The sequence below is a fragment of the Eptesicus fuscus genome, chromosome 2, assembly GCF_027574615.1.
Source record: "Eptesicus fuscus isolate TK198812 chromosome 2, DD_ASM_mEF_20220401, whole genome shotgun sequence".
NCBI lineage: Eukaryota > Metazoa > Chordata > Mammalia > Chiroptera > Vespertilionidae > Eptesicus > Eptesicus fuscus.
This window is the reverse complement of record NC_072474.1, coordinates 95,627,703-95,699,791: the sequence shown is the minus strand read 5'-3', so window position 1 is coordinate 95,699,791 and position 72,089 is coordinate 95,627,703. Positions and strand designations below refer to the sequence as shown.

Below are 72,089 nucleotides of genomic sequence, written 5' to 3'. Positions count from 1 at the left end.
TGGGGATGGTTTCACCATTTAGCTCTCCTGGCTGCCACATACATGGTTCATCTGCTGTTTTCTACAAATCTGGGAATTTCCAACAGGTTTGAAGTTGCACTTGAGGATGTCTGAAGTTATTGATATTTAACATCTACCACTCCATTTGCCTGCCTGTGCTACTTGCTGTCTCTTCTCTTTGCTTTCCTTGTCTAATCTACAGCACTCTTCCTTTAAAAACCCTGTTTAATACATGGCTAATTTGCTCTTTTCATATAAATTTTTGGTTTCCTATGATCATTACTAAATTTAATGTTTAGTCACTCCAACTACATTAGATCCACAAGGACCTAATACTATTTATTTTAATCCATTTACATATTCGGACAGTGCTTAGCACACAATAAACCTAAACATACATTGCCTGGTCGGCAAATGTCACACATCAGGGCCCCTGTTTCTGGAATTTGTCTGTGCATGGGTCAGTTGTCCTCGCTTTATCTAGCAGTGATTTGGTGATAAAAATTGGCCTTCACTTGAGAAGGTTATTACAGATAATGTAATCTTGCTGTTGTCCACAAATGGCCCAACCAGCACGCCTCAGTGGTTGAGTGCTGACCTATGAACCAGGAGATCACGGTTCAATTCCTGGTCAGGGCACATGCCTGGGTTGTGGGATCAATCTCCAGTGGGGTGGGTGTAGGAGACAGCCAATCAATGATTCTCTCTCATCATTGATGCTTCTATCTCTCTCCCTCTCCCTTCCTCTCTGAAATCAATTAAAATATATTTTAAAGGTGTCTCCAATTGAGTTGCAATATCTATTATTGGCCCAATTCTCACAGCTATGCTGTAGGAAGGATATCCCGGTAATCATGTTGAAACAGCAGTGCATAGAAGCTGAAGCTGTTTCCACATAGCAAAATTTTTCAAGAATTCACTGCCTTCTTATATTCTGCTTCTTAATTTATTTTGTATAATACAAAAGGGCATTGCCAGAGCTGCTGAATTAAGTAATGGCTGAAAATATCAGTCTTCAAGGTCATGCAAACACACTGCTATTTCCTTTGTACAAAAATAAGGATTTCAACTGTAAAAATCCTCAAAACACTTCTATATACTCCCAAATAGCTATCCTGTGGATCACCTCTTCTTCTCAAAAGCATACAGAAATTGTTTCGTGTTGTTTTAATTCAGTGGTTCTCAACCTTTCTAATGCCGCGACCCTTTAATACAGTTCCTCATGTTGTGGTGACCCCCAACCATAAAATTATTTTCGTTGCTACTTCATAACTGTAATTTGCTACTGCAAATTTGAGAACCGCTAGCAGGGTCGCCTAAGACCATCGGAAAACACAGGTATTTACATTACGATTCATAATAGTAGCAAAATTACAGTTATGAAGTAGCAACGAAAATAATCTTATGGTTGGGGGTCACCACAACATGAGGAACTGTATTAAAGGGTCGCGGCATTAGAAAGGTTGAGAACCACTGTTTTAATCCCTAGCATGTCCTCTGCTGTCCATCCTTGAAGTACTCCACTTTCTGGGTCCTTAAGAATGTTGACATTGTTTTCCACATATTAAGTTTAGAGCTTGTTGAAATGAGAACGAACAAAGTACAAAAAAATATTTGAGAGCCGGGTACTTTAAAAAAAATCTAGAATTTCTTAATGAGAATATTTTGAATATGTGAAAAATTCCTATTTAAAATCTTATAGTTTATCACACTAGGTAAACTCCTTATACTTCTACTTATTAAATTAGTAATTATCAATTCTTTTACTACTTTAAATTATCATTAAAATTTTGAAGCTTTAATGGATGAAATTGTGGTTTTTAAGAGTTCCCAAACAGAGGAGTCAGTTCTTCCCATGGATGAATATATTATTTCTCTTGTACACTTGAAACAAGAGAAGTCTTCTGGTATTGAACATTCTGGCCTGTTTCTCCTTCTTAGGATATAAATAAGGCATTGAGGGGATTAACTCCTTCAAAACACAAGTTAGCCACTTCCCGTGAAGAGGTGCAGACTAACTGTACTGTCCTGTGTAATCAAATGAATCCATAGGCACCTTTACTGAAATGCAATTAAATCATTCATCCCTAAGCACCTAGTTTTATTTTTCAGGAGTGATCTTAGACTTTAGAATAATACAAGCCAATTTAAGATTAAGGAGGGATTACAACCATGTATTTATAGCAAAAGGCAGTATGAGGGGTGGGGTGGGAAGGACAAATTGGACTCTACTATTTAATCTAGAATTTTCTTTCTTTCACCTCCACATGGACAAAATGGCTTAGAGCATTCACGATCTATTTGGATTTCTCCTTTTAAAACGAAACTAATATTCTTAAGCAATAACAATAAACATATATAAAAGAAGTGTAGACCTGATTTTCACATAGCTTTCTCAGTTCCTTTGTAGGTAGCAGCCAAGAGTTAAAAAGGATCCTCGTCCTGTGTTAGATAATACCACAGAGTATTTCTAACTTCAGCTTTAGCTTCCGTCTACTCACTAGACCTATTTAAATTTTCTAACCCGTTTAATGAGCTCCCAAAATAAACGTATATTATAGAGAAAATCTAAGCACACTCACTCGTTACAGAGAAATGACACAGAGAGGGCACCTATGCAGTATGTGACCTAAATAACCCAAAGCAGATTTAATTCAATATGGGAACCAGGGATTACATTGGCGCTGTTATCTGGGTCTACCAGCAACTGTAACAGCATCTTTAAAAGGTGGCACATTCTTGGATCACCTGTGCACTAACTATAATTGAGTGCTTCATGAGAATAGAAATTAATTCATTCACATTCTCACTTTTCTCACAAAGAGTTACAAAATTAAAAATCAAATGAGGTTCCCTTAATATTTTATAGGTAATTCTGAACTAAGAAATGGACCAGTAAAAAAAAAAAAATCATGCATTTCTGATAGTGCTCAAAATAACAGAAAGAAAAAAATGTTCCCAATGATATCACTTCACTTGCAGGCTTAACACGTAGGCTTAGAGGTACCTGGAAAGACATCACACAGAAGCTTCAATTTTACCATTACAGATTCATAAAGAAATTCAAGTAAGGCTGGTGAGGAAACTCACAGACCTGCCAAGACTCTAGTGCAAATGGGTTTATCCAAGTGATTTTTGGCAGATGACTCAAGATAGCAGGAGAGAAAGAACAACATGAAAGATATGCCGAAAGGGAGAGATGGGTGGAAAACAAGGCCAGAAAGATGCCAGTGATCATTTCACAATGAAAATGCTTGCCTTGAGCCAGCTTTGGCTGGTCCTCCCGCCCATTCCCACTCACGGAGATCCTAGGATGGCCCTGAATGGGGTGATGAGAGCACAGAAGAGGGAAAGTAAAGCAAAAAATAAAGATGGTTAGTATTTTTTTTTCTAAAATTGAATATGGTTAATATCTGGTTAATAAGTAATTTGAGACAGCAGTTGGTAAGTGTAAGATCAAATGTGGCAAGATAATGATCTAAGGGGGGAAGAAAGTTGTGATTCTGAGGAACTTAATACTTTTTATTTTTTTAAATATGTTTTATTGATTTTTTACAGAGAGGAAGGGAGAGGGATAGAGAGTTAGAAACATCGTGAGACATCGATCAGCTGTCTCTTGCACACCCCCTACTGGGGATGTGCCTGCAACCAAGGTACATGCCCTTGACCTTCGGAATAGAACCTGGGACCCTTCAGTCCACAGGTCCACGCTCTATCCACTGAGCCAAACCGGTAGGGCAATAGTTTATTTATAATGAATTTTATTTCTGAGAAACAAAGACATTTGAGGATCCAACGTGTACAATATTGTTCTAGTAATGATGGACAAGCGGCGGGGGGGGGGGGGGGGGGGGGGGGGGGGGGGGTGCAGTTTAAGAGAGGGATCTCAGCCCATCCAAATTTATTTGGAAACCTTCAATTATTTCTTAAAAGCCTCTAGTTGGGCATCCCTCAGCATCCTTTTTCACTTCAAAAAAGTTCCCATGATGTTAAGGGTATACTTCATGCAGAAGAATTTGTTTCTTTCACGTTTATTTTTGCAGTGTGAGGAATAAGTCTTCTGATGACTCCACTTTCAGAGAAAGGCGTCCTTGTATGATAAGTCTAGACATGAGGTTGCTAAGAGATGTGATAGCGTGTAGGTAGAATGGACATTCTATGGAGGAGAGATCTAGAATATAGTTGTATTTCACTGGATTTCCTGCCCTGAGGGAAGGAAGGAACCTAGACATGAACTTGGAGGAATACCTAGTGTCAGAACATATTACACCCTTTCTTTTTCTCCTCTTAAAAAACTATTTCTTCTTTATTTTTGACATAACTGTGTCTCAAATCTCGGACCCTGCCCTGGTAGAAGTCAAGCATGAGGAAGGTATAGAAAGATCTTCTAAATCCTGGGATGTCATGTAGGAGTGCCCTTGGCACACCCTCATTTGAAAAATCTGTCTCAGAAGTCTGGCAGAGCAGAAAACTGTCTAGTTTTTATTTCACACTAAAATTTACTTCATTGCTTTTAAATCATAGGCCCATGACTGTATAATGAGTCATAATCTCTACAAACATAATGAATGACTCAATAGAGAAGTGTTGCAAAGCCTTTATCCAAAACACTGATATTCATTTCAGAGGCTATTAATGCTGTTTTTAAAAGGAGCGTTTGCTATCCAATTAATTAAATACTCTTAATTATGTTTTTTTAATTTTATTTATTGATTTGAGAGAGAGAGAGAGAGAGAGAGAGAGAGAGAGAGAGAGAGAGAGAGAGAGACATCAGTTTGTTGTTCCACTTATTTAAGCATTCATTGGCTGATTTTTGTATGTGTCCTGACCGTAGATTGAACCAGCAACCTGTGGTATATTGGAATAACACTCTAGCCAACTGAGCTACCCAGCCAGGGCTTACTTTTCAGTTCAACACAGTTCCTGACACCCTGAACAACCTTGCTCTTTCCATAGTGACTGCAAACTTGCCAATAAGAACTTTCACTACTAAAGTCCAAGGTATGACAAAACATTTCAAAAATCAATACTCACTGTCATTGACTAGTAAAGATTCAAGAATGTGCTTAACCTCAATGGAATGAAACTATCCCTGCAAATTTGTCTGCTGTCATTTTCAAATCTGAGGACTTAGTCTGAATCAACTTTACCACCACTTCTCATCAACACATGAAAATGACAAAAATAAAAGACATTTCAAATCTATAATTAAACTGCTCCATCACCATTTTTGTTGGCATAAGTTGCTGTTTTTAAAATGAGTTTTCAGTTGTTTTAATTCATATGAAAATCAATAACAAGGAGTTAGTTAGTTGCTTGTGTGGACCTTATTTAGAGCCCAATTTTTAAAACGTGTGCTTTTTTAAAAAGCAGGGCATTTGTGACGTTTATGAGACAATTGGAAATTTTAACCTTGCCCAAGTATTTGACATGAAGAAATTTTTTAAATTTTGTTTTTAGGAAAACAATATGTTGATTTTTTAAAGGAACTTGTGGATTGTTTATTACACTTCATTATTGTCTTAATCATCAAACATTTGTTGACCTTCCAAGAGATCCAGACCTCTGTTCTCCAGATGAATTATTTTATATTGGGCCATGGCCAGGTGGTAATTATTCCACCGCTGCTTGAAGATCATGCCCAGCCCATTGACTACTTATAATTTAAGTTCATTCTTGTATACTTGCCACTGAATTCCAAGCATTTCAAATGATAAATTACTCTTTATAAGGTTAACAGAGTATGTGTTAGCTGTTCTTAAGTAACCCACATGAGGTGAATATGCTATGTCAATTTTAATCTCATTGTCAAGGGATCTGTAGTGAATGTATGGGTATGTTTGGCCACAGTTCTTTTTTAATATGTGCATTTAGCTTGTTTCAAAGTAATACATGTTTAGTGTTTTTAAAAAATCAAAAATATGACAACTCTGAGAAAAAGCAATAGATACTTGGTCCTTATCCTCCTCCCAACCCAAGTACCCAAGTATCTGTCAGTGACCTCCAGCCAAAGAGCATAGAAACACACCTGTAATTGAACAGGATGGGATTATCACTCATTTCAGTGAGGAAATAAAAAACTTAAACCATGGGAGTCGTGGGGCATCTCAGTTAAAGAGTGTTAAATATATTATAGGATTGGGCTTTGGTTGTGTAATTTTGGGAAAGTTTCCTGCTCTGAATTGGATCCTGTTTAAAAGTGGGGACAACGGGAAGGCTGGGGAGGGCTGGGGGGCGGGCGGGGGGGGGGTAAGAGATCAACCAAAGGACTTGTATGCATGCATATAAGCATAACCAATGGACGTAAGACACTGGGAGGGGGGTGAGGGCATTGCGGGGGGGGGGTAGGGGAGGCTGGGAGGTCAATTGGTGAAAAATAAAAGGAGACATAAGTACTACTATTTGTAATACTTTAAACAATAAAAAAATAAATAAATAAAAAACATAAAAGTGGGGACAATTCCATGACTGAGTATCTCAATAAATTGTAAATGGTGAGGGCAAACTAGAAAGATGCTAACGCTATATTCAGTAGGAAGCAGCCCTCACTCATGTAACTGGAAGAGGAAGATAGGTTTGGTAGTTTATGGCTTGGACAATGTTCAGATCTTGTCTGTGTTTGGATATGATTATGGAGTGGTTTTCATTTTGCCTTGATCAATCATGCTCACTGAGTGGCCTTGTCTGATGTTGATGTTCTGTGAAGCTCTTCATGTTTGACAGGTGGACTTCAAGGCTTAGCAGATAGCTCTGGACTAGTTTCTAGAGGTCAGGAGTGGCTTTCCCTTCTCCCACATCTTTCTACAGAGGCAACAGCATTTAATTTTTTAGCAATTTCTTCTGGCACTTACTTCCAGATTCTTAAATACTAGTTTCTCCTTATTTTTAAATATTTGACTTCCTGCTGTAGAAATAAGCCTTTTGCTCTCATACCCACACTACTATACTCATTCTCCACATACACGTCCCTGCACCCAGCCCAAGTCCACAGGTCCTGGTAATGGACTTATATCACCGGTTTTAGTTAAAATAATTATAAATATTTTGTTATTATGGCTATGTAAATATTATGCATAGCAAGGGTAGTATACTATGACTATAGATCCCCTCTCAAAACATCCCCTTTCCTTTAGAATTTAGTTGATAAGTTGTCCCATTTTATTGCATTTGCTCAGTTGTCAATAATTCTTCCCAGAAATCTTCAATGGGATTGCAAACATTCTCTTAAAATGGTTAAACATCAGGTAGTTTTCCAGCCCTCCTGGGCTGCTCAAGTGGCTGCTATAACCTGCGCTGGAGCTCTTGAGGCCTATGGCATTATTGTCACCTACGACTTCACTTTAGGCATCTGAGTTGTCGCTCCTTTGCTGGATTTTCTATTTCCAGACTTTTTTTTTTCTTCTGTTACTCCGTTGCTTTGGTTAGAGTATATCCCTTAATGGCTTTTCAAGAAAAGACACACAGGAGGCCAATGTTTTTATATGCATCCCTGAAAACGCCCCCTCTCTCTCACATCAGTTGAATGAGACTTTGGGGGAGTCAGAATTCTAAATTCGAAAGAGGTTTCCCTCAGAATATTGAAGTCACAACTCTATTTTTTCCTAGGTCTCGGTGGTTGTTGTTGAGACATCAAATGCCTACTCATTAAATGTGACTTTTTCTCCCTTTTTGGAGGCTATGAGGACTTTTGTTGTCCTTGGTATTTTGAATACTCATGATACTATGACCGGTTATACTGTTGCTGTTGTTTTCTTTCTTTGCATGTATTGTTCTGGGCCTTACAGTCTGCGATTTCAGGTCCTTCTATTCTGGGAAACTTTGTAATACTATTTCTTTTATTCTGTTCTCTCTCTCTCATACTAGTTGACCACCTTCATTGAACCATTAATATGTTTAACCTCCTTTTTTCCCTATCATCTCTTTGTCTTTTTGTGTGACCTTCTGGGAGAACTCCTCAACTGCTTCTTCCTACCCTTACACCAGTTTAAAATATGTATGTTATCATATTTTAATTTCAGTGTGGTCTTTCTTATTGTCTGAAAGCTCCCTTTTTTAGAAAATTGTTTCTTATTTTGTGGGCGTATTATCCTCTCTTGTCCCAGACTCTAAGAATGTCAATTATAGATTTATATATTTTCTACTCTTCCTTGTGCTGCCTCTATTTTTTTTAAGTCCTTTATTTATGTTTCTTTACTCTCTAGCATTACACTAGAGTCTTTCTCAAATGCCTGCCCTCCTTGACTATTATACTTGAAAGTGAGGTATTGGAAGTTCATATACTTAGATTGGGCTTATGACTCGGTGCTTCGTTGTTGATATCTAGCAGGGTCAGGGCGAGCTCTTTGGGGTGGTGGGGTAGGGGGAGGGACACTAAAAGTTTCACTGCTGGCAGGTTTTTCTCTTCCTGTGTTGAGTTATTCCACTCATCTTCTGCCTGAGAGGATAAACAAGCAACTATCCAACTTACTTGAATTTGGTCTCTATTCATTTTGCTTTTAATATCAAAAAGAACAGTTGTCTTTTCAACTACATAACGTATCGTGTATTCAAGACTGCATACTAATTCCTTTAATGTTAGTGGAAGAGCAGAATTCTTAGTTTAAAAAAAAAGTATAAGAAAGGATTAAAGGTCATACTAACTAATAGCCACGGTGAAGGTGTTAATCAAATGTTAAATCTATCAAGATAAATTTTTACAAACAACTTCTGTGGGTGTCACAAATGTTGCCTGCAAATGTTGGTTCTTTCCGTGGTTAGTGACATCAGTTGATTGAAAAACAAGATGCAGGAGCATACAGATGCCTGTTTTAACAAGTAGATGCAGCGTGGCTTGTGGAAGGTCTCACTTTGCAAATGTTCTTGGGAAGCCAGACAGAGAACAAGTTTAGACTTGAGAAGAATGAATGTCAATGAGGCTAAGGAGAAATATTTTGGTGTTTTCTTCCCTGCCCTGAGAAAGAACTTTTCTACATATCAAAAGGGAAAAAAATGTACATTGGTCCAGTGATTTAGCATTTTATTATAAGTTTTATTCAATGCTTAAAACGATCTCCAATGGTCTCTTCCACTTCCTGGGATCATTCGCCACCCACTCAAATAGGCCAATATTCTGACTTTTCTTCTAATTTTCTAACACATTCCAAAAATTTTCCTGAGTTATCTCAAATTCAACAAACCGAAAATTAATCAAATTATCTACCTACTAAGCCTCTTTTTTCTAAATTCCTTACTTCAATTATTTGTTTTACCATCTGTTCAGCCACCTAAACTAAAAATTGTAGTCATAGTTCACCACCAGCACAGTTCTTGCACCAGCAACCAATAACTGTTTCTCAAATAAACACATGGATGGATTTTCAATGCTTTCTATTCATCTCCCTCTCACCAGTGGGTCAGCAAGTTCTATTCACTCTGCTTCAAATCCCCTCTCAAAGCATCCCCTTCCCTGGCCTGCACTGTCGCTGGTCTCATATAGCCCTCAACGCTCTTCACAGTTAACTATCTAAACCATTTGCATTCCTCCAGCAAAGGTTTGATCATATTTTAAACTTGGTCCAAGAATATTTAGTTTCTCTTTTTTTTATCTTCCAAAGAAAATTCCAACTTCTCTTGAATCCCCACAATTAGTACCCTCTGCTCTCGCCACTTCCCTGACTCCTTGACTGAACCCTCCTCTAAAGCCACACTTTCCCCTATTTGATCACACTGACATTTCGTGCCCCCATACCTTCGATCATATTTCCTATGCTGGAGTGTTTCTTCACTCCCTTGTCTTCTGGCATGCTCACATCTGGATCATCCTTTAGCTCCTAATTCAAACATCTCCCAGGCTTCTAATCGGAACTCATGCTTTACTCCTCAAAGCTCTTACTAGTATGGTTCTGTTTATTCATACTTCTGCTCTAGCTTTCAACACAGCCTAAGCTGTATTTTAATAATTTGTTCATGTGTCTGCCTCTCTCCAAAGTCCTAACCAGTCCTATTCCCAGCGATTAGATACAGTAAATGATATAGAAAGTTTTCAGAACTGGCATTGAATTAAAGCCATGTATGCATTTATTATTGAGAGTCACACATATTTCAGGAGTTAAAAAGAAAATTGAACCAGAAAGTCTTTTGCATTGGGAAGAGGGTGAAACGTATTAAAACAATGTGATTCCTGATGTGATATGGACTCTTATCATGAATGAATCAGGTCATTTAAAAATCTGATTTCTCCTAGAGAATTCTAGCCACCACTCCTCATACTGCTCCTTCCCTTTTCTTTCGGGCTTTTCCCACAGCAGCTTGGGTAGTACTTAGACCTGTGGCATGCATTCTTATTCTTTAGGCACCAGGTTTGAGTTTCCCCATCTTGCGTTCCAGGTGTCCTGAGTGTAAGCTCTAAGAACTCCAGTGCCTCAGATGAGATAACAAAATGCCTGGGGGAGGAAGCATTCCAGCTTCCTTTGGGGAGCTTTCATTTCCTTCCCGTGCCTCTGAGAGAAGGGAGCCTGTCTGGAATGCATGGCCCGCTCCCTAGGCTCTGTGTTCTCCCTGCTTAGAGAAGGGGGATTGGAAAGGAGGAAGCAGGGTGCTCTGGGTTCCTCTGCAAATCCCCAGGTTCCCCCCTCCCCGGTATCGTCACATACAATGCGCCAACTTTGGGGCCAGTGTGGTGAGAACTTGTGGAATCTGAATTTTTATCTATTAAACATGATGAAGACTCCTTGTTAGTTCAGAGAAAGCCACTATTCAGGTTGGATTTTTTTTTTAGTGAGGGGGCATTTTATCCACTTAGAGGGAAATTATCAGAGAGTAAAGAAGCCAAGTATCTACCTCAATCTGATAGCAGATGTGCATGGAAGAAGGTACTAATTAAACTTACCTATGCAATGGTAATAGACTCTGCCCCAGCAAAGGAATATTTTTTTTAAATTACTCATTATTTAAAAATTATAATATATGCTAATTAGAAGGGCCCCACGTGTAATCTTATCCAGGTTCAACAATGATTAACTTATAGCCAGTCTTATTTCATCTATACACCACCCCCACACTCCCAGATTATGCTGAAGAAATTAAAACACCATATTATTTCACTCCTAAGTATTTTTAAGTATCACGTAGGAATCTTATTAGCAGTATTGCTCCAACAAGTTACCTTTATAATAAACTTCTCATCTTTCCACAGAATCTGTATTTTGTTCCCTTGAACCTTGAAGTCTATAGGCACTGAATGTGTGAAACTTACATGGAGAAGGGGGTTGGGTGAGCTAGCTCCATCCCTGTGATTAATCTGTTCTGTACACAATGGCACCCAGGGTGCAGAACGCCCCTCCTTTGGTCACCTAGTAACATCACTCTGGTCAACAAGAAGCTGAATAAACTATTATGTTTCGCGAAAGTGCTTGGCTAGCTGACTTGGATCACCTCCTAGATTTTAAGAGAAATAACCATTGCCAAGTTTGAATTTGCTAAACCTTTAGGCTTTGCTGGCAGGAAAGAAGCATTCCCCTCTTGGAGCATAAAATGGATACAGAAGATGTGGGCTCAGGTAAACTAGGCCAAATATTGAAGCAGATTTGGAGACAGAACCTGATGCTGAAGCAGGCACTCCTGGGCCCTGACCATGGTGAAGGGGCCGGTGGGGCCACGTGGACAGCCACAGTGGTCTTTCTGGGTCAAGAGCTCAGCAGGGCCCTTCAGCAGCTCTTGGAGCACACAGCAGGCACACTGCGCTCCACCTGCCAGCAGCTGCGTGTCCTGCTTGACAAGGAGAATCAATGTACCTGGAGACAAGGCAAGTATTTATTTTATTCATTATTCCTGTAAGAAATATTGATTGGGTAGCCACTCTGAGAAGGGTTAAGGGGCATACAAAGAAGGCTAAGATAGAGTCTCTGTCCACAAGGGACAAACAACGTAATAGGGGGAGTAAGACTAGATAGACAACCCCCCAAAATGCAAGGAAAGTTGAGGCCAGTTCCATTTGAAACATACAAATAAAGTGTGTTAAGGCTACAGAAGCAGGTGAGGTCCCAATTTTAGAGTGAGGATTGGGGAATGTCGCTAAATAAATGTTATATTTCAACTGAAGCCTAAGGAACAGAAACTGGGAATCTTGAAGGAGCATTCCAGGCAGCCCTCGCCAGTTTGGCTCAGAGAGTAGAGCATGGGCCTGTGGACCGAGGGGTCCTGCGTTCGATTCTGGTCAAGGGCATGTACCTCTGTTGCAGGCTCCCTCTGGGCCCAGGCTCAGATCAGGGTGTATTTCGGGGGGGAGGGGAGGGCTGGGAGAGCAACCAATCAATGGTTCTCTCACATCAATATTTCTCTCTGTCTTTCCCTCTCTCTTCCACTATCTCTCAAAAAAAAAAAAAAAAAGTCAATGGAGAAATATCCTTGGGAGAGGACTAAAAAATAAATACAAATTTTTAAAAAGTACATCCCTTTAAATTTTAAAAAAAGAAAGAAAGAGCATTCCAGGCAGAGATATTATCAGCAGGATCCAAGACTCAGAAGTAAGAAAATATAGGCTTACTTTGAGGAAGAACAAGCCGTTTTTCTACATTGGAATGTGATACTCTATTTTTAGACTTCTTTGAGTTTGAACCTTCAGTTGAAAAAGATTGGAAAGGCTAGGGTGATCTGGGTTATGGAATTGTATCCTCCCTCCCCCTTTGTGTTCAGATTCCTGGGAATAGGCCCAGTTATGGATGCTGAGAAGTATAGTATAGCAGGAATGACGAACACGACCTCAGATAACAATAATTACTAAAGACGGGGGGATTATGAAATCCAATGCTAAATCATATAGTGTCAAGGCAAGTGGGCAGGTCTTATCTCTCAGGAATCTAGGGCCAATTATGTTAAGAAATTCAGTCTGAAGGGCAATGGTGGGCATCTGTAAAAATCTGTCTAAAGATAGCTGACCCAGAGACTATCAGCTGGAACTCATAGCCAGGATTCAAATCTCTGCAGAGAACTCAATGTGCTCCTAGGCAACATATTAAGTCAAATTGTTATTCTTAGAAAATGATAAGGACTCAGCTATCAGAAAAGAAATTCAAAATAAACACGTGATCTCAGATACAAGACCAAAAAAACAGAACTGGATCCCAAAGTTAAGTTTAGACTAGTAAAAGGATGATTTATTGATGATTCTGAAAACACAGAGTTATGGAGTCTTATATGTCAGATTCCATACTTCAGAATTGAATTCTGAAGACTGGAGAGTTACTAAGACTGCAAGAAGGCATCAGGTGACCCACTATGAGGAGAGGAGAAATGAAAAGGAGAATGGTAGGCAATGGGGATCACGATGAGGGTATACACTAGAGTGAAGAGACGTGACTTTGTTTAGTGGTGTTTCAATAGCCACTGCAGCTTCCAATCAGAGAATCAGTATAATTAGAGCTATTCTTTGAAAGACTAATTTGAAAATTGCCAAGGATCACAAGCTCAGCAGGAGAAATAGTGCCAACCTAATCCAATTCTCATAACAGCAAACAAAGTACTCAATATAGCATCCACACCCACAGAAATAATGTTGCTATGGTATACCTCTACCCAAGTCTCATCTAGAGTGTTTGCTAAATTTTAGGTAAATAATTATAAATGGATAATTAATATAGTACATTCAAAAGAGAAAGAATAAGTCTCAAAATCTTACCTAATAAGGCATGGCTAAGGGAGGTATTGACTTCAATTGAACAGTCTATGGGGAGGCTGGAATATATGTCCTTAAATATTTAAAGAATTTTCACAACAAAAAGGATTTGATTTACTACTAGATTAAAAGCAATTTGTCCCCCATTCCTAGATGTGTTAAGAGAATGACAGTCATACAAATGACTTCTCCCTCAGGAGGGAGATTGGCTTAATGCCCAGTATGGGCCTTTGTAGGGTTTCTAAGGTTATCTTGCCATAACTCATTACATGTCAGTGGAGAAACATAATTTGGTTTCGTTTTGCATTTCTTCTTTTTATGTGTCTCTCTCTGTGTATGTGTGCGTAGAAATCATTACTTTCATAGACTGCCTCATGAAAATAAATGAATATTTGGGGAGCACTGCTACACTTCTAAAGGAAGAAGAAAAGCAGATGTGTAATTTATGCGGCATGCGTGATGAATGTACTCCACTGCAGACAATGCCTGCCATTCAGGATATCAAAGCAATAGACATTGCTGCAAGACGGGAACAAAATGTCATAGAAACAGCTTCTGTTTCTCCCACAAATGGGGAGGAAAGTCATGACACGCACCAGGACGGATTAAAGAAAAATAAAACACACATGAGTTTGGAATCAGTGGAAAAAGAAAACAATACATCAGTGAACAGAGATGTCACAGGGCAAGAAGAGTCACAGAACGAAATGTTCCCAGATAATGCAGAAAATGAAGATGAGAAACAAACAGCACACGTGACTGCTGAAAACACGAATGGCAACAGGGAAGAGACACATGACATCACCCAGACAACAGAAAGAGACATTCAAGAGAGCTCAGAAAACCAAAGAGAAGAGACTCCCACATCCCCAATAGCAAGCGATACGGCCAATATATGTGCGAATAGTCATCTTCTCAATGATTCAAAGAGTCTAAAGCAAAAAGATAACATAATGGAAAAGGAGTAAGTAAATGTAGTCAATGTGAGAGATTCTTATATATGCCTATTAATATGTGTTTCTGTAGTTAGCGGTCACAGCATTTATACATAAATAAAATTTTATATTTACATTTAATATCTCCAAAAGATATTATAAATCAGTAATTCAGATTAAATTACTTCTATAAAAATTTGTATGGCTACTATTACTAATGTTGCTTGTTTCTTATGGCTTTAGAAGACAAACGTATTAAATACTTTTTAAAGGAGGAAGAAATTGATGATGTGAGAAAGTAGTTAAACTGTATCATTATCCAGAATAGAGACACATTATAATCACTATTTTTTTCAATTATAATGAGAAATAATTAGGAGGCTACAAAGTGTTCAAAATTTAGGAGAGAATTTCCCAACATCAGGTTTATTTTATTTACATTCCTCAGTAAATTCTCAGTTCATTTTATTTATGAATAATCATAAATTCCTGTCAGCAGAGCTCCAGGGGTATCCTGGAAGGGCTATGGGAGGTTCTTAAAACTGAATGCATATTTTCATACCAATTAAATCCTTGGTCCAGAGCTCCCATAAAATTCTCAAAGAAACAGTGACTTCAAAAAGTGTGTAAGACTGATCTTTGTGTGTGTGTGTGTGTGTGAATTATCTCCCCAACACAAGTTAGGTAATTATCCCTATTTTTTCAAATAAAATCCTCACAAGCTATATTTTTCCAGCAAAAATAACACCCTTAGAAGGCAATGTGGAGTAGTGAAAATAAAAATAAAATAAAATAAGTATCATTGGCTTGTGAGTCAGACAGACTTACATTTTATCTCCTGTTTTTTTTACAAACTAGTTCTGTGACCCTGGGCAACTTGCTTCATTCCTGAGCCCTCTTTGTAGGAAATTGTATCTATTTTCTGGGATTACTCAATAAGGTCAAATGAGAAAATCATGTGAAGGTCCTAGCCCCATGTTACTTCGCAGAAGTTCACGCTAAGCTGAATGTTAGTGTGTTCATTTATTTCACCCCAACAACCCTCACTTTCTCCCCCACACGACCAACCTTCCCTTGTCCCCTCGCTGCCACCAGGTGTGATGCTCTTTTAGATGCAAGGGACCATTTCAGGACAACACCACAAATGAGTCTGTGATCGCAGGCAAGTCATTCTGCTCACTTTGACTTTCGTCATCTCATTTATAAAATGAAGAGGTTGAGCTAGTTTTGCTGTGAGGATGCTATAGGTCTGAAAAATCTAATACATTCTGTAGGTGTCCCAGAAGTACATTCAGTGCATGAAAGACCCCCAGGGTTCGAACGAATTAGCGCCCCTGCAAAACAACTGTTGAAGTAGTCAAAAAGTGGGTGCCCATTTCACTTGAGAAAAACATTAACACTTCAGGATCCTCACATTCCGAAATGACTCAAAGCATCCGCTAATGAGTCATTGCTGAATTACTCCCTCTCACACTCCTCTAGGTGTTTTCTAGTGGCTGGTTTCCTCTTTGTGGCCTACAAACCAAATTGTGCTTGGCTTGCATATTTAAGAAGACGCTACTCCTTGCAATCTCTCAGGCGATGAGGCCCTCTTGACACATAAAAGATGAGTGTTATAAAAAAAAAAAACACCACCTACCACAGAATCTGTTGTGATTCCTCTCTGAAATAGTTACTTTTTTGGGGAAAAAAAGTCTATCTTTTCAATTTAGTTGTCCTCGTATGTACAGACTGAAAGGAAAACAAAACTGGAACAAACCCATGTGATTATTTTCGAGGCTGGACCGGACCTTATCTCTTTGACTAGGGTTAGGGTGAATGAACGCATTTACAGGTCTCCTCACCTTACTTCATCTGGGGCACAGAGAGTCATTCTTGAAGTCATTCTTCTTGAAGTCATTCTTGAAGGCTGGGTCATTGTATCCTCTACTAGACAATGTTTCTCATTTTCTGAATTACCATAATCACCATCATCAGAGAATACTTCTACACACCAATGGGCTGGGTAATTTTCTACTTCTTCTAGCTTTATGGGTTCAGAATTATAAATACAAGTAAATAACTCTCTCTGCAATTTCAACATATATTTTTAGATGTCTATGTTCAAGTACACTATAAAATTTAAGTTACTAAGAACTGAAATATAGTTAAGACCTGGTAATTCTAAAACTGATTATTTTTAATTAAATTTCTTGGGGTGACATTGGTCAACATGAGCATGTAGGTTTCAGGTGTGGGTTTCTCTTAAAACTGATTATTAATGTTATATTTTATGTATCTCCTCTAATTTCTCTAAAAATATTTCAATTTTATTTCATTTAATCTTCACACCATTGTGAATTAGATATTAGTTTCAGTATGTAAGGCATAAAAATCTCAGGACTTTAGAAGGATTTGAGGAAATATGATATTATATTAGAAAGTTTGAGCTTTTGTGTTAAAGATGAATGCATTAAAATATTGATTCTACAGCTTACCCTCAGTGTAATCTTCAGGAAGTTAAAATTTTTAGACCTCACTTTCTTTATCTGTAAAACTGGAGGCCTGGTGCATGGATTCATGTATGGGTGGGGTCCCTCTGCCTGGCCGGTGATCAGGCCAGTTGGGCTGATGGGGACCAGTTGGCCAGGGGGAGGGACTTCAGGAGGTTGGCTGGCTGTGGGTGGTTGGCTGTGGTAGCGCACTGACCACCAGGGGCAGCTCCTGCATTGAGCATCTGACCCCTGGTGGTCAGTGCATGTCATAGCTACTGGCCGGTTATCCAGTTATAAGGGTTGCTTAGGCTTTTATATAGAGAGAGGGTGATGATATACCTATCTGACCTAATAATGTGAGGATTAAATGAAAAGTGTATAGCCTAATACCTAGCCCATAGAAAAAGCTAAAAATTAGCAATTTTAATAGTAATTATTGATGTTTAAGGTCAAACATGTAGCAAGTGACTGACCTCAAATTTGAATTTGAGTCTATAAGACTCTAAAATCTTTGGCAAAGGTGATGGTATAAAAGCAAGAGTAATACACATAGTTAAAATAAACGTTCTGCCCAAATATGCTTTTGGATTGATTCTTTGAGGGTTTTAAATATTCTGTTTCTGTTTCTAATTACCTTAATTAGTCATAAATTCACAGTACTTTAGTACTACCTCTCTCAGTTTTTCTAAAAAATGGAATTAACATCATAATTTGATCTAATGTGTTTAGACAATTCCAATACCAGATATACATTTACTCCTCTCATAACTTAAGAAACTACTCAGGTGTTAGTATTTGGTTTATCAAGAAGCTTCAGCAATCTTCAGATTCATATTGTGACATGAACAAAACTGAGGGATGAATCAATCACTTAAATAATAATACCAATGAAAATAGTAACAATAATAATAAGTAACATATGTAATACTATGTTCTAAGTACAGATTAAAAATACTTTTATTGATTTTTAGAGGGGGAGAGAGAAAGAAACATCTATGTGAGAGTGAAAATTCGATCCACTGCCTCCAGCACACCCCCCTACTGGGAATCCAAAGGGTAACCTTTCGGTACTTGGGATGATGCCCAACCAACTGAGCCACACTGGCCAGGGCTAGGCACAACTTTTTCATTACTGAACATACAGTAGTTCATTTAATCTTCACAGCCTTCCTATGAAATCAGTTATTATTATAATACCATGTTATAGTTGAGAAAACTGAGGCACAGAGAGGTTGAGTATACTGCCCAAGGTCACAGCATCAGTAAGTTGGAGAACTGGGATTCACAAAAAGAAAATGTGACCCTAGAGCACTGGCTCGTATATATGTACCCATACAATACATAAATCAAATATTTGCAAAAACTATGTCCTTTCTCACCCCTGCAGGTATCTTGATGTGCTGAGTGATGATAAGGGCCCTCAAGTGTCTTGTTACATCACAGCGCCTTCATACCTTCTACAACATCTAGAATGCCGAATAATTAACAGCATGAGCTCTTTAATAGTGAGTGATAATGAAGAGTTGGTCAGCAATGTCATCACTGTTGAGTGCTCAGATATGGAAATGAGGATTCCATTTCCAATATGCATTGCAATTCCCTTTACCGCACGTTACAGGGGGAATTACAAAGACATCCTGGTGAAAATGTCTGACATAAACCTTCAGTGCAGTTACCTAACCCCAAGTTCCCTGGAAGGAATGAGAGGAAGTTACAAGGTTGGTAAATCATTGGCTACATCTATACTGGCTGTTTGGTTCCTTCTCTACACATTGCTTACACTACCAGATTGTAGAATAGATATAATTACTCATTAGTAACAAATGAAAGGGCTCATAGAGTTATTCTAGTGCATTCACTCTTTTTTTTTTTTTTTGCCACAAAGATCAGAAAGAACAGAAATTACACATGCTAGGAGTTAAAATTATAATTTTTCCATGGTACACTTTATTGTATAATTCTGAGGATCTTTAAGGTCACAAAGATCAAAGAATAGAAATTACTGGCCAAAATGAGGGCTGGAGAACTTGGTTCTAGGACACAGCAAATGTTTTTACGTGGTTAACAAAACCAACACCATGGCTTAATTAACTTCATGTCTTTGTTAGACTAGCTTATGCTAACATTTTAAAAAAATATGAATTTTGCCGAAACCGGTTTGGCTCAGTGGATAGAGCATCGGTCTGCGGACTGAAAGGTCCCAGGTTCGATTCCGGTCAAGGGCATGTACATTGGTTGCGGGCACATCCCCGGTAGAGGGTGTGCAGGAGGCAGCTGGTCGATGTTTCTCTCTCATCGATGTTTCTAGCTCTCTGTCCCTCTCCTTTCCTCTCTGTAAAAAATCAATAAAATATATTTTAAAAATATGTATATATATATATATATTTTTATTGATTTCAGAGAGGAAGGGAAAGGGAGAGAGAGATAGAAACATCAATGATGAGAGAGAACCATTGATTGGCTGCCTCCTACATGCCCCACACTGGGAATCAAGCCTGCAACCTGGGCATGTGCCCTTACCAGGAATCAAACAGTGACCTCCTGGTTCATAGGTCAACATTCAACCACTTAGCCATGCCAGTCGGGCTTTAGACTAACATTTTCACTGTGATGGATCTCTGCAAAATTTAAGAATGTTAGAGTCCCCAGATGATAGTAACTTTATTATCATTCATGGGTTGGAAAATATGTTAAATTGATCAACTGTGCATGTGTGTGTGTATGCTTTGAGATATTTATGAAGTCTACAAATCATGTTTAGTTCATACATGAAAGACAGTATATGTGGTTGTTAGGTGTGGATTGTGAAGGATTCAAATGTGGTTCATATACTTTCTTGCTATGTGAACTTTGGTAAATTATGTAACCTTGCTATGACTCAACTTCTTCATCTGAAAAATGAACAAACAATAACATCTACCTGACTGGGTCATAAGGACAAAATGAAAAACTATTATATACTTAAAAAGATAAAAGGAAGCCTAAAAACACATGCTAGCAGTTAAAAGTAATCATTTTTTCCTCATGGTACACTTTACTGTATAATTCTGAGTACCCCTATGGTCACAAATCCATATGTTTTGAAGAAAGAATATACACAATTACTAAATTTTGCATAGATTTGATGGGAACAAAAATTTAAGGTACTTCTGTGGGCCAGAGAACTTACTTTGAAACAATTTAAATATTTGTCTTTTTTCGCTTTATGTCAATTGTCATTATTTGAAGAGGAGGGCAGGGCATAAATGTGAAAACATTCCATGTATACAAGAAATTCTTTATAACACATCTCTACTTTTTCTGGTTTGGTCTTTTCTGATTTACAAATAAGGTTATATAGTTAAATATGAAAGCTAAGCCTGTTCTCATTATTTACTCCAATTCATGCAACTAATACATGATATATTTAGTCTAGGAAGCATGTAAGTATAACAGCTCTTGATTGGGGCTTTTTAATCTTGGCCATTCTGCCTGACATAGAAGCAAAAAGTGCTCAGGTACAGGTGCTTTTCACAAAGTGGGTACACAAGATGTTTAGCAAATGAATAACGAGAGAGAGAGAGAGAGAGAGAGGAGAGAGAGAGAGAGAGAGAGAGAGAGAGAGAGAGGAGAACACCATTGTCTACTGGGAAAAAAAATAAAAGCATATACTTTTTAGAATATTCTAATAGTAGTTATCTCTATTTTTAGCTCAAGACTATTTGAACTCTGGATTCCTTCCAAATGTTTACGTGGTTCATACGACATTTAAGAATTCTAACTCTGGAGTCAGATGAACCGCCATCAGAGCTCTCTTCATGACACTCCCCTGATTAACAACCCTTCCTGTTTCCCAGCATCTGCCAGATGTGCCTGAGATACAGGCCAACCACCACTGGTTCCCAGAACATGTTCTTACCTTTCACCATTTTCCCTCCAGCCAATTAGGGACACTCACCATGCCCTGAATTTTCCCAGCGAGGGAGTCATGCAGTGATATTGCGAAATATTTTCCTTAGTCAGTTTTCAAATGATAGATTAGTTTGCATTGTGATTGTCCCTGAAATGTTTGTGTGTCTGCATGATTATCTGCTCATACCAGGGCGGAGCCCGGCTGGTGCTCAGGAAAGCATGAATAGATCAAATTGCTTCTAAGTCTTCCTTCTCATTCTAAGCGCTGGAGATTATATGAGTAGATAATTCTGTTTTCATTTATGTACAGCTCCTTTTATGTGATAAAAAAGGCTTGAAATTTAAATATCACTATATAAAAATGAAACACAAATGTCTCTTTGTAGTCAACTGCTCCTACTGCATGGAGGACAGAAGTGGAGAAAATGACTTCACTAAGAGATTGTGAGTTGTCAGAAGGAAGAATCTGCTGACAGTACAGGTTCTATAATGTGTACGGAAACTACCCAGTGAAATTTCAGTCCTAAATCAGGGTTGAATATTCTGGATAAAGGCTAATATTTAAAGTCCATTCTGGTGAACTTAAGGAGGATGGGATTCCAGAAGTAATTAATATTTGTTAAAAATTCTGAATGTGATTGCTCATTGTACATATATATTTTCTCTTTGAAATTTATTTTAAATTAAAAAATAAACTGACATCTTTTCTTTTCTGTTATGTAGCTCAAAATTGAGAAATTCCTGGTTACCTATGTTCAGTTGTGGGTGATTACAGGGACAGCATGCAGATTTTTTTCTGCATGTAAGAACAGTGCTGTGCTAATGTCCTTGTCTTAATATCCTTCAATCCACACAGGGAACCTGTGCTGAAGTGAAAGTTTATAAGTTGGGTATCTTTTCTGTCATGTCCTGTTTAAAGAAAGAGTCCTTCACAGTAACAAAGAAAGGCCTCACTCTCAAGCCAAGCATGGATTCGCGGATATCCCTGCATTACCCTCCAGGAGTTTTCGGCTCACCCGTCCTTGTGCAATTAAAGGTAAATATTAATAACTGGTGATTTCCTTCTTATAGATTGTGTGAGTCATCAAACATGGTCCTAAAAGATGAAGATCAAAATATGTAATAACACAGTAAATGAATTCTTCTCTGATACTTTTAGTAATAAAGTGATGATTTTTAGTAATAAAGTGATGATTTGGAACATACTGAATCTCACTGCAAAATGAATCTCCACTTTATCACTTTATTTGAAAGATTTTTTTCTAGCTAGTTTTTGTATTGTTTTGTTTATGATGGTTATGAACAAAAATATATGTTGAGTATGATAGAATTGATGCCAGGCACTGGACATTCATATGATTCAAGATTTCCACCTGAGAAGCTAGTCCATTAAAATATTAATAATTTTGAAAGTCTGGTTATATGTAATTATAAAACAGTCATTCTTGGGAAGAAAGTTTTAAAGAATTCAATATATACAAAGGTGAGCAATGATCTATCAATGTACATTTTAGAAGATATATTTCCTCAGTTTTCCCTGTACTTCTGGCCTCAACTCTTTCCCAGGTGCTTCTATTTCTCCCATAAAAGATAAGCAAAGAAGAAGTTTTAAATAAGAGCTATTATGAATAATTAATTTTTATAAATATTTTTCATAAGCTTTGAAATTTTGGAATTATGTTAGCTATTTTCATTATTAGCTAAAGCAGTGTTTTCTTATGTGAGAGAAAACACTTAAGTAAATATAGTCTTGTTTTTCTAGTTCCTAAGGATCACTTGATCTAACAATAGTTTTAATTAGAAATTACGTAAAATGCCTATTTTGTTTTCTAGGTCATTTTGTTGCATACAATTAAGAGTGTTTCTCAGTTATTTATAAAAAAGAACAGGGAACCTAGATTTCACAAAGACTTTGTAAAAAGGAGCTAACTGTTGTGCTTTTTTATAAATTAATGCAGTATTGATTCAGCCAGCAATATATAGAAAAGTATATTAAAACTACATTCCTTCCAAGTTTCAGAAAACTGGTTTATAAATATGCTGATACTTTAAATCTTTTGCTAATTAAATATAGGAATATATATGTACACTGGGTGTCCCCCAAAATGTATACACACTTTGAATGATTATAAAGTGTTTATTAACATACTAGAAGCCTGGTGCATGAATTCGTGCACGGGTGGGATCCTACCGGCCCACCCCGATAGGGACTGATCGAGCCGGGCTGGCCAGGGGGAGGGGCTGTGGGCCAGCCAGCCCCACCCCAGATCGGGGTCGGGGGGGAAATCAGGGGTGGGGCTGGAGGGGGGGGGGCTTCAGGTGTTTGGCCAGCCGGCACTGCCCCCTGTGGTTGAACTCCCGGTTGAAGGGACAATTTGCATATTAGCCTTTTATTATATAGGATAGTTCATTTTCAAAATTTAAAAGAATTTATAGAAATGAATAATTATTTTTATCAATGCCTGTTTTCAAACTGATGACCATTCTGGTCGAGGCACTGCTTATAAAGTGAAGCAATGGAATCGCAAACATCAGGAATCACTTCATTTGGTATTTGTGTGCCCTCAATTTGTGGAATTTTGCTGGTTTTGTACCATAAACTTTATCTTTTATGTATCCCCATAAAAAAAAGTCTAAAGGCACTTTAGGATAAATTTTCTTTGTCCAAAGCTTAGTCTGGCTTCACCCATTATTTCAAATCAGTTAAACCTGAAAAAAGGAGTGAAAATTGAGTTATCAGTTGTTAAAGTGTATATACATTTTTGGGGGGACAACCTATATATATTTTTGTTTGTTTGTTTAGATCCAACCAGTTGACCCATCTCTGGTGGCATATTTAAAAACACAGCAAGATACTTCCTACTCGGTACTATCCACCAGCCCTCTGATTCATGTGCAGCACCCATCCACACATCCTTTCCAGAAGCCAGTCACTGTATGCCTACCTTGTTCTTCACACCCTGATAAAAAACATTTGGGGTCTGAGATAGATCATAATAGAAGAGCCACTACCACAACGAAAAGGATGGTACCTTTATACTTCAACCGGTGAGTTAGATCCTCATATCTCTAACTGACTTGATGATAAACAAAGAAACATAAATGCTTGAAAAATGTAATCAAATGTCTTGTATTTAAATATCAGCATTAAAATATTATGACATTTTAAATCTATAATAATAAAAGTGTAATATGCTATTAGACCGGACAGCCGAATGACCTTCCAGACATCCTTCCGGATGTCCTTCTGGATGAAGCCATGGCAGCGGGGGCCGAGGCAGAGGCGGTTAGGGGCAATCAGGCAGGCAGGCAGGCAGAGTGGTTAGCGGTGATCAGGCAGGCAGGCAGGCAGGCAGGTGAGTGGTTAGGGGCAATGAGGCAGTCAGGCAGAGTGGTTAGGGGAGATGAGGCAGGCAGGTGAGCAGTTAGGAGCCAGCAGTCCCGGATTGTGAGAGGGATGTCTGATTGCCAGTTTAGGTCCGATCAGATCAGGCTGAAACCGGAAGTTGGACATCCCCCGAGGGGTCCCGGATTGCGAGAGGGTGCAAGCTGGGCTGAGGGAGCCTCCACTACCCATGCCTGAATTTCGTGCACCTCTAGCATAGAAATAAAATGTGGATCCATAAAGGGTAATGATTTTATGCTGTAATGGCCCAAAAGTATTCTATACAATACAAAACAGGCAAAATTAGTCCTGGCTTTCAAAGAATTTGATATAGTTAATTACAAAGATGTGGTATGGTGATTTTAATTTCTGTATTTAAGAGTATTCTGTTAATATAGGAAAAAGATTAACTTGACCTTTTCCAACAAATTAAATTTGAGTCTATATTTACCATATAGGTGGCTTCCTTCCTCTCCTGATGTTTATAAATGAAACAAAATCCCCACCAATAAGACAAATATATACTATTGAGCTACCAGCCAGAAATGAAATTGCAAATGACATGCTAACACTGAATAGGGTATGCTGAATAACAGTAATCCTGATCTAAATTCATGTCTTTCCTTTAATACTTATTTTCTTTTCCTAATGTAAAAAGGTAGAAGGGAATGTTTCTATTATCTAGTTCTAAAAAAGAATTAAAAGAAAACAGAAGAAGGAGAAACAATTTCAGACATTTAATAGAAATCACTACTATTAATTGAGAAACTAGTATGTGCCAGGTCCCTTATGTATATTATCTCATCCAATCTCCTCACCATCTCATCTTCAGTTTATTAGTGAGAAGACTGAGATTAAGCACTTGTACAAACTAGCTATGCCTATGAAGTGGCCTAGGTGTGGGCCCAGATCACTCTATTTGTAATCATGACTCCATGTAGCCATTATTTATTTAGTTTAAAGATGTAAGGCTAGAAATAGAGAAATGGGTCATTTGTTCTTTCCCACTGTGTTGGCAATAGTGGAATGTTGGTTTTGGCTGGGAGAATAAATCAAACTTTCCCTAGTGCTAGATATATGAGAGAGAGCATAGATATATAGGCACAATCCAGTTATACATATTTTTATTACTTGGGATATATATGTGTATAAGCTCCATTTGCCAGAAATATGTATAACACATATACTATATGCCAGTGGCAACTTAGTTAACCCATGTACCTATATGTCATAGTAAAGTAAGATTTTAAACAGATCTATCCAGAAACTTCTAACTTAAAATGTATCAGTCTAATAGATTGACATTCCCTTTTCAATATTCCCTAAAATACATATATAACATATATACATATATATTTATCTATTTCAAATATAAAAAACCTGTCCATAAAAATTGATTCTGACTAGTAATTTGTTGCTAGGGTATTTATACCATCTGTAGAATACACAGCAAAGGATTAATAAAAATAATTTGTGACCGACATGTACTTTACATTATAACACAAAGCAATACCATTTGCCAGAAAGATGACAGAAGTAATAGTTTGCCTTCCCCTTATTATCTGATTCCATAGTCTATACCTACCAATGAAAATATACATTTATCTCTGTAATACACATACAATTTTTGGAAGTGATTAGATCAATGTCCCTTTGCCCGTCCTTGGTTATATTTCCACTTCCCTCGGAAACAATAGAACAGAATGTAGAGAGAAATTGGAGGCAGCCTGTTGCATTGTAAAAAATGAAATTCCCACAAGCACACGGATAAAGATAGAGGCAATAAGAGCCCTAACAGAAATGCATGCTGAGGGTGGCACATTTCATACACTCAGTTGATTCAAAGCAGTGGAAATCCAGTTAGCAGAGGTAAGAGGAGGCTACACATTGGTCCAGAGGAATTATACTCAGTAAAAATGACTAAACACCGAAAATTGGTTTAAAAATTATGCACATGGATCTGCCATCCAAATCTAAAAAAGAGATTCAAATGGCTATTGAATTGAAAGTGAGTAGACAAATATTCATCCAAAGATAAAAAAACAAAATCCTACTTGTTTTCTTAAGAGAAAAAACAAACAAACCAATCAATACCAAGATTTTAAAAGAAGAAACAAACAAAAACAGAAACAAAGAAAAAGCATCATCCTGGCTTTCACATAGCGAGAATTACAGTTACCTGAAGAATATCAGAGAATTCTATTTTCTAAGTTTAGTAGTACCCAGGAAGCAAAATTTCCAAGAAACAGACAATTGGAATAGACCAGGAGAAGATGAAAGGACAACAGGATGAAATATAAGATAATAGTGAATGTAAACTGTAATTAAAAATAAAATAAAAAAGAAAGAACAACAGGCTGATATACAAAGATGATAAACTGAGATTAAAAGGGACAAAGGTCTGATAAGAAACCATTTGAAGTGATGTAACCTAATAATTAAAGGTACAATCCAAGAAGATATCCAAGCAGCCACAAAAGGATTAATCAAAGGCATAGTGAAGCTTAGTTTTCTGATGCTGATTAAAACCTTGAGTTAGAAAGTACTGAATGATTACTAGGCAAAATTTATGAAAAAGAAAAGATATAACATGAAAATCGGAAATGTCTGTTTAAATAAAATATAATTCTATCAGCATCCATTCAGCAGAAACACTTAATGAAAGAAGGAATAAAATCAGTGTAGCCTCAGTCTCATTCTTTGTCACACTAAATACCAAGGGGGGAAAATGGACTAAAACTTTCAAAATTTTGAAGGGAAGATGTTGTGGAATCAGGGTTATCACCAACAAAGGAGTTTTCCCCTTTTTTAAAATATAAGGGCTCACAAAAATATACTACTCGCATATTCTTAACAAAATATATAGATAAAATTAATTAACTGACTTGATAAAATAAAATGTAAGAGATTTTTTTTAAAAAAAATCTGGTATTGCCTTAACCAGTTTGGCTCAGTGGATAGAGCGTCGGTCCTCGGACTGAAGGGTCCCAGGTTTGATTCCAGTCAAGGGCATGTACCTTGGTTGCAGGCACATCCCCAGTAGGGGGTGTGCAGAAGGCAGCTGATTGATGTTTCTCTCTCATTGATGTTTCTAACTCTCTGTCACTCTCCCTTCCTCTCTGTAAAAAAAATCAATAAAATATATTAAAATAATAAAAAAATCTGGTATTGAATATAAATATAAAAGCAAAAGAAAAAAGAAAAAAGGAAAAATTATTATAGTAAAGAGATAACAAAGAAAAAAAGAAAGTAGCACAGTGACATTAAAAAGTTGATGTAAATAAAATCATCAATTATATTAAGTAAATATAAATGTGTTAAATATATCTTAATATTTAACATTTATTTGTTGCATTTGGGGTAATTTGTGTAGATTGATCATATATATTACCAATTTTCTCAACAGTTGTTTAAACTGTTCATTTTAATCATTATAATTCTCATTTAAAAAGACTGTTGCTAAATTTTAAAAATATTTCTTTTCCAAGCTCCTCTTTTTTAAAAATTACACTTTCTATGTATTCCTTTGAAACTTTAGTCATTGTAAAGATATTCATTTTATAATCTCAGATTATTCTATCACCTACTAGCATAATGATTACTATAATATCTATTAGCATGCTATAATCTAGTACATTGTCTCTCATACTAATTTCATTCTCTTACCCTTAGAAATTCCCTTCCAAATATTGGTTCCTAGGGGCCCAGTGCACAAATGTGTACACATTGAAAGGAAATGTGGGCCGCGAGGCTGCTGTGGGCACAGGGGCGGGTGTCGGCCCATCCTCTGCGCCTTGCCTGGCCCCTCCTGCCACGGCAATTGAGGCCGGTACCTGCTGATGGCGCCGAGCGATTGGGACTGGCGCCAGGCGCCGGGCGCCGGCAGTGGGTGCGAGCAGTGGCTCTGGTGCTGGCAGCAGGTGCAAGTGGGGCTGGTGCTGGCAGCAGGTGTGAGTGCCTGGTGGGACTGTGGCATATGGGAGCAAAAAATCTTCAGTAACCACCAGAGGCTTGTCCCAATGACAGCAACAGGCGCCCCACCTTGGTCTGGTGCCCCTGCTCACCTGTTCCACCATCCTGCCACAGCCGACACCCACCATGTTCCACACTGCCACCTGCTGCCAATGCCCACCATGTTCCACGCGTGTCCCTTGGTGGTCAGTGCACGTCATAGTGACTGGTTGTTCAGTTGTTCCACTGTTTGGTCTATATTCATATTAGGGTTTTATATATACAGTAGGTCCTCGGGTTACGTCAGAGATCCTACAGTGGGAAGTAACGCGATTTTCACCGTAAGTCGGAACCCACCTACATAAGCACCTACGTCACTCACATGGAGCACATACACAGCAGTAATGAAGTGAAACAGTAAAAAAAATTTAAAAGAAAGACAATAATTCCTGACCTTTACTTTTAAATAAATAATAAAAATCATAAAGCACATACGTCAAAATGATGGAAATTTTTTTTAATAGATAAATGGGATATGGCATTGTAACCAAGAAACGATGTACATCGAGTCCAACGTAACCTGAGGACTGCCTGTATAGATAATTTTTTTTAATATATATTTTATTGATTTTTTGCAGAGAGGAAGGGAGAGGGATAGAGAGTCAGAAACATCGATGAGAGAGAAACATCGATCAGCTGCCTCCTGCACACCTCCTACTGGGGATGTGCCCGCAACCAAGGTACACGCCCTTGACCGGAATCAAACCTGGGACCCTTGAGTCCGCAGGCTGATGCTCTACCCACTGAGCCAAACCGGTTAGGGCGATAATTTTTAATCAGATCAAATTTTTTTTCCTTTCCCGTCCACTGGGAGCAGTCTTTATGTGCTTCTTTGTTGCTTTCTGGCACCAATGTTCAAAGAGATTTGGACAATGCTGCCCTTTTGGGATTCCAATTTTATGACTTAGTTCCAGCTAAGTCATAACAGCTAGAGGCTGTATCTAATGTGTCTCAATATATGTTAAGCATCAGCCCCCACACACCTGGTTGATGGGGAGGGGGAGGCTGACCAGGGTGGGAATATCAGTAGAATCAGTTCCTTATGTTCCCTGGGGAGATAAGAACATTCTAGCATTTTTAGATTCTTTTTTACTTGTTTTCATATCTAGGATATTCCCCCCCACCAAGATTTTCATTTCTTCCAGAGGTACTGATTGCACCTCTGTGTCAGCCTCATTCTTCATGCATATTCTATATCTCACTGTAGTATCAAGTTCTTTTTTTCATTTATCATCAGTCAGCAAAAGCATAACGTAGTACATACTCAAAAAATGTTAAGTGAAACAAAATTAATGAGCAAATTTGTGGAAATGTAAATTATGTAATTAATTTATCTGTACTATTTTTTAAAAGCAATACATTTTTTAAAAATATATATTTTTATTGGTTTCAGAGAGGAAGGGAGAGAGAGATAGAAACATCAATGATGAGAGAGAGAATCATTGATTGATTGCCTCCTACATGCCCCACACTGGCCATGAGCATATGCCCTTACTGGAAATTGAACCATGACCTCCTGGTTCATAGGTTGATGCTCAACCATTGAGCCATGACAGCCAGGCTAATTTCTCTGTACTTTTGACAATGCTAAATGGACATAATTATCATCAGTGCTCGATGCATTTTTTTCCATCAAGTGGAGCATAAAATAATCAAATGAGAATCTATATCACTGTTTATCTAACATGCATTCCTCAAAGGGTGAAAGCCAGTTGAACATTTTCTATGGAAATAGAAACACAGTGAAGAAATCCATGTCTCATAACATAAAAAGATAAAAACTGGTTGAGGCCAAAACATAGTCTGACTATGAAAATTAAAGGTCTTTATTGCTTTACATTCCTGCATGTCTGAATGATTTCTGGGGAAAAGATGAAAGTCACTTCATTGTGAGCCAGAAAAGATTTATTGACAGTAACGAAAGGGGAAATTTATTAAATAGAAACATTCCACACTATCCAATAAATATTTTGAAGAGTTACAAGGAAATAGTAGTTCATAAAAAAATGGTCATTTCTATATAATGCTATTGGATTCAAGGTTATCTTATTCAAATGTAATATGTGAATCATACACAAGAATATTTGTAAAATATATGTCAAATCATCCTAATATATATAAAAAGCCAGGGCCCTCACAACCAGACAGGATGACTGAACAGTTACAACCACACAGCAGCTGCATGAGGTGACCATGCCAGCATGGGGTTAGTGAGGGCCAACTGAACAGTAACAGTAACAACCACACAGCAGCTACGTGGGGTGACCAGGCAGGCAGGAGGGGGCAGTTGGGGGCAATCAAGTAGGCAGGCAGGCGAGTGGTTAGGAGCCAGTGGTCCTGGATTGTGAGAGGGATGTCTGACTCCCGGTTTAGGCCCGATCCCCATTATCGTGCTTAAACCCGCAGTCAGACATCCCCTGAGAGGTGCCAGTTTGGAGAGGATGCAGGCTAGGCTGAGGGGGACCCTCCCCCCATGCACAAATTTCATGCACTGGGCCTCTAGTATAATAATAAAATGGACAAACCGGTAAAGCTACCACATAACTAAAGAAATTAGATATTAGCCATACAATTGTGTCTCCTTACTTGCCGCTCCCCTATTTCAGCCTCAGTCTTGCTACATAATTGCCCCTCATTCATATAAAAGTTAAACACATTTGAAAAATTTTAATCATTTTTTGCTTATATTTATGTTAGTTTTATCACATATTTTTATTCATCGCTATACAGTGTCTTATTTGGCTTTGTCTATGCTTGATAAAAGTAAAAATGGTATCCTACTGTGTATAGTCTCATGGTATTGCCTTTTCATTTAGAGTTGTGTACATTCATTTTCACGTCTTTATAAAATTCTATTGAATAACTGATATTTTATTTATCTACTTTCCTACTGATGGACATTTAGGTTCTTTCCATTATCAGTTTTATTTGTTTGGGTTTTTGTTTGTTTGTTTGTTTGCTAATATAAATAGTGCTGATATATCTATTCTTGACTCAAAGTATATTTGAGCAAGTGCTTCTTCAGAGTAAATACCTAGAAAATGAATTGTTGAGTCATAGGGCATGCGCATGTTCGATTTTACAAGTTTCACCAAAAGGTAGAACGAAATTACAGTCTCCTCCCATTGCTCCTCATCTTCTCCAGCCTTGCACATTGTCAGATTTTATAATTTTGAAAATCTAATAGGTGTAAAATGAATCTCATGTGGTTTTAAACTGCACTGTTTTGATTATAATGAAAATGATGTCTTTCAGAATTTTGTTGGTTAGACATCTGTGTTTTCTTATATGTGAAATATCTGTTAATTTGTTTGCTCATCTTAAAATTTTTACCTTCATTAGTAGTATTTCTTACCATATTCTCAATGCTAATCCTTTGTCATTTTGTGGCCTGTACTTTCATATTTGTGTGCCAAATTTATTTTCTTTAACGATTAGTGCTTTTTGTCCTGCTGCTAAAATCTTCCATATCCTGAAATTACAAAAAATGTTCATCTTTGTTATCACATAATTTTAAAGGTTTGAATTTCAGATGTCTGCAATTCATCTGAAATTGATGATTTTTACATACAGTGTGATGTAGGAATTTAATTTTCCATGTGGCTAACATATTCTCCTAACATTGCTATTGAATGGTTCTTCCTTTCACTAACAATCTGCAATGCTTCCTCTGTCATATAACAAATTTCCTTATTCTGAGCTATTCCATGGAACAGTATTTTAATATAGTTTTGAGCAAATCTAATAATGTTTTAATAATTACAGCTTTATAAGTTGATATCTGGTAGTGAAATCATATCATATTCTTCTTTAGGAGAATTATTTTTTGGTAATATTGCCCTTTATATAAAATAGAATCAGTTTGTCAAGGTCCACAGAACAAATGTTGGGATTTTTATTGTAATTGCCTTTGACCTATAGGTCAATTTGGGGGGAAAATAAAATATTTACCATATTGAGTCTTTCTATCTATTACAATAATGCTAGTATATGCTTCTATTTGTGTAGTTCTCTGTTTTCCAATGAAGTGTTAGAAAAGTTGCCATATATGTACTACACAGGTTTTGCTAGACATTCCTAGTTACATGATAGTTTAGGCTGCTATTAAAAATAGCATTTAAAATTTCTACTTTTTACTTGTTGCAGATGTGTTTATAGATGAATATAGTGGATTTTCTACAATGGTATTGAAGCCAGCATCTTTCTAAACCCTCTCATTATTTCTAATATTTTTTTGAGAATTCCTTCAGGTTTTGTATGTAAACTCTTACATCATCCTCAGGCAATGACAGTTTTGTTTTCCCTTCCGGTCATCACATTTAAGCCTTTAATCCATGTTGAGTTAATTTTTGTATATGGTTTCAAAAAGCAGTCCAATTTCATTCTTCTGCATGTGTATGTCCAGTTTTCCCAAGACCATTTAGTAAACAGAGTGTCCTTTTTCTATTGTGTTTTTGGCATCCTTGCCAAAGATCAGTCATTTATAGAAGTGTGGACTTGTTTCTAGGCTCTCGATTCTGTTCCAATTGGTCTATATGTCTGTTTTTATGTCAGTATCATACTGTTATTACTGTAGCTTTGCAATATATTTTGAAATCAGGAAGTGTGATGCTTACAGCTTTGTTTTTCTTGCTTATGATTACTTTGGCTAGTCAGGTTCTCTTTCGGTTCTATATGCATTTTAGGATTGTTTTTTCTAATTCTGTACAGAATGCCTTTGGGACTTTTATAGAGTTTGTATTGAATCTATAGGTCACTTTGGGCAGTATGGACATTTTAATAATATTAAGTCTTCCAATCCATGCGCATGGATGTCTTTCCATTTGTCTGTGTATACATTTTCTTAGAATAGAATTTTGCTGGGTGCTTCAGTTAACCTATTTCTGCATATCAAACTACTCGAAACAACAACTATTTTATTATTTCTCATGATTCTGTGGGTTGTTTGGGGTTTCAACGGAGTGGTTCTTTTGTTGATCTTGCTTGGGGTTTGTTAAGCATTTCAGATATTTCAGTGTCTGAGGGTGGGGAATCCAAGATGGCTTTATTCACATGTCCGGAGCCTTGATAGTGAGAGCTGGAAGCCTGGGATCAGCTGATATGCAGAAATGGTTGGGCTTCTTTCTCCCTCCATGTAATTCCAAGGCCTTTTTCTTCCATCTGACTTCTCCATATGGCCTCTTTCTGCCATGGGGTCTTTCCAGAAGTATAGCTGGACTACTTACATGGAGTATCAGGGCTTCAAAAAGCACAAAAGTTGATGCTACTAGTCTTTCTTAATTCTGGAGTCTGGAATTATCATATCATCAGTTCTGTAACTTTCTACTGGTTTAAGTGAGTCACAGAGGGAACTCTGGGTCATTGTGGGAGAGTGCTACACAAGGGCATGAAAACTGAGAGGTATGTTTTGCTCTTTGGAGACCAGCTCAGGCATAAGATACTAGGTTTACATTGATTATTTTCTCTCATTTGTTTGGGGGATATTGTGCCACTGTTTATGGATTTTTAAAAAATCGATGTTGTAAAGACTACAGTGAATTTCATTTTCCTGAATTTATGGGTGATCTGCTTTATCTTGCTGGCTGCTTTTCAGATCTTTTCTTGGTATTTGATGTTCTGCATTTTTCTATTATGTATCTAGATATGAATTTTAAAAGCTTTTTCTGAATGCAATACATAGTACTTCTTGAAGAATGAATTTCTGTCTTTTTATTTTTCTAAAAAATCCTTATATGTTTTCTAATCCAATATTGCCTCTCGTCCATTTTACCTATTTGGTACTTCTGGGTTTCCAATCCTACCTATTAATAGACAAATATGCAAATTGACCGTACCTTCACTATGCCCACGATTGGCCAGGAGGCATGGGGGGGCGGGACTTGGGGTGGCCGGCATGGCCAATTGGGCCGGGGGGACGCTGAGCTTGCGTTGCCAGCAGCGGCGTGAGCTCAGTGTCTGCACCATGGCTGTGCTGCGGCACAGAAGGGGCCTCTGGGGCAGCGAGCCCACGTCCTGCTGCGGACCATCAAAAGCGGGGAGCGAAAGTGGGGGAGCAGGCTGTCTGTCTGCTCCGGCACCAGGGGACAGACAGCCAGCACTCCCGCGATCAAAAGCAAAAGCGAGGGAGCTGGCTGTCTGTCCGCTCCAGCACCAGGCCTTTTGAAAGCCTCCCCAGCGCCGGAGGCTTTTGAAAGGCCTGGTGCACCAGCAGACAGACAGCCAGCTCCCCCGCGATCGAAAACGGGGAGGTGTGTGTCTGCTCCAGCACCAGCAGACCCCTGCCATCAAAAGCAGGGAGCAGGCTGCTAGCAGTGTCCGCGGGGCGTGCTAGGCTTTGCGGGGCAGTGGATATGGCCTGGATGGCAGGTTAGGCCTAGAGGACCCTACACGTGCATGATTTAATCATGCACTGGGCCTCTAGTTAGATGTATATTAGGCCATCTCTTTCTAAATTCCATATTTCCTTTCTTCTCTTCCATTTTTCTTTCTCTGTGCACTATATCCAAAGTAATTTCTTCACAATCCAGTTCAAATGCCACAAACATGTATACTTTTAAAGTAGACTTTAAATTTATCATTGAGTTATTATTTCCAGCAATTATACATGTTATGCATTAAGATTCTATTTAGCTTTTATCCAAATCTCCCCAGTCATTCTTGGCAGTCTCTTGCAGCCTGCTTGTTTTTATGATACTGTCCTTTATCTTATTAAGGTTTCCATATATAGTTGTTTTCATTCTGTATCTACTAATTCTGAAATCAGTAGTCTTTGAGGACGTTGCCAGTTGCTTCTGCTGTCACTCGTGGTATTTACCGTGTTTGGGACTTCGTTCCTGAGCATGCATGGATGAGAATTCTGCAGCATGAATGGAGCTGTTTTTCTCCAGATGACATCTGCTCCTGTCTCTGCTGAGAACCAGGTGCTACTTCCTTGAGACTGCATTAGCCTCCTTGAGAATCTTGGTTAAGGTCTTGAGTTGACCTTTTATGGATGGAATCCCAAGGATCACAGTTCCTTGCTCTGTTCACTTGATTATCACTTACTCTTTTCTTCTCCCATAACTATATTATTGGAAAGAAATCTGTCCTCCTAGTAATCCCATCATCCCTGTCCAATTGCCCCTTCATCTTCAACCCTATCTTCATACATTTTTGGAGGGGAGTTTTGGACGTTCCTTTATGAGTCCTTCTGCTTATGCAAGTCCAAAAAACATATACATATGCCAAGCGACCAGGACGATGAAATGACCAGAACGACCAATCGCTATAACGTACACTGCGGCGACCAACTGGCCTGACCAGGACCCCAATCACCCCCCAAACCACCCATGACCCCTCCCGCCCACTGGCCTGGCCCCGATTGGCCTCCATCAGGGCAGGTGGCCGGACCCTACCCATGCACAAATTTGTGCACCGGGCCTCTAGTATATTATAAAGCAGGTTTATCAGGACCTAGTTTCTTTAGAATTGGGAAGGAAGGAGAGGTCACAGAGTACTTATTCTCAATTTATTATTTATAATCCTGGATTTTGTGTGTTAAATTTATAATGTATTAGAGATTCAAACTACACAGAAAGAATTATTTTCTATTTATTATATTTATTGACTAATACAATGGTAAGATATTTAAAACATACATCATGGTGATTTTTAAATGTGTACACATTGTAAAAGGATTCCTCCCATCTGTTAGTTAACACATACATCACCTCACATATTTATCTTATTTATTTATTTATTTATTTATTTATTTATTTATTTATTTATTTATTTTGGTGAGAACATTTAAATTATACCTCATTAGCAAATTTCAATTATATAATACAGTATTATCAACTGTAGTCACTATGTTTTTACATTAAGAAATGGTAATTTTATAAATGGTAACATCACACATGCCTTATTTTCCTTTGTACTCAATAGCCAGTACTATATTGTCAACACAGGTTGACCTTTAATAAAGTGAAATGGTTTCAGCAAAATTCTGAAGCAAATGCTTACTGAGCAAATATGGCATTTCACATTTATTAAGCTTGAAGGTAGTATACTAGAAATATTTTGAATTTATTGTATACCATTGTACTTAAAAATATATAACATTACCTGTGGTTTAAAAAAAAAACAAACATGAGAAAGAATTTAATTTTATTTTTCAAATAAAAAAGAAACTAAAAATAGCCAACACAACATTAAAGGAGAAGAACAAAGCTGGAGGACTGACACTACCTGACTACAAGACTTACTATGAAGCTACACCAATCAAGACAGAGTGGGATTGCTAAAAGAATAGACAAGTAGATCAATGAAACAGAGAATCTAGCAGTAGACCCACATAAATATAATCAATTTATCTTTCATAAAGATGGCTTTTCAACAAATGGTGCTGGAACAAGTGGACATCTAGACACAGACCTTATATCTTTCATAAAATAACTCAAATTGATTATAAGGATAAATGTAAAATGCAAAACTATAAAATTCCTAGAACATAATAACATAGGTAGAAATCTAGATGATCCTTGATATGGTGATGACTTTTTAGATATAACACCAAAGGTATAATCCATAAAAAATAATTGACATGCTGGACTTCATTAAATTAAACACTTATGCTCTAGGAAAGACAATGTAAACAGAATGAGAAGATGAGCCACAGACTGGCAGAAATTATTTGCAAAAGACACATCTGATAAAGGACTATTGTCCAAAATATACAAAGAACTCTTAAAACTCATCAATAAGAAAACAAAGAACCTGATTTTTAAAATGGGCCAAAGACTTTAATGGAGAGATCACTAAAGAAGTTAACAGTTGGCAAATAAGCATATGGAAAGACTCTACATCATATGTCACCAGTGAGAAGCAAATTAAAACAACAGTCAGGCACCATGACATATTTATTAGAATGGCCAAAATCCAGAACACTGACAACCTCAAATGCTGGTGAGGATGTAGAGCAGCAAGAATTCTCACTTGTTGCTTGTATGGATGCAAAATGGTACAGCTACTTTGGAAGACAGTTTGTTGGTTTCTTACAAAACTAAACAAACGCTTTCCACAAAATCCAGCAATAGCACTCCTTGGTATTTACCCAAGGGAGTAGAATACTATGTTGACACAAAAACCTGCATAAAGATCTTATAGCAGCTTTATTCGTAATTGCCCAAACTTGGAAGCAACTAAGGTGTCATTCAGTAGGTGAATGGATAAATAATACCTGAACAATAATATTAGTCAGTGCCCAAAACTAACGAGTTATCAAACCACAGAAAGTCAGAGAGGAATCTTAAAAGCATGTTGCTAAGTGGAAGAACCTAAACTGAAAATGCTATATGATATTTTGGAAAAGGCAAAACTATGGAGACAGTAAAAAGATGAGTAGCTGCTAGAGGTTGGGGTGGGAGAGGGATGAATAGACAAAGCATAGAGGATTTCGAGGGTGGTGAAAATACTCTGTATGATACATAATGATAGATACATGTCATTATACATTTTTCCAAATCACAGAATGAAAAACACTATGTACTTTGGATGATTATGATGTGTCAATGTAGGTCGACCAGTTGATACAAACATACCACTCTGGTGGGGGATGTTGATAATGGAGAAGGCTATGCATGTGTGGGCCTGAGATATATAAGAAAGCTCTATATCTTCCTCTCAATTTTTCTATGAACCTAAAACTGTTCTAAAAAAATAAAGTGTAAAAAATGTAAAAGAAATTGTCCTGGAAAAGTTCCCAGTAATGTCTAGATCTACTTGTGGAAACAAAATAATGAGATACTTTGAAGCAGGTCTTTTTTGAGAAAAATCTCTGGAGTGTCCTTTAATTGTGAGGCATTAGGCATTTATCGGGGTCAGAAAGGCAGCCTGGAGTTGACACCTGTTGCTTTGTCTACCCTGCCACTTTATTTTGGAGGAATTATATCACAAATTCTAGAAACCGTCCTTTGTATCTATGTGGATTTAGTGGGATCTTTAATATTTTTCAATGACCCTGTTCATTATAATTGAGCACTTGACCCCAAATGGGCCGATTATGATCCCCTAAATCCCTGGAATTTAGGACATAGGAAGGGTCTTGAACTCAAGAAATAACAAGGTCAGTTATTTTTAAATAAATTCAATTAATATAGGTTGATTATGTTTCATAGAATTCTTAGTACATCAGAATATTATCTTATCTCTGAGCAGGGTCAAGTGCTATCACTGTTCTGCTATACTAGTTGTCAAAATTTGCTAATAGCATACAGGGTGGAGCAAAAGTAGGTTTACAGTTGTTCATGTGGAAAATAATACAGTAATAAATAATAATACAAGAATCTCTATGTTTTGTATACTCACAACTGTAAACCTACATTTGCCACACCCATATATAAATGGAAGCATTTATTTGCAGAGTTCAGAACAACTGGGATAGTAAGAATGCCACCAAATCATTTCACTTCAATATGGATTATATCTATAATAGTTAAGTCTAAATTTGGGATTATGAATGTGTTAATTAACTTTATTGTGGTAGTCATGTCACAATAAATATATGCATCAAATCATCACATTGTACACATTTAACTTACATAGTGTTATATGTCAATTATATTCCAAGAAAGCTGAAAAGATGAAGTCTAAATTTGATTTTTATATCATTAAGGACTCGATTTTAAGTGATAGAAAAAAAAATAAAGATTTTTAAAAATAGAATTCTTTGATGCATATCATTAAAAAGCTGGGGTTACATTTATCTTTATGTATTTCTTGAACCAGAATGAACTCAGTGTTTCACTTCTCTGTCTTCCCTGTGCCAATTCCATTCTCTGTCATGCTCGACCTTTATACTGCAATGTGGCTACATCTTCATAATTCCAAGATCAGTGGAAAAGAGGAAGTTCTTACCCCTGCATTAAACATAAAGATCCAGAGTGTTATTCTAAATATAAATCTGTCACAAACCCATCACTGAACAGACCACTGGGCCCACAGGAAGATCTAATATACAGGGCAGGTTAGCCTAGGTTATGGCAGGATAAGCAAAAACCGAATATCCCAATGGCTTATAACAACAGTGCTTATGTCTCTCACAGGCTATGTGGCCATCAGAGGCAGGGTGCTTCTTGGTCATCCTCACTCCCGGGCTCACACTAAAGGGCAACCACTGTCTGTTGCTGTCATAGTGGCAGAAGAAAGCGTTTGGCTGGACCCACATTAGCAATCATATGCTTCACCTCACAGTGACATATACTTCCTTTATTCACTATTCATTCACCAGACAGAACAGTCACAAGCCTTGGGGACAAGGAAGTACAACCCTACCATGTACTCAGAATGGGAAAATTGTGGTTTTGTGTTTTGTTTTTTTTTTTGCCAAACAGCATTAATAAATACCTAATTCACTATTTGGCTCAGGTTATATACCTATCTAGACCTGGGAGCATAGTCAGCCCCACTACAATTGAGACCTTATATGTCCTCACAGAAAATTTAGTCTATTGGTAGAAAAAGGTAGGAGTTGCCATCAGAAAACAAAACAAAACAAAACCAAAAAACCCAATATAACATTTAATTAAGTCAGTTTCTAGTAAATGACCAAAGTTTTGGACTCAGTATGAGTGTATTTTCCTATGCTAGTAAATAATTAACATGACGAGTTATAAATCAAAAGCCAAAAACTAAATGTCATTTTCTCCCCATCCTCCTGATTTTAATCTGGTTGACCCCTGAAAGATTAACACAATCTAAAGTTTTCACAGTAGACATTTTAAATCTAGTTCAGTTGCTAATTTATAGGTCATAAACAGCTCAACCTGTGACACTAATATAGTTTTAAACCCATAACTAATTCTATCTATACTAATAAAAGGATAATATGCTATTTAGACTGGACTTCCTTCTGGACAAAGGCATAGTGGCAGGGCCAAGGCAGAGGCTGTTAGGGGTGATCAGGACGGCAGGGGAGAGCAGGTAGGGGGATCAGGCTGGCAGGCAGGCAAGTGGTTAGGAGCCAGCGGTCCCGGATTGTGAGAGGGATGTCCGACTGCCACAGGGATCAGGCCTAAACTGGCAGTTGCACATCCCCCGGATTAGAGAGGGTACAAGCTGGGCTGAGGGACACCCCCCTCCCATGCACAAATTTCGTGCACTGGGTCTCTAGTTAAAAAATAAAGATGTGTGAGTCACTTGGGTTTTCATTTTTAGTACCTAGCTAGAATGGTTCTTTCCCTTAAATTTGCAGCATTGTTAGATTGGGGGTTTTATTTTTCCTGCAAGATGTTCAGTATCAAGGGTTTTCTTCCTTTGGTTGTGTAGAACAGATATCCATTTAAGTGAATTCAAAACAAGAGGAATCTGTAAGGCTACAATAGGTAATCTCTGCTTTCTCCATCTCCAGGACTATGCTGATTTTTTTTCATCTTCATTTTTCTTCTTTTCTTCATTAGCATCTGCCCTTCTATTTTCTTTCATAATGATCTCTCTGCTCATTCATTTTCATAGCCCAGGGCATGACAACCAAAGGACAATGACAAGTTACAATCTCTGGGCCTCTTAGTTAAATTCCAAAGAAAAAGAATCAAATTCACTGGGTGCTAGAAACTGGTGTACTGTTAGTCAATCAGTTCTGATTGGGGAGAAGGAATCACATGGTACATATCACTGCTTCCTTCAGGGCTTTGGGTGGGGCCAGGTAAGCAAGAAGAATTGTACAGAAAGCTAATTGGCTATGACTACTGTAGGAATTAGGATGCAAATTTAGTATCACTTATGGTTACAACAATTATAAGTGCTTTAAATGTTAACTGATTGAATCCTATAATGAAGATACTATGACCGGTCTCATATTATAGATAAGAAAACTGAGATAGATTTAAAAAAAACTCGCCAATGGTCATGAAGTTACTGAAAGTAGGCAGTCTTGTTCAGAGTCTGTGGTTTTACCTTTCATGCTATACTACTACTCTACTCTCCTAAAGCATCCAAGCTTACATCAGAGAGCTTATTAATGTTTTGGGGGGCTGTTCTCTTAACCCTTTTGCCAGTAGTAAAATGCTTCTCATTCTCCAAAACTCATGTCGAATATCAGGAATGTCAGTATTTTCACTTTGTGAGCTTCCCTGAGCACCTTCCATCTGCTGCTACACCACCATGCACTGATTACCTTAGTTATCACACAGATTACCTTGTCCTGTAATGGAATAATATTATAATACTATGAGGTTCTGTAGAGCAAAGGTGATATGTTTCTTATCTTTATATTCCTGGTGCACAGCATAATTAGTGGCACATAGTATGTATATACTTAATGAATTGTTATTAAATTATTCACTTAATGAAAAACATAAATGCACTAACTACGATTTATGCTGTACAGATTTTACCAATTTCTCTTCTGCTATCATTACATAGGACAAAAAGTGCTTCTATAAGAAAACCCGGGAACAATGCCTGTGAATCTTTGAAATTACTGGGATTCAGAAGCCGAGACAGTGGTTGGTTTGGGCTTGATGGTGTTGCGGTGAGAAACATGCAGAGTGGCTTGATATCATTTGAATTGTGTGAACACTTAGAGAGGTAATACAATAGTAAACAATAAAAGCTGATGGTGTTCATCCCAATGATTTATTATTGGTTTTACAGAAATTGGATCATAGGATTAAATTTTTATTCTTCAGATAGGAATATGAATAGTCTTTTGGGGTGTGCTTAAAATGCAAACCAGAACTGACATGAATATGCTACCTGTAATTTCATTTATGATAGTTTAATAACTGCTTTTGGAAACCACTCATAACTTAGATTTATTTTTACAGGTTGCTTCTAACTCCAAAATAGTTTTAAAATAGCACCTTCATTTCTGAAATTCCATGACGATAGTAATTAACTGTTCATAGTATGCTCATCTCATAACTATGTATATATAAACTAAATTTGTTATTTCAGTGTCCTCATTTTGCTTTCTCATTTACATGCTTTCTAGACAGCTCATTATGAGAAGAGTTTTAGACCACTTTAAGGTTGATGAGAAGAAGACATTCATAAAGAGAGGGCAGTCATATGTCCAAAGATAGCCTTTATTTCATAATGGAAGATCTTTTGGGTCAGGTTCCCTAAAATAAAAAAAAAAAAGTCTAAGATGTAAATGCAAATGATTTATTGAAAAAGGGCCCTCAGGTGAATCCTAAAAAAGAATCAAAGAAGCAAGGAGGCTTTGCAGTGTGAATAGCAAGTGTCTGGCTTTACACCCCTGCATCAGTCAGTCCTTGTCTCTGAGAGTGGGGCTGCCTTGGATTGAGGGCTCCTGCTGGCCAGTTCTCTGGAGAAGCTCTGGATGATGGATGATCCAACCAAGGGGAGGTTTCTGTATAAATTTCCTAGACTCCCAGAATAAAGTAGCAAAAACTGAGAAACTTAAACAGCAGAAATATATTGCCTTAGTTCTGGACACTAGAAGTCCAAAGTCAAGGTGTTGTTAGCAAGGTTCATTCCTTTTGAGGACTTTCTGTGAAAGAAGGACCCATTCCAAGGCTCTCTCTTTGGCTTGTATATTTCTGTTGTTATGTCTACCAGACATTTATTCTGTATGCATATCTTTATGCTCAAAACTCCTCTTTTTATGGCATCAGTCATATCGGATTGGGGCCCACCTTAAAGACCTCACATTAACTTCACCTCTGTAAAAACTCTATCTCTAAATAAGGTCACATTCTGAGGTACTGGGTTTTAGGATTTCAACATATGGATTTGGGTGGAGGGGACACAATTCAACCCATAATAATTCAATCCATCATAATAATCCATATAACACATGACAGAGAAGATTATTTCAACCCCTAGTTAATGATATACATATTTGGAATTTTATTGCTAGTAAATGGATTATTTTGTTAATCATTCTTTTCTATATTTTGAAATAATACTTTTAGTAATGCTAATTAAAATATAATTTAAAATATGCTGCCATATTTAGAGCTGAGCTGAGACTACAAAATTTCTTTGTTTAAGAACATTTGTTTTAGAATTTGGTTTGATTTGAGCTGGTTTCCTGACTGTTCAGTTTCATTAAAGTCATTCATGAATCTAACCAGTTGGTCATCAGAATGCTTGATTTTGCCCTAGCTGGTTTAGCTCAGTGGGGGGCGTGCAGGAGGCAGCTGATCAATGATTCTCTCTCATCATTAATGTTCCTATCTCTCTCTCCCTCTCCCTTCCTCTCTGAAATCAATAAGTATATATTTTTTTAAATTAAAAACAAGAATGCTTGATTTTAAAGGAAATTTAGATGACAATGGCTCCTTTCCTGGGTATTATTAGTGATCAGTTGTATTTTTGAGACTGTAGGTTTCCCTTCGGTCATGCTTGTTCTCTCCCATGCAGGTTTATTGTGGTCCACCTGTCTTCCATTGTGGACAATAGCCATTTGGTTTCTTTTGTGAAATCTTTAGAGGAAGCCATGCTCAGCACCAGTGCCTGCATTGTACTGTATCACCAGAAAGACAGTCCACACAGAGTGGGTATTTCCGTGGTGCCTTCTAAAGATTTAAACCAGGAGCTTAGGAGCTTGCGCTTGGAAGCCCTCAGTGGTCCTCCAGAGCCGTCTCGCCATTTCCAGGTGAAAGAAGGAGAACAACTTCTTTTAAGGTTTACCGGAAACATATTTGCTTCAAGTAAGTATAAAGACATATTTTTGTATATTCTATGGGCTATGAGCCACAAACTTCAGAAGGAGTTTGCTCCACTTGTATTCCTAGGAAAACTTCTGAGGACCCACAGGCTTCTGAAGAGCAGGGAGAGAAACTCATTTACTTCTCTCTTTCCAGTCTCTTCCTTTGCTTTTTAGGGGAGGCATTTCCTTTATGGGCAGACTCTAAGGGACATTCTTAGAAATCGTCTTCTCTATGATTACTCTCTGAGTCCAAGCTAGGATCATCTCTTTCCTACACTAAAGCAGTTGCCTCCTAAATACTCCTCTTTCTCCACTATGAGTCACAGGAAATCCATTTCCATATTGTAACAACAGTGATCTCTTATAAATAATACTTTATTACTCTCCTGATTAAAACCTTATGATTACCTCCTATTCTACTTAAAATAATACCCAAACTCTTGTTGTCTTACACAATCTAACCTGGGGTCAGCAGACTCCTAAGAGATGTGTGGATAGAACTATATTCCAGTACAATTGTCTTATTTATAATTCCACTTACTTTATTTTACATAAAATAAAATAAAAGACTGCTCTGAGAAGGAATCAACAGGGTTCACCAAAGTCCAAAAGGGTCCATGGCACAAAAGTGGGCTGGAACCTCTGATCTGGTGACACACCCCTGCTTCCCACTGATCCTCATATTTATCTAGTGCTTTTTGTTTCCACTATAAATCTTACCACAAATTGGAATTATTTTATTTATTTAATTGTTTACTTATGTTTCATTCATATGCTTATGCTGTGTCCTAGTTCATCAAAGGCTTTCAATAAATGTGATGATGCTGAGAAAAAACAAACAGGGTGTGTGAATCTGAGAGGGGGCAGGAGAGGTGGGAGAAGTGATGGAATCAATGAGAAAGAATAGAGAAAAGGAAATGAAGAGAATGAGAAAAGGAAGAAAAAGGAGAACAAAGAGAAAACAGCTGAGTAAGAGAAGAGAAAAAGATTCGGGAGGAGCTGCCATCACAGAAATTTACTTTTTATTAAATCAACCCCTTCCCTTCTCTAACTCCTTTCTTTGAAGTGGAATAGTATCTAACAGGTATGCATATAAAGATGAAGTGTGAGCTCTACCTGGTTTGGCACAGTGGATAGAGTGTCGGCCTGCGGACTGAATGGTCCCAGGTTCGATTCCGGTCGAGGACACATGACCATGTTGTGGGCTCAATCCCCAGTAGGGGGCGTGAAGGAGGCAGCTGATCAATTATTCTCATCATTGATGTTTCTATCCCTCTCCCTTCCTCTCTGAACTCAATAAAAAATATTAAAAAAAAAAAAAAAAGATGAGGTGTGATGGAGAACTCAGGGATAGGCTTCTGGGCCAGCAGTCTTGTAATAGACATGACTTGGAGTAATATTCTCTGTTGACTTATAAATTAATATAGATCCCATTGATTTTTTAATGCTGCCCATTTTTCTCTCTGATTCTGGAAATTACTGCAAGCCTCATGGGCTCTTTGGTTGCATCAAAAATGATGCAGCTTGAAGCTGAGGCTGTTATTTTTCTGGTGTCTCTGATGTAAATGAGACCCAAAGTGGCCCAATTTGAAGTATCTCTTCTACTCTCACATGCAGAGTCTCAGCCATCTGAGTCAGCTGCCAGGACTTCGTGAGTGTCAAGGATGTCAGAAAAGGGAAAAGGGAGGGAGAAGTGGGGGGAGGAAGGAAGGGTGGAAGAAACCCTTCTTCCTACTTGGCTGCAGGAGCAGAAATCATGGTGTCCACCATGGGGCAATCTCTCTAAGAATAGATAGTCAAAAACTGGAAGTGCCCCACCCAAATGAATGATGCGAATGATTTTCCTGTAATACTTGGGACAGCAGCTGTGTTTACCTACTGCCCTAAACAGGAGTGAGCTACTGTGCTTCTTATGGGCAGTGGCACTGAGTGTACTTTTGCCTGTAATGCCAGGGAGCATATGCTAAAACAAGAGTTCCTGAAGACAGCCATTGTGTGTGCAATTCCCCCAAATGAGGAACAGGCAAGAGCTCATCTTCACTCAAGGAAAATGAGTCAGGCAGGATGCCAGAATCATTTCTGCTTTGTCTTTTCTAGGAACCCATGTTCAGCTCTGGAGTCTCACTTGTTTTCTTCTCTATTTAAGAGAAGCCAGGAGTAAAGAATTGATATTCATCCATGCATCAGGGCCTGGGTCCTTTCTGTGAATCTGATGAGGTCAGAGGCCGTCTGCCTAGGGTGCTCCTCCCCACCCATCCCCACCCCTACCTGCAACTATCTCCGACTGTATCTTCATACCTCACCTTGATGATCATGTTCAGAGACACCTTCCTTCCTGATTATGCCAGTCCTTATTTTACCTCTTCAGAGTCTATGTGCTTCTTTTCTTATGGACCTTGCCTTAGAGGCAATCTTCTTGTTTATTCATTTAATTGTTGGTCAATGACCATTTCTCTGACTACAGTCTCATGAAGGGAGGGTGTGTCTTGTTATCAAGCACCATTTAATCCCCAGCACCTAGGACGGTGTCTGACAGTTAGAAGTAGTTTTTGTTGGAAGAATGAAGACAAAAACGTTTGAAAGGACTTAACACAATAGCATTTGCGATTAAGTGTTTAAAACTTTAATACATTTAGATGACTGCTCTCTGAGAAATGTCAAAATCTCTATATTCATTATACTTCTTTCATCAGAGATGACTTCTTTGAGTGGATTTTATTTCACTTCTAAGAGAAAAATATGGTCTTTATATTGACCTTTGGCATTCTCTGCACACAAGCTAGAGTGAGCATTGTCTCGGTCAGCGCTGTCAATTCAGCATGTAAGCTTGTTATTGAATGACATGGAAGCCCCCAGTACTTACAAAATCCAGAAAGTGCTGGGAAATGGACAGACTAAATTTAAGTGGATTACTTTTGTCATACAAATCCAAAACAATGGAAAAATTCTGCTTATCATTTGCTATCATTTATTGAGCACATTATATGCAAGGCCCTGTGCCAAATATTTTTTATCCATATTATCTCACTTTATTTCCAAACAAACCTAGGAGGTAAGTTTTATTTCTCCCTTTTTAAAGATAAGAATGTTAAGTAAATCTCAAAGAAGCTCAGGGATGTGAAAGAACTGGATAAATATGACAGTATACAAAAGTAGTAGAGGCTGGACTAGGATTTATATCTTTATGTCAGAAACCTATTATAACTGCTGCATTATACCTGGCTAAGGGTCATGCAGACATGCCTTAAGGAACGTGGTAGTGTCTGCTTTATGGTTGCTGTGATGAAGCAAAATATCCTGATTGTCGTGGTAAAACCCCCGTGGGCGAAAGGTTATATTTACTAAAGCTTCATTATTTTCAGTGTGCAATGTGAAGACTTTGACATATCATTGTTTGGGGGAATTCACCAGGTTTTAATAGAAATTCCAGTAATGTGAATCTAGTAACTATTTCATGTAGAAGTTTTCAAACAGCACTGCCTATTTCTGCGATATTGGAAATATTTTACCTCTTCACTGCCCAGTAATGTAGCTACTGGACAATTTTGGCTAGTGAACATTTGAAATGTGGTTAGAGTGATTAAGGAATTGCATTTTAATTTTAATTAATTGTAACTTTAATTTAAAAAGCCACAAGTTGTTAAGTGGCACCCATATAGGAGAGGGCAGATCTGGAGTGTCACTATGAGGTCATGATAGTGTGCACTATGATATAGAAAGGGGAAAGAAAAAAATAACAATTCTTGAAAGGTGAAAATAATTTTTAAACACAGAGTGAGCTGAATATTTCCAATAGTTTCTTGGTAGAGCAAAATGGAATAGAAAATGAAAGATTATTAGACATAGAAGCAGGTGGAGAGTCCTTGGTCCAATTACAGATAAGAAATCTTTTGAGTAAGCTACACAGTCTCAAGGCTTATTGCTGCTGCTTTGTCAGGATATAGTTTGACAAGAGGCAATGACACCAAAAACGCTTTAAGCGCATTAAAGGATTATACGGTTATTTGGATTTTTTAAAAATGAAGACGAAGTAGTATATCTTACTAATAACAAGTGCATTTTACTTCTATGTAGGCAATGGGAAGGATTATGGAAAAGACTACAAGCTTATTTTTCACTTACAAAGAAAACCCAGGCTGGATCTCCAAATTAAAGAGGTGGATGAATTTGGCAACTACAGCTGCTCGCATTATAAAGGCACTGTTGTAGTTTATAAACTACCTAAACAAAAGACAGCCCACAACTTGGACCAATCTCTTATACTTAATGAAAACCATTATCAGTTGCCAGTGTGCAAATTACCATTGAGACTACCAAAGGTGAGTTTTTTTACTTCCCTAATTATCATATTTTATTAATTCTTGGTAATGCTCTACCACAATCAAAGCTTCTGCACACAGATACTTGAAGTTAAAAGGAAAGGTAATAATAAAGTTGGTAAAGAAGAAATGGGTAGCAACAATTTTAGAGTTTAGAATACATATCAGGGTTTCTACTTTCATATAAACTTTCTAACAGGGACAATTCAAGTTGGGTTGATTCTGACAGTATGTAGTTAATGACTATGGAAATAATGTCACTCATTTTCTGTAACTGCATTTGAGTGACTGGGAGATCATTATGAAAACATTGGATATATTTTGAAGCACAACCTTTTGAGGAAAAATCATGTGGTGAGCATGACCCCTAATGACATCAAAATATTTTCACCAAGATTTACCAATCCTACATATTTGTTTTAAGAGTTAATTACTCTTATTTAAAACTAGAGGCCCAGTGCACGAAATTCATGCACTTGGGGAGGAGGTCCCTCAGCCCGGCCTACACTTTCTCACAGTCCTGGAGCTGTCAGTCAGACATCCTTAGCGCTTCCACTGAGGCAGGACAGGCTCCTGCCACTGCCACTGTGCTCACCAGCTGTGAGCCCAGCTTCTCGCTGAGTGGGGGCAGCTCCTGCGTTGAGTGTCTGCCCGCTGTTGGAAAGTGTGCATCATAGCAACTGGTCGTTCCACTGTTTGGTTGATTTGCATATTAGCCTTTTATTATATAGGATTCTTACTCTTATCAGGAAAGTAAGATTGAGTTGTTTCTCCAAACGTATCAAACAACAAAAATTTTATTACCATACATACTACTTCTTTCTTTTTTTTTTTTTTTAAATATTTTATTGATTTTTTACAGAGGAATAGAGAGGGAGAGAGAGTTAGAAACATCGATGAGAGAGAAACATCGATCAGCTGCCTCCTGCACACTCCCTACTGGGGATGTGCCTGCAACCAAGGTGCATGCCCTTGACCGGAATCGAACCTGGGACCTTTCAGTCCGCAGGCCGACGCTCTATCCACTGAGCCAAACTGGTTTCGGCCATACTATTTCTTTTAGTGATCCATGACTTAGTACTTCTAAAAAATATTATTAATGAGAAAATAACTGAAAAAGTTGTTTTATCACTCTAGAGGAATAACAAACTTATTCGTTAAAGATGCCAAAATTATGTTTCCATGTTTTTTTCTTTTTTGTGTTCTGACTAGCAGGAATATATTTTCCATCGGGTTAGATTTTGTAATGATTTTAAATAAATCAGTAAAGTAACTAATTTCTTTGACAAATATTCATGGAACTTTGGAAGTAGGGAATGTGCCATTCTAGACAGGATGATAAATACGAGCTATAGAGGGTACTTCATGCTTTAAAGCTGCCTTGTCCTGAGTGGTAGCCACTATCCACACATGCCTATGGAGCACTTGAAATATGGCTCGTCCAAATTGAGATGTGTTGTATGTGTGAAATACATACTGGATTTAAAAGACTCAGTACAAAGAAATGTAAAATATTTCACTAATAATTTGTTTATGTTAATTACATAATACTATAATACTTTGGGTATGAGATTAAATAAAATATATTATTAAAATTACTCTCATCTGTTTTTTTAAAAAATGTATGTGACTAAAATAAAATAAATAAAATTACTTATGTGTCTCAAGCTATATTTCTAGGGGACAGCATTGCTGTAAGTGATTTACAATCTAGCGGGGTATGCAAAACAAGTGTACAAATCACCTTGGAAGGGAGTAACAGATTAAGCTAATGGTATAAATGGCAGTAGTAACAGTTGCCCAGAAGCGGGAACTGGCATTCCTAGAAGCTGAAATCAGAAGTTTCATGGTGGTTGTGGCATTTTATCTGAACCATGTAAGTTCGTAGAAATTTGGCCTTTGGAAATGAAGAACAAAGTATGCTAGGATGAGGAAGTGGAATGAATTTGAGTGGGGATGGTAGGCATGGCTTAGCAGGAATTCATAAGCCATATTAGAACCATCATAATATTTTGAATGAGTTAAAAGTCTTCCAAGAGCTTTAAAACAATATAATTAAATTCTCACAAAAAATCCTAGGAGCCATTATCACTGTTCTCATTTTATAGGAAACTGAGGCATAGAAATGTTAGATAACTTGCTCAAGGTCCCATAGCTAGGTAAGTGTCAGAGCTGGGATGCTAACCCAGAAAACTGTGCACTGATGCCTCTTGGGCAGATAAAGCTAGGATTCTTAGAGATGGATTTTAGGATGGCCAGGTTCACCCTTGAAGTTGTATGACAATATCATGTATGCTATGTTTAGTGTGGAGGTGATATTAAAATTCCCTAACAAATGATATGACATGGCTTCTGCTCATTCAAACTGAAAATAGCCACTTGAAGCAGAAGTGCCGCATCCGTAGAGACATTAACACTTTACTTACTAGTTTTCAGGAGGTCCTAGGGTTCCTGGGAAGTATGTGTAGGGTGGCAGAGTCTATTAAGCTACTGATACTGAAAAGTGTCTGTTAAGAACAGTATGGCCTTTTAGGTGTGTACCCACTCCCAGTTTCCCTCTGTTCACTTTCATTTCCCCCCGGGACCTTCCCACTTGCTACTTTCTATGTTTGGGGCTGTCTTCTCTCAGTCACATGGCTGGTTAACATTCAGGTCTCAGCTCAGATATCACTTTTCTTATCCTGATGTCCCCATCCCCTTATCTAAAATCACTTTAACCCATTCCCTTTTTAACACTTACCCCTAATTGAAATTATTAGATTTATTTGTGTCCGTTTATGTTCTGTTTGCCTTTGCTCCTTGAGAAAGCTTCATGGGTGAAAGCCCTTGCCTACCCCTAAAAGTTTAGGAACTTGACTTGCAAGAGTGGGGGACCTTTGTTCTGCCAAGAGCCGTTTGGATATTTAGAACATCATCCACGGGCCATACAAAATTATCGACTTACCAATTAGCCTCATCTATTTGGTCAAACATTAAACTAACTCACCCCTCATGCCATGGCAGGGCCAGAGCAAATGATCTTGTGGGCCTTATACCGACATTCCCCACCCCTGGGTCCTAAAGGGTCTTGAACTGCTTTAGATCAGCGGTTTAGAGTCTGCACAAATGCTTACCCCGCAGGCTAAGGCATTGATTTGGATCGGCACAAAGAGTTGAAAGCAGAAGAATGACACATCAGGGCGTCTCCAATAGCTCGATTTAGCACATTACTTCCTAAGATCACTCTGTGGCTCTGCTGCTCCGGGGTGACCAGAGGGAGACAAGTAAGAGGGCTGTCAGACTTCTCTACCAGGAGGCAGTGAGGGCCTCGCTGTGACGATGGCCGACAATGGAACGAAAGGCCACGAGGTAAGGGAGGACAGGCTTGAGGTGCAAAACTTGACACAGATACAGCTTTCGGTTTGCAGTGTTTTCTCTGTGGCCTATCTGATGTCATGAATTCATTAGCTAAATTAGCCAAGCTAGCTAACTTAGGGATTTCTATAGCTTTGTTTCAATGCAAGTCCATGTTAGTGATTGTCCAGGTCTTTTGCCTAAACTCTGCCTCTATCGTGATTCTAGTACCACATTCCCTACCCACTTGCCTGAGCATTTCCTAGTGGTCACCCCTCACAGCTCTGCTGAGGTGTGGCTTCTCCCAGGGAGCCTTCCCTGACCTCCTCCTCCATGCCTAGTCCGGTGTTCCCATAACATCCTGTATTTTCCCTATCACTGTAATTACCATATTTCACTACAATCACTGGCTTCCCAGTAGACAAATGTTTCTCAATCTTTTTTGTTTGTTTTTGCCACCCTAAGGAATCTTTTTAGATACCTTTTCCCCTAACCAGTCTTCCCCTTTACATTTTCATATCACAGATATTATGTGTGTCTGTTTATGTACTGTGTGTATATATACATATAGAGTACATACATATAAATACATACATCATATAATATGCATATTTTATAAGATATATATATTTTACACATTAAAAGAGTAAACTTTTGTCTTGCTCACTTTGTATCATCAGTGCCACACACACATACATGTGCTTGACAAACATTTGGGAATGACTAGCTGAATGAAACAATTTCTTCACACCTTAAAATTGTCCAAACTGGATGTTGATTATTGAGACTATAGAGATGTATTTAAAAATAGTACATTTTAAATATCTGCTGCCTTTCACATGTGTGTCTAATGCCAATGTGCCCCCTGTCCTCACCTCCTCTCCCAGGGGCGTTTGCATTGGACCATTCAGCGTCACTCTTTCTTATGCCCAAATACAGTCTTTACAACATGTTCTTGGGATTGAGGAAGAACCTGTGGCTGTGGAAAAGTTTTCCACCTTTTCAAACTAACACACCTAAATGGGAACTGAAACTATGACCATTATTTTTAAAAGAACAGATTTCTTCTGTAAAGTTCAAAATTTTAAAAAAATCAACCTCAGCTAGACAATATTAGAATGGGCTGTTTTTGAGAAAATGAATGTGGCCTTTTTATATAGAGCTTGGCATTAGCCACTACTATATTATGCATACATTTATACATGTAGCATAAACTAAGTGAAGTTATTTGTCAAAAGTAAAAGTGCTTTCCACACAGAAGACAGGCAGTAAATGTTTACATGTATGTATTTAGATCTAAATACAAACATTCATATGACACATAAACATAAGATGTAATGCTAATATAGTACCCCTGATTCCCAAATATGTGAAAACATACCACCCATTACTTCATGCCCATGAGGATCTCTGTGTATCTTATCCTTCAGCCACTATAGTGTATTTATTCGTATGTTAATTTGACAAACATTGCTTGTATCCCATGAGGAAGATATATGTGCTATTCCTGTACATATGGTCTCATTCTTCCCTGGCCTCTTTGCAGACTATTCTTAACTCAGAGTGCATCTCCAAACTGTCAGTCAGACCATTTCTTGCTTTTACTCTACCCTGAATGGCTCCTGGTTTCACTCAGAGAGAACAACTCTGTATGAACTTGGCCCCTACTGACTCTAGGACCTTCTTTCCTATCCTCTTCACTTACTGAACTCTAGCCACAATGACTCTCTTACTGTTACTGGAAATTTCCACACATGCTTTAGGTCTTTGTGTTAGTGGTTTCCCCTCCATGGAATGTTCTGCCATCTATCAGATACCTGAATAGCTAAGAGAATCACCTCCTTCAACTCTTTGCTCAGATGTCACCTTTTCTCTGAGACCATCCCTGATTCTACATTTTATTGCCATCTCTTCCTACCCACACAACCTGACACTCCTTATTCTCCTTAACTTCCTCTGATTTATTTTCTTTCCTCCAGCATCATTACTTTCGAACATGTATGTCCTCATTTATTATGTTTATTTAGAGAATCCTCCACTCCACAACAAGGACATGAGCTCCTTGAGGGCAGGTCCCTGTATGTTTTTTGTTCTCTGTAAATCACAAAGACCTGGAATAGTGCCTGGCATATGCTAGGTGGTCAAAACATGCTTGTTGAATGAATGAATTCATAGAAAGAACTTGCATTTTAATACCCAAGTGGGAAGGGCAAAGTGGGAAGTGTCAAGTAGGAAAATAAATTAGCATTAGGTGTTGACAGAATTGGCAGTGATTATTACAGATGGGGTGGCCACTGAAGACTTTATTGTGGAGGGGATCTTCTGTGCTGAGAAGCAATAGTGAAAGAAGCGCACTGGCCTGTGTAGCCAGGAGAGCACAGCAGTGAGGAGAGCAGCAAGTACCAAGATGGCAGTAGGCATGAGCTTCTAGTTAAGGCTAGAAGACCATCAGGGCAAATGCGCATGTGATGGACAGAGAATGGTGATGAGGTGTGAAAGAAAAAGAGGGTCTTGGTGACAGTTCACATTTCAATAAGATCTTCTGAAAATGGTCTCCAAATCAATATATGTGAAGATGTATGGCTGCGGAGAACAATGATTTATCTCTCAATCTTCCCAAAGTTGTGCTTCTAACTTCCTCCTTTGACAAAATACTCGAGTACACTCAGTTCACACTGTGTCTATGTGTGCTTTGGCAGAAGCAAATTTCAAAACTCTCCATGATTATTTTTGGGTGGAAGGAAGTAGTGTGTGAGCTTCTGAAATAATGTCACACAGGGGCCTGTCTGGGCCATCTGGTCATTTGTGCTTGAGTTGTGACTGTCCTTTACTCTTCCTGACCAGGAGGCTTAGCTTTGATGGAGAGCAGGGCTCCAGGCCTGGTGGCTGTTTCTGCCGGAGCCTGTGGGAGGCTGCAGACAGACCTCACCTACATATTTCCGTAAGCCTTCTGCTGACTGAGTTTTTCTTGGCCTGAACTTCCTTTTTTTAAAAAACTGAACTCATGACATGTGATTTCTAGTAAATAATCATACTGCCTCAACACTTACTTTCTCACCTCATTAAAGAACTCTCTCTGTCAGAGGGAGGAAGCTTGCAGAGGCTAGTGCAACATTCATTTCATCAGAACCACCACTGCCTCACCACTTGGCATGGTTCGCAGCCAAGTGGTGAGGCAGTGGTGGGCATGCCCTTCTGGGCATGATTTTTCTTCTGTATAATTTTTTTTTTTTGGTAACTACATGAAATACCAAAGAACAATCTTGACTAAATAAATGAGAAGATTCTAAGCTATTGAAATTTTTACATTCATAGGCACTTCAATTCTACTTAGGGTACTTAGTTGTAATAATTGACAAAATTATCTTAAGGTTCAAGAATGAAATGAAATGAAATGAAGAAAGCAGATTAGAAAAAGCATATCTCTATATATAAAAGCCTAAGCAATCTTCTGACCATTCTCCTGTTCACCCGTTTGACCGTTTGCCCGGTAGCTATGATATGTAATGACCACCAGGGGGCAGATACTCTGACCAGTAGAGGAGGAAGCCAATTCCTTGCAGAATTGACCATGGGTTAGGTTGCTGCTGGGGCACTGTCAGCCCCGAATCTGCTTCACCCACACCCCGGACCCAGAAATCGGTTTTGGCCCGATCCCCGCAGGCCAGGCCGAGGGACCCCACTGGTGCATGTGTGGAGGGGGAATAGTGGACTACTAGTAAATGGTGATTTTAAAGTTTTCTGTAACTTAGTTTCATGCTTTCTACACTAGACTTAATTCCAATAACATATACTATGTTGCTTCATGCTCCACCCCCTACCTACGGTAGAGGGGAGTCACAAGAGTCTTGGTAAGTAGAGAGAGCATGTCAATATTTTTTTAACCTGTGGAAGTTTTTAAAAACCTTATCACCCTTTCCAGTGTTTCAGTTTGGCCCTCCTTGCTCTTCCTTGATATCCTCCAGCCAGCAGTCTAACCTTCCTCTAAGTCATCAGAATGACCTTGAAAGACCCAAGTTTGACTAAGTCACTGAAAATTGACTTTATATTGTATATGTGACATGTGAAAATGAGCAAAATTGGGTTAGTCAGAAATAGGATCCTCACTGTTTTTTAGAAAGTGTTTTACCCACCAATGTAATCAGTAGAGCTTCTTTCCCTTCTCCTCCCCCCCCTCCTTCCTTTTCATCTTCTCCCTCCCGTTTCTTTTCCCTCTCCCCTCTCCTCCTATCAATTCCCCTGACTCTTCCTTTTCCTCTTGTTTCACCCCTCTTCCTTCTCTGTCCCTTATCGTTCCTCTTCTTCTTTCTTTCTTCTTCACCCTCTGTCCATGAAGGGGAAGGTTTGCTCTGCTTAGCAGGCAGTGTAACTAAACCAGAAATTGAGCACTATGTTGTCATATGGCTTTCAATAATTCGTTTACCAAAAAAGTACATATAATCTTGCCTATCTGAGAAAATAAAATAAAAAGGTAATTGATACTTGTATTACTCTCTTAAATTGAAACATCTAAAAGTATACAATGATGTTCATCAGTTCAAACAATTTTCTAGTTCATGAATTCCAACTATTCCCTTTTTTTTTTTTTTTTTTTGTAGATTTACCAGTCAACATGCCAATTAACAAGTACTAATTAAGTGCCTATTTGATATGAGATATTATGTAGAGCCTAAAAATAATAGTGGTACAGGTCAAAGTCCAAGCTTTCAAGGAAGTTTCAATCCAGTTCAGGAAAGAAAGCGTAAACACTTTAAGAGTTATAAAACAATGCAAGAGATAGTGCAAAAATAGTAATATGGCAAGACAGGAACTGATGATTAATTGCAAATGAATGACCAAGACGGTAAGTGCTAGGGCATTTCAGAGAAGGGAGTGATTCCTGTGGTTTGAGGTGGCCTGGGGACATGTCATAAAACAAGACAGATGTAGAGAATCTTCAGGTTCTAAAGGGGAAGAGAGAAAGAGGCAGTGGGTTCCACACAAAGCAATGGTATGAGCTGAAACTCTGAAGTTGCAAAGCACAGGTGTTTCAGGAAATGACCTCTGTGGCTTGAGTAAAAGATGTGGAAGAATCAGATTGGAAATAAGTTGGGAAAAGTCTTATGGAGGGCTTTGAAGGCTTTGTTTAGGTCTACCAAATGTCTCTGTGAAATTGTCATAGGTGGGGCTTTCTGTCAAGATTTGTCAAAAGAATGTGGCATTTCATGATATAGAGATCAAAACAGATTCAAATCAGAGGTCCTTAGTGCATGAGTAAACAAAAAAAATCTCTCAGCCATTGGTACTGTTGCAATGAGCATGGCCATACTGAGAGAAGTAGGCATCTAGTTAGTTTATAAGTAAGCTTTTCTTTTATCCTCAAAGTAATGACAAACCATCAGTAAATTTTGACCAGGCAGCTTACATAATCAAATTTTGTTAGCCATATCACTGTGACAGCCTATAAGGATAAATTAGAAAGAGATGAACTTAACAGTAAAATAAGGGCTAATGAAGGAGATATAAAAGGGATGGTGATGAACGAATGTAAGACCATGATGGTAAGGATGGCAAGTAGAGAACAGAGCTGGAGAGATTTAGGATTTGGAACCAGCTGGACTTGGCCTTAAGGTGAATGTGTGTGTGGGTCATAGGCTAGGAAGACAGTGGGAGATAGAGATAGCTGTGGGAATGGGCTTCCTAGGGTGGCCCCCTGAACACTGATTTGAGCTATTGTTCTATGATAAAACATAGTGTTTTATTGGCTTTACTTTGGAATTGTGCTTAAACTTGAATTTCATCTTTAGTCTCCCAAATAGTGCCACTTTCTCTTTGAAGGCCTATCGCCAGCCCCCTTTTCTGCTCTAGGCCACACAACTGGCCGGATGGATTATCTCAAAAACAATTATATTTTATCACTCTTCTAAAACTTCTCAGTTGACACTTTATATCTATTAATCAAAGTCCAAGCCATTTACCCTGTTATAAGGCCCTTTATAACCCCCATATCTTATCCCCACAACCCCTTCATATAACATCTACCCAACTAACATCTTCTGCTTCAGTCTCACTCCTTTGACACATGGTGATCTTAGCTGCCTCAGAGACATTTTACAGCTGCCCTGTGACAGCATTGACTCCATACTTAGTTCTGTTATCATCTTTTTTATTTTATTATTTTATTTTTTTATTATTTTTTAATTTCTTTATTGATTAAGGTGTCACATATTTGTCCTCATTCCCCCATTCCCATCCCACACCCCTCCCCACGGATGCCCCAACCCTCTGTTGAACTTAACCATTGGATAGGCTCATATGCATGCACACAAGACCTTTGGTTGATCTCTCCCCCCCCCCCCCACCCTCCCCTATCCTCCCTCTGAGGCCCGCTAGTCCGATCGATGCCTCCTTGTTTCTGGTTCTGTTCTTGTTCATCAGTCTATGTTGTTCATCATTTCGCCTAGATTAGAAGAAGCCTTTCAATTTCCCAGGCAGAATTAGGTACAACACTGTAATAACTAGTGTTTATCAAGTTATTCCCTTCTAGTAACTTGATAAAGCATTTACCCATATTAACCTTTGCTGAAAGGATAGGTGGTTGAAGAAACTGAGGCACAGAGAGGCTAGAGAATGGTAGTTACTGTGTGAACACAGTTTGTCTGATTCCGGTGGTACCATTACCCTGCTCTCTCCTTTTGGGACTGAATTCCTCTGTGCTTGGAGCATAGCTCGTTCAATTTTGTAATTCCATCTCCTACTATGCATTCAATGATGATTTGTTGATTTAATTCTAGATGAATGCATGCCTGGCAATTGATAAAGTGGTTGAAGACGGAGTCAGTGACTGACAAAAGCTTTACCTCTATCCTTCCCCAGCTAGCAGCTACATGGAGCAAAAGCTTTTCATACCTTCGAAGGAGTGACTAACGTGAGGATATACACACACTATGGCAAGGCCTGGGAAGATATAGCTATCCAGGCCTTTCCCAGCAATATTCATATCATACCTTCTGTTTGAAAAGCTATTTCTGTCTATAATCCAAACAAACAAAAACAAAACAAAAATTCAGGGAATTAATAATAAAAGATATATATATATATATATATTAGAATATTCTAAAAAGAATTATATTCCAAGTTGAATGGGTACCTTGACAAGTCTTTGGGATTGATAAAAACTTGTTGCAATTCTAATTTAAAAGCGGAACAGTAAAGAGCAGAGGAGGAAAATGATGCGAGTTCCAAGAGTGTTATGCACCTTTGATTTGCTGAACTACTTTTCAAATCAATATTATCTCCCACATAGCTGCATGTATGGATCAAGGGCATGTGCCTTTGCCAGACTTGCTTTGAACAATGAGAAAAATGAAAAGCATATTAACAATAGTCAGAACTTTATTGCTAAATTCTAGGTATGTTTGAAGTGCTTTACCTATTTTAGACTACTTTTGAAAACTATACTGAGTCCATGCTTATTCCATATAGATGTCCTGAATTATCCAGGTCTATGGCTCATTAATATTTGCAGCCATCCCCTTTCTTCTGACTGGTCCAACTCCATAGATCAGTTGGAGTTTCTTGAATTGCTCTCTGTTTACTAGGGATCTAAGGTTTCTCCTTTTGTGACTAGCTTCTTCAAAGGCTGAGAGATAGTTCATCCTTTTCTCTTGACAAAACCATAATCAGAGTGAAGCCTTAAAAAAGATCACTTTCAGAGAAGCAAATGAAAAAAAATAATGAAGAAACAGAACCTAAGTTTGACTGCATGGGGTTAAAACCAAGAAAGATCCCAATTAAGCAAAGATATAAAACTTCATTATTTTAAGAATTGACAGCAGCCTGATTACATGTCCAAAAAAAACTTAATTCCTAGATTTATCTCCACTGAAACCACTTTGGGTCAGCTCTTATTGCTCTCAACTTGGTTCCCATTTCTCCCCGGACCCCCTCTGCACAGTAATCTTATTTCTCTGTGGGTTTATTCTGGTCTTCATATCTCTCTATGTAAAAGCACTTCGCATTTCTGTCCGAGCCGTCAGGAGCTTCTACACTGAGTGTGCAATTAGAATAAATCCATGAGGAAAGCAATAGGATATTGATTAACTGATACTGCTCTCTTTTAATTTGTTTATTCTAAAGGTTTTTTTATGTTTTTTTTGTTTGTTTGTGTATGTGTGTGTGTGTGTTTTGTTTTTTATTTTGGTGCATATACTAGTATGTTTGTGTGGAAATTTTCAGAGGCACACAAAAATAGAGAAAGTATACAATGAACCTACATGGACCCATCATCCATCATTTTCTGCCATTCTTGCTTTATCTAATACCCTTGGGTATGTTTGTTTGTTTGAGTATTTTAAAGCAAATCATAGCTACTATATCACTTGTAAATATTTCTGTATGTGTTTTTAAGAGATAAGAATGTAATACATAAAATGAGCTATTATTATTTAATAGTATCTACTATTCAGTATGTGCTATATTCACTGGCTTACTCTTTTTATTATTATTATTGTTAATTTGTAAAAAACACACCACAGGGTTCTGGGGTTCTAAAAATGCCCACACATTGCATCCAGCTTGTGTGTGTCTGCCACCATTTGTGGAACTGCCAGTGTGGGTTACGTCCTTTACAGACAGTATCTCAATCCACCCTCACAGCATACTTTAGAGGTCGGGCCCATCATCTCTGTTTCACCAGCTGGAGTTTAGTAAGAATGTTGGGATGGCTTGCCTCAGCTTGCATGACTTCACAGGCAAAGGCTGTGTGTATTGGGACCCAGGCTTCAAAGTCATTCCTCTTTTATGCTGTCTATCCATTCTTCCCAAATAAGTCAGACTCCTGCTTACTTCACATCTGCCACTCTTAACTCAGTGCCATTGCCTCTCATATCCTTTGCCTCTTCAGGGTGTTTGATACATCTAGACCTTGGAGTTAGGTATCTCCCTTCCCCCGGGTTAGTTAGGTGCTGACTTTTTAAAGGAGAACAGAATGCTGTGGTGTATTTGAAAATGGTTCCTTTTGCCCTCTCCCTGCCAGACGGGACAAGGGGATTTTTTTTCAGATAGTCACTGTGAGAACCTTGTTGAGCGCCTAGAGGTGACATTCACAAAAGTGTGGGAGCATCCTTGAGGGGCCCCCTGGAGTTTCTAACTGCCTGTCTTGTGTGGACACTGAGCCTCCAGCAACTTGTCAATTGCCGTTCAGGTTTCCTTGCCGGGGGCCCTGGTTCCTGCCTGTCAGTGCTTGTGGGTTTCGGCTTTGGAAAGTCACCTTCTCTATATTTAACTGTCGGTCTTTTCCAAATTGGGACAGGGGTTTGCCCTGTGACCTTACTTCTCTTACAGATATAGAGTTGTTGATTTGTTTCAGTTTGTTCAGCTTTTTCCTTGTTGTTAGGACAGAGTAGCAGCTTCCCGCTTCTTACATGCCTTACTGGAAACCAGAAGTTTAGCCCAGTTCACACCAGTTTGTCCTCCCTCAACTCTGAAGGAAGCTTTTATTTGATTTGTAGTTGAACCCATGCCCATGCCGGCAGCACAAACTTTTTATGCTAGCATCACTCTTTTGACCAGATTACTTATTTGATGAATATTCTAACTTATTTACCATGGGGATTCTATAGAATTTGTACATTATAAAGATTGAGAATATAAATGTTTACTATTATGAAGCAATAGATGAACTCAAGTTAAGCAAATAGCAGCTATTACTTAGTTGAAGAGGCCTCTATGCAAAATAAATACAGAATACAATAAGCAGTGAAAACCTGTACTTAGTCATGGCATCTAAAAGGCTTATGGTAAAATCCATGTTAAAGATACACAGAAATATAATGATTACATATACTTCCTCAATCTATTATTATTCATATCACTTTCACTTGTATATCTTAAAAATTATATACAAAAAAATGACCTATTTACCAGAAATGATAGACAAAAGAAATGACCTATTTACCAGAAAAATCTGTAATAAGTGTGTGGGGGTGGGAAGAATGTGGGGGCTAAGGCTGCATGGAGGAGTGGTTGCCACATGATATTGTAATAACTACTTGTGAAATTCTCTTCATGCATAAGTGCCTAAGGGTAAATGATAAGAAATAATAACACCAGCATGCCATTTTTTTGTTATCGTTGTTGCTGGTTGCATTGCACTGACATAAGCTGTCTTGCTCTGTGATATCCATGTTAGAGGGAGCTTTCAGGGTCTTAAAATCCTTAGCACGTTACTACACAAACTCTGGCTCTGCAGTAGACACCGAAGAACGTGTAGACAAATGGACATTAAAGGGAAGAGCTCTACCACTTATTATTTCTATATCTGCTAAATGGCAACAGTATTGTGGGTATCCTTGGAATTGGTGAGCACCCAAGTTACCATTTAAAATGGGATATTGCCATCAGATTCGAAGAGATAATTTTATGCCATTATTACCACTTAGTGCTTTAAAATATGTGTAAGCCCTGACCGGTTTGGCTCAGTGGATAGAGCGTCGGCCTATGGACTGAAGAGTCCCAGGTTCGATTCTGGTCAAGGGCATGTACCTTGGTTGTGGGCACATCCCTAGTATGTGCAGGAAGCAGCTCATCGAGGTTTCTCTCTCATCAATGTTTCTAACTCTCTATCCCTCTCCCTTCCTCTCTGTAAAAAATCAATAAAATAGATTTTTAAAATATGTATAAAATTCTGGGGAGCATCAACATGAAAGCAGGTTACCTCAGAGAAATAACAAACCTTCTTTCAGCAAATAGTGGAACCTGAGAAGATACAACAGGAAAGCACCTTTTGGTTGGGAGAGGGAAGTAGGGACTAGTTAGAGCCAGCCCCACCAAGGGAGTCACCTAGGGAACCACGTGTAGATGCTGGGGATCTGTGGGAGGGGATACTGTATAGGACAAGCAAAGGCTTCCTGGTTTGGCCTGGAGCTGACCCTGAGCACCAGTGAGATTTAAAAAGTACTGTGCAAGGCAAAAATAATGCACAGATAAAAATCCAGCAATACAAGAAAACAGGAGGGGAAGGGGAGGGGTCATTGAACTTCCCTGACGAAGAGGTCATGTGTGAGGCTAGCACAGTGCCCGGACGTCTTAAAGAGCCAGAGTGTCCTGTGTTGCTCCGCCGCACTCCGTTGCCTCCATGGTTCTGTGCCAGATGAAGGGCGTGGCTTGCATTTCCATGCATGTGAAAATACATATATTTAAAGACTAGAATCACTCTGAATGCATCAAGATGCTAGGGGATATCTCTGAAGAAATAAAAAATGACTGGGGGGCGGGGAATTATTTGTGTGAAGAGAAGAAAAAATGCAACATGTATCTCTTATCCTGGATTCAAATCAAGTCCATGTGCCCTTTGATGGGTATGGTAGAATTTGCTGCACTATTTAATTTGGCGTTTCTCTTCTTGTTTTGAGAGTTTTAAGAACACAATCTTGAAAATTCTGTGTATTTTGCAGTGCTACAGTATTAGTATATTTGAACTTAAGCTTGTTCTTATATTGTTTCTTAATTGCCTCCGATAAAATTTCTTTTTTTAAAAAATTTATTTTTATTGATTTCAGAGAGGAAGAGAGAGATAGAAACATCAATGATGAGAAAGAATCATTGACCAGCTGCCTCCTGTATGCCCCACACTGGGGATCGAACCCCGAACTCGAGCATATGCCCTTGATGGGAATAGAACCCAGGACCCTTCAGTCCACATGCTCTATCCACTGAGCCAAACTGGCTAGGGACGATTAAAATTTATTAATGGGAGTTTTATATATAAAGTTTATGTAATGGCGATGACAAGAATCTCAACAAAATTATATTCAGATTTAATCAACTTGTATTGAGCGCTCATTCTGATTTAGACAGTGTTCTATTGCATGGAGAATTTCCATTCTCCTTGTATCATCACTGTAAATTAGGCTTTTAAAAAATATTTTGAAATAATTATAGATTCGCAGAAATTTGCAAAAAAATAAATAGTACAGAGAGATCCCATGTAGTCCTCACCCAGTTGTCCTCAGTGGTTACATCTTACATAACTAGAGTATGACATCAAACCAGGAAGTTGTCATTGAAGTGCACGCACACTTCTATGTCATGTTATCACATGTGAGATTTGTGGAACCACTGCATTCAAGATACAGAACTATTCTATCCACCACAAAGATCTCCCTTGTGCTTATACTTCGGCCATCCCCCATCATCCCTAATGCCTGGCAATCATTAATCTGTTCTACATCTTTATAAGCCTGTAATTTCAAGAATGTCATGTAAATGAAACCAGGGAACAGGTGACCTTTTCACTCAGCTGAGTTCTCTGAGGTCCATGCAAGTTATTGCATGTATCAGTGACTTGTCCTTTTCATTGCTGAAAAGTATCCCACCATGTAGATGTATCATACTTTGTTCACCCATTGCAGAAAATATTAGCTGTTTTCAGTTTTCTGGCTATTACAATGCTATGAACATTGTGTACAGATTTTTGTGATGTGTGTTTTTAAAAAAATATATAAATCACTTTTCAGAGCTGAGATAGAGGAGATAAAGTGTCTGGAGCACAGACCAGGTTTCCAAATCCAGATGTTTTACTTTATTTCCTGTGCTGTTTCTAATGATCCCAGATTAAATGAGAACAAACTGTTCTACAGACAGTGTAGAAAAGTAATGATTATATTTTTTATTACATCTTGATAAACTATTGGTTTTAGAATAGTATCTGCTCAAAGACTTGATTGTTTTTAGCATCATATATGCACATGGATTAGCTCATTTATTCCTTAACACTATTGTTTTAGGTGCCATTAAATGCCAGGTCCTGTGCTGTGTGTCAAAACAAATGCCCACCCTATGAGATCCTTTCCAAAAAACTGTTTATAGCACAGAGGTAGCTTGCTGGTTTAATAGTTTTAAATTATACTTGGAAAAATGTTTACTCACAGATAACTGATATAACAATAGTTAAACCTGTGTTCTTTTTTAAAATTTTTATATTGATTTTTAGAGAGAGATGGAGAGAGAGAAACATCAGCAGCAGCTTGCTGCACAACCCCGTACCGGGGATTGAGCCTGCAACTGGGGCATGTACTCTGACCTTTAGGTGCATGAGACAACGCCCAACCAATGGAGCCACACCAGCCAGAGCTAAATGTGTATCCTCAGATTTAAATTTTTTGAAAGATTTGGGTTAATGTATTTTGCCTCATCTTAGGAAAGCAATTGCTGAGCATGCATGCACAAATACACAATCTAATTTGCAAGGTATGCAATTCAATACTGCTTTCAAATATGGGTGAGGTTCAGCTGGATTTTTATTTGTGGCTTGTTCACAAATTAATGATTTCTTCTACTTAGTCTATGTCTCTTTCCCCCAATAGCATGAAAAATTAATCAACCGGCCACAGAGTACCAAAAGAATTTCTACAGATCCTCTAGGTAAGAGAGCCCTCACTACAGAGCTGCTTTTTCTCTCCTATATTATACTAGAGCAGGCGTCCTCAAACTACAGCCCGCAGGCCACATGCGGGTGTTTTTGCTGTTTTGTTTTTTTACTTCAAAATAAAATATGTGCAGTGTGCATAGGAATTCGTTCATAGTTTTTTTTTAAACTATAGTCCAGTCCTCCAACGGTCTGAGGGACAGTGAACTGGCCCCCTGTTTAAAAAGTTTGAGGACCCCTGTACTAGAGGCCCAGTGCATGAAATTTATGTGGGGGAGGGGCGGGCCTCACTTGACCTGCGCCCTCTTGCAATCTAGGACCCCTTGGGGGATGTCTGACTGCCAATTTATGGGCCTAAACCAGCAGTCGGACATCCCTCTCGCAATCCAGGACACTGCATGCACCAGTGACCATATTTTCATACAGGTGAAAGGCATTTTGCTATTGTATGGACAGCTATATTTTTTTTTGCCCTGATTATAAAAAGGAGTACAAAACATGATCCTTCTGAGGCAGTAGTATCGTTTTCTCCATCTTATGGGTGGAAAAACTGAAGCAGAGAGAAGTTAAGTAATTGGCTTTGTCACACAGTTATAAATGTCAGAATCAGGGCTGACCACAAAACGTGCAAGCCAGAGTCCATGCATGTCATTGCTGCATCATCCTGTTTTTTTCAGTGTTAGAGTAGCCTTGCCAGGTTTTAATTTTTAAATCTAAGAGACTGTTCCCAATATAGGGTAGGGTCCCTAGGCCTGGCCAGCAATCAGAGCTGATCGGTGGGGCGAGTGATGGGGCAATTGGGGGGCCCCCGCTGGCCCCCGCCTTGGCTGGCCTGGCACTGCCTCCTTGCCTGCCTCACTCCCCACCACCACTGCCACCGGTCGCCTCCCTCTGTGGGGTGACTGGCAGGGCGATGAGGTGGGTGCCCTGCTCACACTCGCCTTGGCTGGCCTGAGGCCTGTGGGCTGGGGGCAGCCCCTGGAGGTCAGTGTTCATCATAGCGACCGGTTGTTCTGCTGTTTGGTCAATTTGCATATTAGGCTTTTATTATATAGGATATTTTATATGAATCCTTTTATAAAAAAAGAATAGAGAACTTTTCAGTTCAATAATCATTAAGTTTATCACCCTATAATAAATGTTTTCCTTTGGAAGTCATGCATGTTTAATTCAAAGCATACTCAATGTAGACATAGTTAAATTTATATTAAAATCTACAAGAAATATTTTACTAAGATAATTAGTAATTGCTTAGTTTGGTAAGTAGACCAGTGCAGTTTTTTCTGAAATGCTGACTATTCATTGTGAGTCTTAACGTTTGGTCACCTCGAATCTACATTTGAGGGCAATCGACTTTAAATGGAGGTATATTGGTGTGAAACCACAACAGAAACCTGTGCTTTTTATCGTGGTTATGCACAAATCACTTACATAACAATGATGGGGATTGCAGGGTAGAATTGGACAGTTTTATTCTATTTTAGCCTTCGAAACAATTCATTCTGTGATGTTAATAGTGACTTTAATCATTTATCGGTCTCCAGAAAACAGGAGTGTGTTTCGCTTCTGTGTTAAACCCCCCACTGATGGCAAAGCCTTCCCTTCAGGGGTTACCTTTATGGATTTGTACAGAAAACGTCCAGGCTTTACTGAAGGACACGCGAAGAAAGTAGGCTGGGAATAAACCTTAGTGCTACATATCCTCTCAGAGGTGATACAGCAAAAATAAAACAGAAAACACCAAACCCACTCCCCCGCTCCACACACACACCTCCGCCAAACAAGAAACCAAACCAAACCAAATGAAAAACAGCAGCAGTAGATGAAAGCCCAGGAAGTTTGTTAACTTTTGAAGAATCTGATGTTCAAATAACTCGCACTACCATTGTCACAACCACGGGAGAGCACAGGGTGCCCCGCTCTTCCCTACCTGCACCAGGAAGTCACAGGTTGTTACACTATGTGGTCTTACAGGACCACTGCCATCTGAGCCGCTGCAGGAAGGGTGATGGTAGGTGAGGGTAGAGCAGGATTAAACTATAAAAAGCTTTTTAAATGCTAAGTTAGTTATGGCGTTCAGACAATAGTTTATAAGAGATTAGTAACAAGGAACAAATAAGATCTGATTAGACCTAAAACTTCATTAGTTTTGTGGAAGATTAAAGTTAGGCAAAACTGATAGCAGGGATATGAATTAGAACCCAGGTTCCTACAATTCTCCAGAAAAGAGAGATAGGTCATGACCAAGAGTGGGTCAGTAAGGCCGAAAACTGGGGCAAATAGCTGAGACATGTTTAGAGTTAGGACTGGTTGGACTTTGGTACAGGGGATAAGAAATAGGCTTTGAGAAATTAGAATATTATTACATGTTTTAGCTTACTCAATTGAGTGGTCACATATACTGAAAAAGTTGATAGAGTGAAGGATCAGGTGGAGAGAAAGAAAGGCCAAAGCTGATTTTGATTTGAGAAATATAGAGTTTGAATTGCCTGTGGTATATCCTGGTAAGGATAATTGGGAGATGAACATTGTATATGCTATACCAGGATCTAGGAAAACAAAGCCACAGGTGAAGATCTAGATCTAGATCTGGGCTGTTTCACAAGGAGTAGATGGCTGAGGCGATAAGAATTGATGAATTCATTGAGGAGAGAGGATAGAAGTAGAAGAGGCCCGAGACAGGAAGCACTAGTTCAGCTGTATCAGGAGGCAGAGACTCAGCAACGCAGAAAGAGCCATGTGGCAGAAGAGGGAACCCAAGGGAAGCGGTAAAATGCCTTGTGAGGTCAGACAAGACAGACTGAGAATCAGCTGTGGTAAGGAGTAATTAGGAGGACTCTGGGAAGATTGGAAAGGCTTCAGTAGAGTTTTAAAAGAGGGTTCAGAATCCCTAAAGCAAGGGTTTAAGAAGTGACTTGGCAGTGGTGAACTCAAGGCATCAAGTTTACATTAGGCATTAAAAGATTTTATGGTAAAAGGTGTAACATTTATACAATCTGAAGAGAAACCACAGTATAGGGAATATAGTCAATAATATTGCAATAACTAGGAATGGTGCCAGGTGCATACTGGCAATATCCAGGGGGAACACTTTGTAAAGTATGTGATTGTCTAACTACTATGCTGTACACCTGAAACCAATACAAAATAATATTAAAAGTTAAAAAAAAAGATAAAATAAAGATCCTGTCCTTTAGCTCTGAAAAAAAAAAAGCATAAAATATTTTATGGTAAGGGAAAGAAGGGATAGCTCAGTAGGTTGAAAAAGTAGCAGATGCAGGGAAATAGGAGGCCTGAGGGTGTTTGTAAGAAGTATGGCAAGAACCTGTGGTGAGGAGGAGATTAAGGAACAGGTGTGAAGGGAAATGATGATGAAAAACAGTGTGATAGATGGCATGTGGCAAACACGAGGAGTTAGATTTTGTAAGAAAATGATTTTGAAATGAAAACAAGGTTATGAGAACTTAGGTCAAATGGCTTTGGGTAAAGTAGGAGAAAGAGACACTTGGCTGAGTGAAACTGAATGCGCGTGAGTTTGGGGCTTAAGGATGGTAGAAGAGATTTGGGTCATTGCTCTGGAAAACTTTAAATGGAGTTCAGGAAAAAGATTTTTTAATGGATTTGCAAGCTTCTAAGGGCTTAAATAGTAGACAAAACATAGAGTTTCTTGATCACATTGACCATAGGTTCATAACCCTGGGCAGCCTGCTAGTTAAGTGTAGTGTGAGTCAAGCAGGATTTGGGGATGGACAAGTTGAGAACAATGAAAGCTAAAGAGGACAGCATAATTTAAGGAAGATGCAAGACCCTTCTTGATGCACCTTTCTGGTTGTTAGAAGCAGCATGTGACACCCAGTAGGTTTGACCAAATGACTGGGGGCATCAAAGAAATGGCTATGTTAGTAGTGATGGGGGCAAGAAGAATATGAAGCAGGAGCAATGAAACAGAGGCTGTAGAAGTTTAGGAGGTACTGGTGGGCAGTAATATGGAGAAGCTGAGGCCCAGGAGGTGGAATAATTCTGGTTGATGATGACACTGGCCATGAGAGTCAGTATCTAATATGGAGTCACAGGCAAGTCATTGATGTTGACGAGATTAGGAACTATGCGGTCAGTGATGGTACTGATGGCCAACGCAGTTGCCGATAATTCTGCCTGCTGATGGCAACAGACAGATGACTTGGACAGGGAGAGGAAGGCCTGTAGCATGGACATCAAAATCCATACACTGCAGAATGCTTGTTTGAAAGTGACAATGGAGAGCAAGGATGTGTTGACTCCACTTCCTGGTAGCCTTCGCGAAAAGTGGAATGACTCACAGTGTAAAAGCAGGTGTGTTTGAGTGAGCAGGTCAATGGGAAGGAACACTTGAGAAAAGGTGGCACAAGACCAGGGAAAATGGTGCGGGGGCGAGCATGAGTGGGAAAGTGACTGTGAGGCAGGCTAGTGCTGGATGTGGAAGGACAGAGAAGTAGGGTTGGGGGTATTACTGAGAGTGATGGGTCTGAGTTACACAATGAAGAAAATAACAGAAAAATGAATCGTGAGGTTAGGTGGTGGATGAGTCACAGGGTAAGGGAAGAAGTATGCTGAGCACACAGGATATAGTCAGAGGAGATGTTTGTGGTTCTGAATACTAGTCCGGGGGCCAGAGGAAATGCTGGTGTGGAGAACCTTCCACAGAACTGATCTGTGGGTAGCGGATCTTGGTGAGTTTGTGGGTGTCTGTAGTTGGGCTGTGTGTGACCATTGTCCAGATGCTTCTAACACTTATGCCTCAGATTAGTACTAATGAAGGAAAGTATTTTTTTGAACCTAAAAATATCCTTTACCACACATGCTACTTATAGTAGGGTTGGAGGCTTGTTAAAAATGCCAAGTTTTGCCTCCCCCGACCCCCACCACCCGCCCATCTTAATTAAGTAGCCTCTCTGAGGCAGGATGACAAACCATTGAACAAGCCCACTTGGCTCTTAGGAAAGGTAAAATTTGAGAAGCATTTTCAACCCTCCTAGGAGAAGACCCCAGAAATTCAAAGGCTCTCAACGGTCCAACTGGGCGGTCCCAAATCTTTCTGCTGCTCAGAGGACAAACCAGAGGGCACTTAGATTCCTGTGAACAGGGATGGAGGATTAGCTGAGCACATCCCCCAAGAAAGAGTCCTAACACTGTTCCCCGTGTGCCCGGCAGAAGCCCTGTGGGATAACTTGCTCTACTGGTTGGCCGAGGAGCTCTCAGAAGAAAATGCCACGAGTCTCTCCTCGTCCCTCCCTCTTCGCCGCAGCACCATTCAGCTCATCAAGCTGAAGAACCCAGATGATCTCACAGAACAGATCCACGAGCTTCTTTGCTCCTGGAAAAAATCACTCCCGAATTCCACCGATAAACTTCGCCTTCTGGCTCGCCATCTCCGCAAGATCGGCAGGAGTGATCTTTCGGAAGAGCTCAAGTTCAAGTGGGAAAATAAAGTGTTCACCGACCCACAGCAGAGATTTGATGTGGCAGAGTAAAGCCAGTTGCTCTTCCTTTGGGTCAGAGTTGGTGGTAAGAGGGTTTCTGTCAACATTTTACTAGGGGCTCCCGGTCATGTTTGAAGTGAATCTGTTTGGTAGATGTGTTACTGAGACAAGGGGCAGAGCACTAGTCAGATAACAAAAAGATCCCTAGGTCTGAGTGCTCCTTCATGGGTCAGTGACATGTGTTGTGCAAGCATGACCGGCTGGGGTCCAGCCAAACTTAATGGCATTTGCAATACAGTTTGCTCTGCTCACATTTTAACAGGTGAAGTCGCTTTCTAAGTGTAAAGGAAAGATATGATATATAGAATCCCTTTTTATTGTTTTAACAATAACAATATAGACAACAATATACTGTTATCTAGCTACTTAAAAGTAAAATAGTTATCCAGGATTCCAAGCAACTAATCTTCATTACGTGATGCAGTGGCGCCATACGTAACAATGACAAATAAATTGGGCTGCGGAGACCTGACATAGATGATAGCAAATCACTTTCAGAAAACTTCATTCATTTACTGCCACAAACCTTTCTTTTGCTAAAATGTAGCCTGGAATAGGGAAAACCTCATGTTTTATTACTAGTGGGATGAGGGAAGAGCAGATCTGAAAGAATTCACCTACTTAGGAAAAAGCTCTGCTTATAAACCAGTTTGAGAAAAACCTTATTACATGAGCCCTATTAAAAGAGTTAAAAAAAACACCACAAACTAAAAGAAAAAAATAGTAATTATCTAAGCCCCTTCATCACTGATAATCCCTGTTAATGTCTGATGCATAAGCTCTGAGACTTTGAAAACCCTAAAGCCCCTTTGCTCCCTGAACAGCATGAAATGAAAGGGACATTACATTAGTTTAACCAATGTCTTTGAATGTTTTAATGGTTGCATAAAATCTCATTTCATAGCATTGCCATATTAATTTTAGTATTACCTGTTTTGAAAAATGTAATGATGTAGTACTTTTTTTTTATTTCTGGCTTTTTTATTCAACTTTATGTTGTTGAAATTCATCCATGTTGTTTGGCAATAGTTTGTTCCTTCTCATTAATATATAATATTCCATTATATGCATATACTACAGATAAATGCCTATTTCACTGTAGATAGCATTTCAGTAAATTTCTGTTTGGAGCTATTATAAACGGTGTTTTTATGAATATCTGTACCTACCTTTAGTGAATATATATAGTTATTTCTCCTCAGTATGTAGCTGAGAGCATAGTAAGTGGTTATCATAATTAACTTAACCTTTCTCTTCTTATTGTATAAGATTGGATTTGTGCATCAGTGGGGTTCCTCAGCCTGGCCTGCAGATTGCAAGAGCGCACACGCCAGGCCAAGGGACCCCAACGGTGCATGATTGGGGGCCAGGGAGGGACCACGGGAGGGCTCCAGGGCATGTCCGGCCCATCTTGTCCAGTCCTGACTGGCTGGACCCCAGCAGCAAGCTAACCTACCGGTTGGAGCATCTGCCTCCTGGTGGTCAGTGTGCACCATAGCAACTGGTCG

The 72,089-nt window shown here is 38.7% G+C and overlaps 1 protein-coding gene across 1 annotated transcript; it reads left to right on the top strand.

Annotated features, from left to right (window-relative positions):
* The first annotated feature begins 11,511 nt into the window (after positions 1-11,511).
* DTHD1 (death domain containing 1) lies at positions 11,512-70,572 on the top strand. The gene is made up of 10 exons (XM_008140205.3): positions 11,512-11,782; positions 14,000-14,615; positions 18,448-18,778; positions 21,808-21,987; positions 23,755-23,999; positions 41,746-41,910; positions 43,714-44,003; positions 48,077-48,321; positions 65,001-65,058; positions 70,253-70,572. The coding sequence occupies exons 1-10, from the start codon at positions 11,512-11,514 to the stop codon at positions 70,570-70,572; spliced, it is 2,721 nt and encodes a 906-aa protein (XP_008138427.3).
* The last annotated feature ends 1,517 nt before the right edge of the window (positions 70,573-72,089 follow it).

Excerpts from the sequence above, each read along its gene's own strand:
- DTHD1 (XM_008140205.3), top strand. The coding sequence starts at position 11,512 with ATGGATACAGAAGATGTGGGCTCAGGTAAACTAGGCCAAATATTGAAG. Across the intron at positions 41,911-43,713 it reads TTGTGTGAACACTTAGAGAG|GTTTATTGTGGTCCACCTGT; the intron begins GTAATACAATAG and ends TCTCCCATGCAG. Across the intron at positions 48,322-65,000 it reads TACCATTGAGACTACCAAAG|CATGAAAAATTAATCAACCG; the intron begins GTGAGTTTTTTT and ends TTCCCCCAATAG.